General features: G+C 42.8%; 1 protein-coding gene across 2 annotated transcripts; it reads right to left on the bottom strand.

Annotated features, from left to right (window-relative positions):
- Positions 1–12,594: 12,594 nt before the first annotated feature.
- On the bottom strand, positions 12,595–36,471 carry P2RY6 (pyrimidinergic receptor P2Y6). 2 transcript variants are annotated; one of them, XM_089513039.1, is made up of 2 exons: positions 36,314–36,471; positions 12,595–17,907 (listed from the first exon to the last, which is right to left on the bottom strand). In XM_089513039.1, the coding sequence occupies exon 2, from the start codon at positions 17,839–17,841 to the stop codon at positions 16,870–16,872; it is 972 nt and encodes a 323-aa protein (XP_089369165.1). In that variant the 5' UTR covers positions 17,842–17,907; positions 36,314–36,471; the 3' UTR covers positions 12,595–16,869. The 2 variants fall into 2 exon arrangements, with proteins under 2 accessions (XP_089369165.1, XP_089369164.1); XM_089513038.1 differs by lacking the exon at positions 36,314–36,471 and adding an exon at positions 26,632–26,861.
- Positions 36,472–64,585: the final 28,114 nt, after the last annotated feature.

Below are 64,585 nucleotides of genomic sequence, written 5' to 3'. Positions count from 1 at the left end.
TAAATGGTGATTAACCCCATGAAAGTTGTGCAATTGACATTAAAACACAATTAAAATGAGATTAACACAAGAGCCATTATCCCGTGAATAACCAGGGAATAACCAGGCAATAAACAGCAACATTAACAATCCAAGATATACAAACGACACCATGATATTAAAGCAGAAGGTGTTCAGGAATTGGAAGTATTTATAAGGAAAGTCAAAGTTGAAAGTGCAAAGGCAGCTCTGAGGCCGAACATTAAAACATAATGATCACAGATAGGGTTGCCATACCTCCAGACCTCGAAACCAGGAAAAATGTAGGACAAAATTTTCAAATGTAGGACACACAAAAATGTGTCCTACATTTGAAAATTTTGTCTTACATTTTCCCTCACCGCTTGGTATCTGCCCCCGCCGCGATCGCACCGAGGCCCGGGGCCCAGGTGGGGAGGGAAAGCCTCCCTGAGTGAAGGATTCCCTCCCCCCCGGGCCCCCGGGCTCGCCGCAATCGCGGTGGGGAGCGGAGGCCAAGCGGCGAGGGAAAGCCTCCCTCAGCTTGCCACATCCTGCCCGGGGGTGGGGGCAATCCCGGGGCGGGGGCAAACCGGGGCGGGACCCACCCCAAATCGGGAAAGTCCCGCCCCCAGGCGGGATATGGCAAGCCTAATCACAGAAGAAATACACAAATTCCATCTCAACAATGAGGAAAGTGAAATAGTTAATTCCCATATCTAGGATCAAACATTGACCAGGATGGAGACTGCAGTCAGGAAATATGAAGATGACTATGAATGGGAAGGGCAGCCATGAACTGGAAAAGCTACTGAAGAGCAAAGACATAGAACTGAGCACCAAAATCAGAATTGTCCAGGCCATTGTATTCCCATCATCCCCAGGTACAGATGCTAGAGCTGGATAGAGACGGAAGCAGACAGAAGGAAAATCAATTCATTTGAAATGTGGAGAAGAGTCCTTAGGATACCATGGATAGCCAAGAAGACAAACAAATGGGTTCTTGAACAGGTCAGACCAGAGCTCTCCTTGGAAGCAATGATGATCAAGTTGAGACTATCGTACTTTGGCCACATCATGAGAAGGCATGGATCACAAGGAAAAACAATAATGAAGATGCCAGCCACAGATGCTGGCGAAACGTCAGGAAGAAACTTTTCTGGAACATGGCCACATAGCCCGAAAAAACCACAAAAAACAATGCTAGGACAAGTAGAGGGTAGAAGAAAGAGAGGAAGACCACATATCCAGATGGAGAGACTCAATCAGGGGGGTTATGGGCAAGGGCTTGCAGGATCTGGGCAAAGCAATGGAAGATAGGGATTCGTGAAGATGTCTCATCCATGGGGTTGCCATGAGTCGAAACCGACTAGAGGGCAGCTAACAACCGCAAACAGCAAAGTCATTCATGGGAAAATCCCAGAAATTATTTGCTGCTGTTTCTTTCCTGGTTATTCACAGGATAATGGCACTTTAGTCATATTTCATCTCAATGTCGTGTGAAAACCATTAGCGCAATTGCGAGATTATCACGCGTTAATCACCATTTATACTTCCAATTGTTCCCTGTGTGGTAAAACGCCTAAGATTTGTTACACATGCTGTGATGCTGTGCATCTAGATGCGCCTTCAGTTGTGCATCTGATTTTTTTTTTTTTTTTTTTTTTTGCACATTTGTTTGCTGTGCCCCATTGCCATTCCACATGAGAGTTGTGCTGCACACTGACCACATATATCCGCACCTGGAGATTTACACCCTGCAACTCCAACATAGGATCTTGCCCCTAGGATTCTCCCAGCAGTGGCCAAGCTGGGTGCAGGACATCCAGAAGTTGTCGTCCATCAAATAACTCTTCCAATATGTGAGTTAGCCTGCTGCCATCTGCAGCAGCGGATGATGAATTTTGCAGTCCTTGGATGCATCTACACTATAGAAAGAATACACTTTGACATCACTTTAGCTGACATCCAAGGACTACTATAGTATCGATGCCCCCTAAATGTTTCTTAAAGTGGCCTTAATAAAATTATGAACACTGTCCCAAGCAATTAAAGGAAGGAAGGAAGGAAATTTTATGCCAAAGTGGCCCATATTCTATATTGAGAAAAGCTGATTTCTGTGGTCCTTGGATGCATCTACACTGTAGAAATAATACAGTTTGACACCACTTTAACTCCCATGTCACCATCCTACAAAATCCTGGGATTCATTCCATACAGGAACTCACAATCAAAGCATCCCCGAGAGATGGCCATCCATTTTCATGAGGCAGTGACACCCTGAGAGAGAAGGCTAAAGACCTTGCAAAACTATAAATCCCAAGATCCCAGAAGATGGAGCTGCCACACTTAAAGTGGTGTGAAACTGCATTATTTCTACAGTGTAGATGCACCCCTTGGTCCTTCCTGCTTTATACCAGGGACATAGTTCAGTGGGAGGTTCTCTTGCATGGAGAAACAGCTGCGTCTCAAGAGTGCATGTGCAGGAGAACTTCCTGCTAAACTGTGGACTGCATCTGCCAATTCTCATTCCTCCTTTTCTTTCTCTCTCTCTCTCTTGCTGTTTATATTATGTCTCTTTTTGGCTGCTGCCCAGATCAGTGTTCTTTCTCTCCTCGCTTTCCCTCCCAAGCTCACATTCTCACAGATCCTTTGGAGGAAGCGATGGAGGATGTGTTCAAAGGGGCTATGATCTTTGCTCTTGCTGAGGTCAGAGAACCAAAACGCCAAGAGAGATCTTCCTGGAAAAAGATGGCAGGCAAACATCTTCACACTTCGCTTGTTGGTTTTTCTTTTTTAACTCGAGGGGGAAAAAATAGTCTGGTTTGTCCAGAAGGGATTTGGGCACCATCTACCGATAAAGTCTTTTAAAGGAGAAACTAGAGAACTGTCATCACTTAACATCCCCAGTTTGGGAAGTTTGTTTAAAAAAAGAAAGAAATATTTTAACAAATTGGTTCACAGTTCTTCTGTTCACAGAGCAGCGCGGTACAGTGCTATGAGTGTTGGGAGATTTTCACACAGGACAAAAAAACCCAACCAGAAGTAAAAGGCATAATCCTGGCATAATCGCACAATTGGGCTGAAGATTTTCATACAACGTTACGCTCATTCTGTACTTCTCCCATGAAGAACTCAGAATGCTCCTGCAACAAACCATTAACGGGGAAGTCCCATGAATGGCTTCTCAATAGCACGAATTAAACACAATTGCAAAGGTGTGAAAGTTAATCGTGGTTAGGTTTTTTGTGGGGGTTTTTTTTGGGGCTATGTGACCATGTTCCAGAAGAGTTTCTTCCTGACATTTCACCTGCATCTGTGGCTGGCATCTTCATTTCTCTGAAGACGCCAGCCACAGATGCAGGCGAAACGTCAGGAAGAAACTCTTCTGGAACATGGCCACATTAGCCCAAAAAACCCACAAAAAACTATGGATGCTGGCCATGAAAGCCTTCGACTTCACAATCATGCTTCATTTGCACTATTGGGGAAGCAACCCGGGACATTTACCCAGGCTGCATTTCGGTGGAAGCAATCCGTTCTCATCGCCAGGATTGGTTTTGCAGTGAATTTCAGTCTACTTTTGAGATATGAGCACGATTTTGATTACACTATAGTAAAATAATTGTATTTTATTCTGTGAGGGATGGAAACATGATTTGCAGAAATGTGCTGTACTGCCCAAATGGTGCATGCACAATACAATCAATTCCAGTGTACTCATTCACGGATGTGTGTTGAATGTGATCGCGATATTACAGTCGGCCCTTCTTATACAGGGATTTTTTATACATGGATTCAAGCATCCACGGTTTGAAAATGTTCAAAAAAAGTATACATTTCAAATATCAAACCTTGATTTTCCATTTTTTTATAAGGGACACCGTTTTGCTATGTCATTATATTTAATGGGAATTGAGCATCCACGGACTTTGTTATCCATGGGGGATTTTGGAACCAAACCCCAGCATATAACAAGGGTCCACTGTATTTATGTTGCAATTATCGTACAATTGTGTGTCTGCACAAAAATAATGAGCACTATAGTGCTACTGTTGTATCAGCTTTCACTACTATGATTATTGCTGAATTGGTCCTGGTGTGACATTCTCCTTGAACTAAAAGTCTGGGAGACTCGTGTTCGAATCCCTCCTCAGTGATAGAACTCCACCGGGTGGCCTTGGGCAAGTCTCACTCTCTCAGCCTCAAATGCGAGCAATGGCAACATTCCTCCGAATAAGGCTGCATCTACACCAGTGTTTCCCTACCTTTAGGCTTCTAGATGTTTTGGACTTAGCTCCCAGAATTCCTGATTGCTGGCCAACCTGGCCGGGGATTCTGGGAACTGAAGTCCAAAACACCTGGAAACCTAAAGACTGGGAATCACTGATCTATGTTAATAATGCACCTGCATCTCCACTGTAGAAATAATGCAGTTTGACATGACTTTTACTGCCATAGATGAATGCCATGGAAGCCTGGGATTTGTCATTTTGTGAGCTATTTAGCTGCCTCCGTCAGAAAGCTCTGGTGCCACAACAAACTACAAATCCCAGGATTCCATAGGATGCAGCGATGATAGTTAAAGCAGTTTCAAACTGCATTAATTCAGCAGTATGGAAGAAGCCACTGTTTTGCAAAGGTTTGTAAAGCAACAAGGTGTAGTGCAGGGGTAGGCAACCTGCGGCCCGCGGGCCGGATGCTGCCCGGCGAGGCCTTGGGACCGGCCCCAGCCCGGTCCTGCCGCCGATTGCCGCCGGGGTCTTTGGGGGGCAATTGTCTATAGAAGCCTCAGAAACATGCATTTATATTAACATTTTTTAAAAAAATCAGCAATTTTTTTTGCATGTCCTCCATTTTTTTAAAAAAGTGTCTTCCATTTGAAAATTTTGTCCTACATTTGTCCTGGTTTATTTATAAATTTAATTTTTAAAAAATTATTTAATTATTTATTTTTTGGCTTCGGCCCCCCAGTTGTCTGAGGGACAGCAACCCGGCCCCCGGCTCAAAAAGGTTGCCTACCCCTGGTGTAGTGGTTTGAATGTTGGACTAGGATTCCAGAAGAGCAGGTCACCTGTGCTCCAGTTTGGTCCCCATCACTGGGAAGCTCAGGGTGCATTTATAGAAGATGTGATGTGGTTAAAATGTAACCAGTAAATGCCCCCAGGAAAGAGGCTTCATTAAAGCCTTTCCATTAAATGCAGAGAGGGGCCAGTGGCGGAGGAACAGAGTCTTGATCTTCCTTTAATCAGTAACTTATGTGAGTAACTTGCAGTGTTTACGGAACACTTTGCTAGCTCTTTCCAGCCAATGCTTTGTGGGGGATCAATCTCAAGGAGATATATATATATATATATATATATATATATCTTCATTTTTTGCCAAGCCAACAGAGACTCAGCATGCTGGAAAGACAGCAGCAGGGCTGACTTTGCATCAGGAGATATTTTGGTGGATGTTTTTTGGGCTATGTGGCCATGTTCTAGAATAGTTTATTCCTGACATTTCACAAGCAAAATGTCAGGAATAAACTCTTGTAGAACATGGCTACATAGCCCGAAAAACCCACAAATAACTATGAAAGATGGCTATGAAAGCCTTCAACTTCACATAGGAGATATTTTGTTTAATAACAAATTCAGAAACTGAAAAAGTCATGTATGTGCAGAAATAATGCTGTGAGGCTGTGCCCACACTACAGAAATGCAGCGGTCCCTCGGCATTCGCTGGGCTTAGCGGTGAAGGAACCCCCCATGAATTTTGAAAAACTGCAAATGAAAAAAACACTCTTCTTTTTACCTATGAGAACCCCTCTCTAGGAATCTCCAGGTCTTCCAATGCAACTCTGTGGTCAACATCTGTCAGACATTGATAATTGAATCTCTCTAAGAACTTCTAGGGTTCTCCTGCACGATTTTATGGTCAACGTCTGACAGAGTTGTGATGGAGGACCTAAAGATTCCCAGAAACGACATATTAATCAAAACCACAAATAGACAAAGCAGCAAATGTGGCAGGCTAACTGTAATGCAGTTTGATAGTGCTTTAACTACTATGGCTTAGTGCTATGGAATTTTGGGAATTGTAGTTTGGTGGAGCACCAGAGCTCTCTGACAGAGAAGGCTAAACTGCAGTTCTTGGAATTATTTAGCACTGAGCCTTGGCAGTTAATCTGGATTATTTCTGTAGTGCGGACGTAGCCTGACTTCACTTTAAATGTTGCTCTTCAGCTCCAAGTGGCCTTGGATGAAGTTGATTTTCTTGATCCATTTCAAACGGGCTTCAGGACCGGGTATGGGGTGGAGACTGCCATGGTCGCTCTAACTGATGACCTTTGTCTAGGCATTGACAGAGGTAGTGTGACCCTGTTGATGTTGTTGGACCTCTCAGCGGCATTCGATACAATAGATCATAACATCCTCCTGGAACGCCTGAGAGAGTTAGGAATTGGAGGCACTGCTTTGCAGTGGTTCAGCTCCTTCCTCTCGGGCAGGTTCCAGAGGGTGATGCTCGGGGACAGTCGCTCTTCAAAAACAGAGCTTAATTTTGGTGTCCCTCAAGGCGCCATCCTTTCCCCAATGCTATTTAACATCTATATGAAGCTGCTGGGAGAAATCATCCGTGGATATGGGGCTGGGTGTTACCAGTATGCTGATGACACCCAAATATATTTCTCCATGTCCCGGTCAGAAGCGACAATGACAGATGGCATCTCTCCCCTCAGCCAGTGTCTTCAGACAGTAATGGATTGGATGAGGGAAAATAAGCTCAAGCTGAATCCAGACAAAATGGAGGTACTTACGGTAGGGCCCCCCAAACCAGGGATTGGGCTGCAACCTCCAGTCCTAGAGGGTCTCACGCTCTCCTTGAAGGACTGTGTTCGCAGTCTGGGGGTGCTTCTTGACCCGTTGCTTCAGATGAGGAATCAGGTGAATGTGACATCAAGAGCGCCTGTTATCAGCTTCGACTGATACACCAGCTGCACCCTCTCCTGGAACAGGGAGACCTCGAAACCGTAATACACACGCTGGTAACCTCAAGACTTGATTTTTGCAATGCGCTCTACATGGGGCTACCCTTGTGCCTAGTCTGGAAACTCCAGTTGGTACAGAATATGGCAGCCAGGTTGGTCACAGGAACAGCAAGGAGTGACCATATAACACCATATAACTGCCTATACGTTTCCGGTCCCAATACAAAGTGTTGGTTATTACCTTTAAAGCCCTAAATGGCTTGGGCCCGGGTTACTTGAGGGAACGCCTCTCCCTACATAATCCTCCCCGCACGCTCAGAACTACAGGAAAATGTTTACTCGACCACCCTAAGGTGAGATTGGTAACAATACAGCAACGGGCATTTTCAGCTGTAGCGCCCTCTTTATGGAATGCCCTCCCTGAAGATATCCGCCACAGTGGAACGGTGGAAGCCTTCAAGAAGGCTTTAAAGACTTATCTCTTTCAACAAGCCTACCCTCCCAATTCCATCTAAGATTCTACCTCCTCTATTGTTTTTGCAGTTTGGTTTTAATAGATTGCTATGTTTTTAACAGTTTTTTATCTGATGTTTTTACTGTCGTTTGAATTTAATTCTATTTTAATATGTATTTTATGATGTAGACTCTTTTTACTGTTTTTACTGTTTGATTAATGACATGTACACCGCTCTGATCATTGGAAAAGCGGTTTATAAATAAACATTTATTATTATTATTATTATTAACACCAATACTGAAGTCACTCCACTGGCTGCCTATCAGTTTCCGGGCACAGTACAAGGTATTGGTTATCACCCTTAAAGCCCTACATGGCTTGGGCCCAACCTATCTAAGGGATCGCCTCCTTCCATATAATCCGCCCCGTACTCTCAGGTCCTCTGGGAGGAATTTACTATAGCCCTTAAAGATCAGATTGATGGCGACCACCCAGAGAACATTTTCTGAAGCCGCTCCCAATTTATGGAATGGCCTGCCAGATGAGATCTGTCAAATTACCAATCTAGAGAGCTTTAAAAAAGCCATTAGGATGGATCTCTTCCAGCAGGCCTTCCCAGAATAAAATACTCAGCCATGAATAAGCCTCCCATCTATCGGACTCTGTCCATGATGATGACTATTTGGATTATTCAGATTTTAGTATGTAGTTTTTAATCTTATACTGTTTAATCTTGTTTTAAGGGGGACACTATGTATATATGGATGTATTTTAACTTGTTGTACGCCGCTTTGATGGCCTGGCAAAAAGCAGGATAGAAATAAAAATTTTATTTTTATTATTTATGATTTAAATGTCGTTGCTCCATTAGCAGTTTTAGATATTGTATTTTAGATATTGTTTCAATGTATTCTTGTTGTAATCCCACTTTGATCCATTGGGAGAGGTGGAAAATATTATTATTATTATTATTATTATTATTATTATTATTATTATTATTATTTCTTTGCCAAGGAGTGCTGGTGCCTTGCAAAAAAAGAGACCCCAGGATTCTGTAGGTTGGAGCCATGGCAGTTAAATTGGAGTCAAACTAGCAATATTTCTACAGTGTAGATATCTCATAGAGTCTTTCAAAAGTCCCTCCTAAAATCAGTGTGTGTGTGTGTGTGTGTGTGTGTGTGTGTGTGACTCCCAGAATCCCCCAAGCAATTCCTAATTCCTATGAGCAGGAATTCCAATGCCTTAATTCCAGTTCCTGGGATGGGGAAATTCTAGGACTGGTGTGGTCTTTTTAACGGCACTCTGTTATGCCATGCCATTTGATGCCCCATAACTCTGGTTCTGCGTATCCTGGGGAAGGATCACAGCTCAGCGGTAGAAATTGGTGGTGGGCAACTGTGGGAGAACAGAGAGATGCATCAGCCTTCCGGGGGATGTGGGGATGTATATCATCTCATGAAAAAATAAAACAAAAATGTTGTTGCTCTTAAGGGCTATGGTGATATTCTCACCATGTTTTGGACACTTCTTGGGTCATTCCTAGGAAAGCCATGCACACCTTTTTTTTAAAGAACTGGAATTGAGCAGAAATTTCATTTTGGTCTGCATGGGGACTAGATTGTCCCAGCAGACACAAAACATGGTTGAAATGCACCCAAAATGACATTTGGAAGCATTTCGGGCAAAGAAAAAGTTTGAAAAATCTTGCAAAAATTGTTTCTCATTCCTGGGATTAGGGGAGAGGGGCAAATTTGGTGGAAATGTCCTCCGCACTCCTTAGATTTTTTAAATCAATTTTTAAAAATAATTTTTTCGTATCCCTGGGGAGGAAAAAAATGGCCTTGGTTACAGTATGTGCGGTCCATGGGTGCGCTTTGTCTCCCCCTAGTGGTAAAACACCTGCTCTGCGCACACAAAAGTCCCAGATTTAATTCCCATCCTCTCTAGACAGTGCTGGGAAAGGCCCCACTATCTGAAACCCTGGCCTGGAGAGACAGGCTGCCAATCCATGCAGACAACACTGAGCTTCATGGAAAGACTCCTTTTGCTTGGCATCTTGTTTCAGTGCACGCATGCATAAGTTAATCTTACTCCTTTGTGTCTCTATTTCTGGTTACTGCAGAGGCTGGGTTTTAGTGCCTCCTTCTCTCTGTAGCAACCAAAGCCTTCCCTTCCTGGATCTGCTGCAGAGGCATTGGACTGGAAAGAATTAGGAGAGGTTCCAGTTCCCATATATATGTGTGTGTGTGTGTGTGTGTGTGTGTGTGTGTGTATGTGTGTAGACTAGAGAGATCTTTTAGCACCTTTGAGACTAACCAAAATAAAGAAGTTGACAGCATGAGCTTTTGTAGACTTCAGTCTATTTCCTCAGATGCATATATGGACTATATGCATCTAAGGAAGTACATTGAGGTCTAGGAAAGCTCATGCTGTCAACTTCTTTATTTCAGTTAGTCTCAAAGGTGCTAAAAGATCTCTCTACATTCTACAGACTAACATGGCTATATCTTTGAATTCTACCACAAAAAAAGATGCAACTTGATGATGTTTTAGCATCTTTTTTATTCAGGAGCCAGCATTGTGAAGTGGTTTGAGTGTTGGATTTTGACTCTGAAGACAAGGGTTCGATTCCCTGCTCAGCTATGAAACCCACTGGGTGCCCTTGAGCAAATCACACTCTCTCAGACTTAACCGAAGTCAATGGCAAACCTCCTCTGAACAAATCTTGCCAAGAAAACCCCATGATCGGTCCACCTTAGATCTTTCTACATATATACTCAGCATTGCATCCATTCCTTCCAAAGTTGCTCAAATGAGTACCCAGCTTGTTGGGGACAATTGGATTGTAAACTGCTTAGAGAGTGCTTAAGTACACTGAAATGTACTTGCTATTGCTGTTGCTATTTATATATTTTAAAAATATTTTCAATCTGTGGATGCTTGAATCCATGGATACAAAATCTGTGGATAGGGAAGGCCGATTGTACCACCCAACACCAAAATTTTTCTTGAGCCTGCTTTCACCATCCTCCCATTGCTGATGCTGCTTAAAAATTCAAAGCTAGGACAAGGATGAAAGGTGGGCTGAGCAGCCATAAAAATACTGTAAAAAAAAAAAAGCAGCAAGCTTGTTTTTCAGAGGTAGTGTTAACTAAAGTATGCCTGTGCTTTAACAGCAAATAAAAAATAGCATGCAAATTGTACTAAATCAAGAGCTGAAACTTGGGAGCTGAAATCAATTAAACTTTGCAAATTGCATCAAGCTGCAATGCCTGCTAGAGAAATACAAACTGAGGCCCCATCTTCAAAGGTACAGGTCGACCCCTGTATCCACAGGGGTTTGGTTCCTAGACATACCACAGATACTAGATACTGTGGATAATAGTGAACCATATTAAAATTAGGGACTTCTGATACATGCATGCCATAGAATTGCATTGGATGACTTAGAGAGGACACTTCCAAGTACAACTCTATGATATGTGTCCATATTTTTTTTCAGCCAAGGATAACTGAAACCACATATACTGGTTCCACAGATACTCTAGGTTATGCATTTGTAAATACCATCATGAATTCCAGCCCATATTATTAAAAAAGATGAGACCAATGAGGCAAAGGAAATAAATGTAAATGATTAAAGCAATAAATCAAATATGAGCAAAGATGGGATGTGTAAAGTGGCTTCTTGTTCCACCAAATAGATAAGAAAGCGCAAACTATTGATAGTAAAATGAATTAAGCATCCCCTGATACCAGATGGCTTAGATTTTGGATGTGAGTTTTTGCATGATCAGTATATTCCACGCATAACACCCATCAGAGGAGATGAAACCATCTCCATTTGCTGACTAGAATAATGTTAGTAGCTAAAACCAAAATGAAGATATACTTCCTGAGCAATGACAAAGGAAACAGAGATTTGGGACAACTGAAGCTTAGAAACATTAGTGTTGAGCTAATGAACTCACGTTAATAATTTTGGTAAGATTTATTTTGCATGGAAATTAATTCACTACATCAGTAATGTATGCAATGTATGAGTAACAGCTAGCATCTTGTATCAGCTACTCAGGTAAGTATATTTAACTAAGGGTGCATTTACACTGTAGAAATAATGCAGTTTGATACCACTTTAACTGCCATGGCTCCATCCTACAGAATCCTGGGATGTGTAGTTTTATGAGGCACTGGCACACTTTGGCAGAGAAGGCTGAAGACCTTGTGAAACTACAGGTCCCAGGTTTCCCGAGGCTGGAGCTGCGGCACTTAAAGTGGTGTCAAACTGCATTATTTTAATCGTGTAGATGCACCCTAAGTAACCTCTCCTTGCTCGACCCACCCATACCTGGCTCTAATCATAGTGTGGCAAAATGGATCTCCTTCTTCCCAAGCAGCTGGGAGTTATGATCATGGCAATACTGTCACAACCATGACTAACTAGCAATTGTGAAACAGCTGTCTGTGCGTATGTGCCTTTAAGTAGCCTGTTGATTTATGACCCATTAATTTCCTAGGCTTTTCTTAAGCAAGGAATACATAGAGGTGGCTTTGTTTGTTCCTTCCTCCAAAATATATCCTGCAGCTACATATCTGAAATATAGCCTACAGGTATTCGTTGGCGGTCTCCGATCCAGGGACAAACCGGGGCCGACCCTGCCTTCAGAATTTGCTGAGTCTTGATTTTGCTGTTTTTCAGGACCGGTAGCCAAGCATTCTTCACTTTCAGGGTTTCTGCTTCCCTGTTGAAATTCTCCAGATGTTTATGGATTTCAATGGCTTCCCTGTGCATTCTGACCTGATAGTTGTTGGTATGGTCCAGAATTTCAGTGTTTTATGCCCAGGATGGTTTATAACATGCTTCTAGAATATGGCCTCATAGTCCGAAAAACCCACCAAAAAGGGGGGTATAATTATTTCTTCCCAGTGGTCAAAAAAGAAGAAAAACAGATTTCTACACTTTCCTCTCTGGTCAACTGGAGCAATTGCCAGCTCCAGTAATAGCAGCCTTACTCTCCTATTTACACATATTTTATAGACTGCTGAGCCGTAGGCATAAGATTTCAATCGGTCTCTTTACTGTTGGTACAGCAATCTCTTTTTTTCCTGGGTTGAATGCACATGGTATTTTATTTACCTTACAGAAGCACAAAATGGATGTTCGCTTGGCATGTAACTTTTATTATTATTTTGTTAAAAGGACTCAATAAATTAAACACATTGAAATACATTAGACACAAGACAGCTTTAAAATGATTTCAGACCCAGAACCCACTTTTGGCTCATACTTGCATTTAGGGACCCACTCTTTAACTAATTTCCCATACATTTATACAGTGGAAAGCATTGCTGTATTCTGCAACCTTACCGTGGGTCCTGACCTACTGACTAGAAATCAGTATTTTAGACAATGTATTTGACCACATGCATTTATGTTGTCGTGTTTTTTTCTAGTTTGATTTGCAATGTCCATTCCTCTGCTGCATATCTGTAGTCATGCCTACCATCACATTGTAAAAAAATAAAATAAAATCCATGGGACATTGACAGAAACGGAGCAGACCACGATGCCTAAGAAGTCTATGCATGCTTCCAAGCAACCAGGGAGATCTAGCTTGGAGCAGCAAAGTACAGTTTGCCGCTGTGTTTTTCTCTGGAACCTTGAGAACTAGGAACTTGCTTTCTTATTACAGTAAACAAGCTGACTCTCTTGAAAAGCCCATTGCCACAGTCCAGGTTTCAGACTATGGTACATCTGAAGATGACTCTTTAAACATTTCCACAAGATTCAAGAAGTCTCCCATTTATTGCTAAATGCATTTCTTAGATTTCTACTAGACTAGGTTTCTACTAGTTTGCAGACTAGTGTCTGTCCATGACCTATCGGCTACTGATCTGTGATGAGTTTACAGGAAAGAATGAAATCATTGTAACATATTGTACTTTCCAAACTGTCCAGTTTAAGCAGGGATAGTCCAAATTAATCTTCTGTGTTTCACTTTTTCAGTTGCTTTTAAAATGTCCAATTTCTCTTTCTTTCTACCCCTTTGTCCTCAGGCTATTTCTGTTGCTGCAAACTGAGTACAAAGTGCCAAAGCAATGTGCACTCATTTAACTCAGCATGGAGAGAAGAGAGGGATCTTGCCCTTCCCAGTCGGCTCAGGCAAAAGCAAACCACTGCAGCCTCTCCTAGCTTGTGGATTCTTCTTCATTAATGTCTTTTTGCCATTTTGACCACACTCTGATGTTGTTTGGCCACATGTACCCCAGTTTTAATGTTGGAGGATGTATTGTAGTCAAGGTGATCAGATGTCATAAGTGCTAAGGACGAGGCACCATAAAACGTACAACATTCAAGACAAATGTCGGACAACAGGAAATAAAAGCTAAAAACACTAATAGAAATGGAAAATCGTGCTTCTTAGGTTCAAAAAGGAATACATTTTGAATTCCTCCTGGACAAGAGGTTGAAATGTAGGACATGCCCTGGAAAAGGAAGACATTTAGTTACCCTGGTTGTACTGAATGGGCACATATATAGTGCTGTCCCCGCGTGTCTGGCACATCAGATATTTTAAGGAACACTGGCCTTGCCAGTATAAACTAAGCTGTAGTGGTTTGATGTCCAGATTTTGTTGCATTGCATACCATGAAAAGAAAATGAAAGGATTTTGGAGAAGAACATGAAGAAATGGCATTATTAAGCCAAGAAATACTAGTCGCATCTAACAGGGTCTCTTCTGAGACACAGTAGAAATAATGCAATTTGATACCACTTTAAGTGCTGTAGCTCCATCCTATGGTTTTGTAGTTTTACTAGGACTCTGCTAAAGAGCACTGGTGCCTTGCAAAATGCTAAATCCCAGGATTCTGTAGGATGGCAACATGGCAATTAAAGTGGTGTCAAACTGCATTATTTCTACAGTGTAGTTGCACCCCTTGGTGTGTGTGTGTGTGTGTGCACTGTACAAGATCCCATTTCCTAAATTCAGTGTCAATTCATGAAACAGAAGTTCTATATCATCTTCAGGGTTTGATCAACTGATTCACTGCCCCTGACTCTCCATTTATACTGCATGCCTGTATGTATGCTGAAGATCTTCAGTCTGTTATATGGACTGGCACCTGTTATATGGACTGGCACCCATTTTATGGCATATGCCGGCATATGTCTTTTCTTGCTTATGGCCCAGTGAGGAGTTTACCAGCTCCCTTGTGGGCAGACTGATTCCCAGCTCCCTTGAAATACACTTGAAATCTTAGAGGGGTCCAAGTCTGACCATCTAGTGGCCAGGAGAGAGCAAGAGCAACCAAGAAGTGTCCAAAATATGTCCCTATAGTCCAGAGATGGGAAACTGTAGGATGTAAGTGGGATGCATTAACCCCCCAGGAGATCTTAGAGGGCCACACTCCTATAACCACACGAGTGTTACCATGTTTTGGGTCCCTCTGGACCATTTGAGGCTCAAGGGAGTCCTTTTATTTAAATATGTGGAAGTGACCAAAAGGTCAAGCCCAGGTTTTAAAAGGGGCTTCTCCTTGGTCTAAAATGGTTCGGGAGATTCAAACATGGGGAAAATGTCCCCCTAACACCCTAGAAGGTATTTAGAGGCATTTAAAATAGCTTCGCCTTTGCGTCAATATAAATTGGAAATGACTTCAAGGAAATGACAAGAACAACAGGTGTTTAACAAAAATTGGGGGAGATTTTTTAACAATGACCCCTGGAGGCCACAAAAGCATCCCTGGGGGCTGCAAGTGTCCCAGAGGTTGCTGCTCTTTACCCACCCTCACTATAGATCAGTGATTCCCAAAGTTTGATCTTCCAGACGTTTTTAACTTCATCTCCCAGAATTCCTGACTGTTGGCAAAGCTGACTGTGGCTTCTGGGAGTTGAAGTCCAAGACAGCTGGAGGTTTGGAAACCACAGTATAGCTGGATGCACAACGATAATCTGAACAAGGCCCCAGGAGGTCCTGGAGAATGGCTTTGTTGTTGTGTGTCTGGCTATAATAATAATAAACTTTATTCCTTACCCGCCTCTCTCCAAAGCTCAAGGCCAGTTACAACAGAGATTAAAGCACATAAAGCCTTTTAAAAACATAAATTAAAACACAAAAAACATAGGACACATTAAAATCATCCAAACATAAAATTAAAAATATACCAATCTAAAATTCATAGTTTAAAACTGACTGGGTAGGCCTGCCGAAAAAGATAGGTCTTTAATGCTGTTTTAAATTCAGACAGCATGCTTAGCTGTTGAACCTGGCAGGTCATTCCTCAATCTAGGGGCGGAAACAAAAAGGTCCTCTGGGTGACAGTTGCCAGTCTAATCCTGGCCAGTTGAAGTAAATGTCCCCCAAAGGACCTGAGAGTATGAGGTGGATCCAATGGGAGGAGGCAATCCCATAGGTAACCTGGACCCTAACTATGTAGGGCTTTAAAAGTAATAGCCAACACTATAAGGCCAGAGCTGGATGCTTCTCAACTGCCCACCTGGCAATTAAATGGCCATGTTGACTGCATTCCCTCTATCCAACAACAAAGTGAGTCTTGCAGGAGAGAAGTGGGGAGACAGAATGGAGATCTACCTGGGTGAAACTTTACCGTCTATCTCCCCATATTGTACCTAAGACATTGTGTTTAGAACCCATTAATATTTTTTTCAAGAGGTATGAATGATTGGAGCCACTCAGTGGGACAGTAATAATACTGTGCTTGAACAAGCACTAGCTTAATCCTCGGTGGGTTGCTTAAGGGAAATCTCTTCCCTTAGTCATCAAAGACACCTGGATGAAGACCTGAAATTAATAGTCATCTTGGGAGCTTCCCTCCATTGACGTAACTGTCAGGAAAAGAGATTCCACCTCAACATTAGGAAGAATGTCCTGACGATAAGAGCTGTTTGACAGTGGAAAATTCTGCCTTGGAGGCTGGTGGAGTCTCCTCCTTTGGAGGTTTTTAAACAGAGGCTGGTTGGTCATCTGAGACAGGAAGTGCTTTGAATGTGTATTCCTGCATGGCAGGGGGTTGGACTGGATTGCCCTTGGGGTCTTTTCCAACTCTAGGAGTCTGTGATTCTATAAGTAGCATTCCTGCTCTTCATCTGCTCTTTGCTTTCTGTTCACTCCCTGCTGAAACATGACATACTGAGACATGTTGGAAAAAACATTTCCAAGCCCAGTGTGAAGTGTATTCTCAAGCTACAGTGCAACAGGAGAGAAGAACATACCAGTGGTCCACTATTTACATGGTAACCTTCTCCATGAACAACCAGGCCTTGGAGCTCCTAGTCAGGTTAAGCCAGTCTCTGCCGCTGAGTGGGCAATGAGTGGCCAGCAATAGGAGGCTGCCTTGTATGTGCCAGGAAGCTGTACATCGCCCAACCCTCCTTGGCACCAGGGCACCTTTGATTGTTCACTTTGCTGGTGATGGTCCTTCAACAATCATGCTTCCATTTGGAGCTGACCTTGTCCAAAAGGTGCCTGGTGCTTTCCCGAAACTTGCGTTGGGTGAAGTAGAAGAGGATGGGATCCAGAACGCTGTTCATGCTTGCGAAAGGCCTGGTGCACTTGTAGGCGATGGCGAAGGCTTGCCTGGTGAGGCAAGGCACTCCGGGTATGGAGCGGATGATCAGGTACAAAGTCTTGGTCAGGTGGAAGGGAAAGAAGCTGATAGCGAAGACCAGCACCACGATGATGATCATCCGGACGGCCTTGTCTTTCTTCTTGCGGACGGCCAACCCAATCATCTCATCCTTCTGGCAGAGGATCTTCGCCATGCGGCAGTAGCACCCCAAGACTGAGACAAAGGGAATCAGGAAGCCTGTGACAGTCAAGGTGATGCCATAGGGGAAGTAGTCAGCAGAGCGTTCTGGCGTGCTCAGATCGTAGCAGACGGTCCGGTTCCTCTGGATGCCGGTGGAGGCAAAGATGAAGGTGGGCAGGCATTGGGCCACCACGACAAACCACACCACCCCGCACACAATCCAAGTAAAGCCCTTGCCCCTCTTTTTATGCCAAGTGGAGAGTGGGTGGCAAATCCCCAGGTAGCGCTGGATGCTGATGCAGGTGAGGAAGAGGATGCTGCCATGCAAATTGGTGTAGAACTGGAAGCGCACAAAGCGGCAAGTGAAATCGCCAAAGGGCCAGTAGTCTTTCTGGGAATAGTTGTAGATAAGGAGAGGCAGGGAGCAGACGTAGAGTAAGTCGGCCACCGCCAGGTTCAGCATGTAGATTGTGGTGCGGGTCAGTGCCTTCCGGGACAGCCAGATCTGGATAATGACCACTGCGTTCAAGGGCAGCCCCACCACCAAGACCACGGAGTACACCACGGGCAGCAGGATCTGCTTAAACTCTTCGTGATAAGTGCATGAGTCCTTCTTCTCAGTGGACAAGGTCAAGTTATCCATATCCAAACTCCTAGGCTTTTGTTATCCTTGCTTTGAACCCAGGATTATCCTTCAGGCAACCAGGATCTGTGGATAAGACAACCAGCAATTAGTTTATTTTCTTTTGCTTTGTACAGGTTGAGTCTCCCTTATCCAAAATGCTTCGGATTAGAAATGTTTGGGATTTTGGATTTTTCCAGATTTTGGAATATTTGCATATACGTAATGAGATATCCTGAAGATGGGATCCAAGTCTAAACATGAAATTCACTTATGTTTTGTATACCCCTTATCCACACAGTTTGAAAGTCATTTTATACACAATATTTTAATAACTTTGTGCATTAAACAAAGCCTGTGTACACTGAACCATCCAGAAAGCAAAGGCCTCACTTTCTCAGCCACTCATGTGTATGGTTTTGGATTTTGGAGTGTTTTGCGTTTTGGAAATCCAGAAGAAGAATACTCAGCCTATATTTCATACCTGATCTTTGGGGCTTGGGAGGTGGGTTGTTTTTGTTGCAGAAACTGCATCTGAAATCAAAGTGGCCACTTCCCAGACAGTTCAGGAGGCATCAAATATTTCTCCCCAAAAATACCTTGCATTGGCTTGGTTTGGATTAGGAGCTCTGCTTTTGCACAGAAAGGAAGAGATGCTGCGGAATATAGAAAGGGCATTCTTGGTTATAGCCCCACTGGACCAGGATTTATTGACTCAAGATCCATGGAGTATGTTTTGATTCTTGATTTACTTCTACACTGCAGAAATAATGTTTGTCACCGCTTTAACTGCCATGGTTCAGTGCTGTAGAATCCTGGGATTTATAGCTTTGTGAAGGAGCCCTGGTGGCACAGTAGTTAAATGCTGCAGCCCATGGTTGTGAGTTCGATCCCAGGGCTCCAGGGTTGACTCAGCCTTCCATCCTTTTGTAGGTTGGTAAACTGCTTAGAGGGTGCTGAGTTCACTGTTAAATGGTACAGAAATGTAAATGCTATTGCAATTGCTATTTAGCCTTCTCTGTCAGAGAGCTTTGGTGTCATGACGAACTACAAATCCCAGGGTTCCATAGCGTGGGGTCATGGCAGTTAAAGTGGTGTCAAACTGCATTATTTCTGCTGTGCAATTAGACCCAAAATATCTGGAAAAGAAAAGACTGAGAAGTGCTCTAATATAGGATGCAGATATAACAGCCTAAGAAAAGAGAAAAGAAATACTGAAACGTTTCATACAGCAGCAGTGTCCCTGTTTTATATTGATCTGATGGAGCTTGACCTGCATAATAAGCAATCAGCATAATCTTGAGAGGCACACCAACTAAACCAGATCATCCCTGCCTTTGCCTGTGCTGCCTTAATTTGATGGCGGATGCAGTCTCAAAGGTTATTAAATCTAACAGCAATCGCATGGAATTTGATCATCCTTTCTAATGGATGGATATAGTGCATGGCTCATGCTGCAATAACAGGACGCAAAAGAAAGGCTGGTTATTCTTCTAATCTGATGGAAATATGATTACTAGCTTGTAAGCACAAGCACCTTTGGCACAGTTTTTGCCGTTTCTGTGCACCATGCTCAGAAAACATTGGCCAAGTCCTTACAGTAATGGAAATCTACATCTTCATAGTTATATGGCGGTTGCTCTGCACCATCCTTCTGGCAAATCCTGACATTGTGCAACCATTTGTGTATCTGCCCATAGTCCTGCTTCTTCTTTCCTTGTCCAGTGTGAGACACTGAAGGTACTGAAAAATAGTTATGGGTCACCCAAGGGTGTGATGTGTGGCTGGACTCCTGTGAGTTAGTCCCAGGTAAAATAGACCCATTCAACCAATTGCTGAAATGGTGAGTGAATACATAAGTAATTCTAGTTGACTGAATGGTTCTGATCTTACTGTTATTCACAATGGCCTGTTACAGACAGCCAAAATAAAGCTGCTTCGAGTCACAGTAGAGATATGGTGTTTTAATGATGCATGCGTCCTAAGAGTTCAGAAGTTGCACCAAAGCCACACTCCAGCCCTAAGGACTGAAGCGTGGCTTTGGTGTGGCTTCTGGACTCTTAGGACACATGCATCATTAAAACACCATACCTCCACTGTGACTCGAAGCAGCTTTATTTTGGCTGTCTGTAACAGGCCAATAATAGGTTTTAAATCCTGCTGTAGTGGGACAGGGTAGGCAAGGGTCCCTGTACCAAGAGGAAGGCAAGAGATAGATAGATAGATAGATAGATAGATAGATAGATAGATAGATAGACAGACAGACACACAGATTACAACAACAACTGCAGAAGGCTCGGAGGACCACATTAATCCCCCTCCAACCACCCCCAACAAAAAACACAAATCCTCTTCAAATGCACTCTAGGAAGCATGGGTGGCATTTTCATGGGCCTTCCCAGACCACTGAAGTGAGCCAGTATGGTATAGAGCAGGGGTAGGCAACCTGCAGCCCGCGGGCCGGATGCGGCCCGGCAAGGCCTTGGGACCGGCCCCAGCCCGGTCCTGCCGCCGATTGCCGCCGGGGCCTTTGACGTCTCGCGCAAGGGGCATGGTGGGGCAATTGTCTATAGAAGCCTCAGAAACATGCATTTATCTTAACATTTTTTAAAAAATCAGCAAATTTTTTCACGTGTCCTCCATTTTTTATTTAAAAAGTGCCCTCCATTTGAAAATTTTGTCCTACATTTGTCCCGGTTTATTTATTTATTTAATTTTAAAAATTTATTTAATTATTTATTTTTTGGCTTCGGCCCCCCAGTTGTCTGAGGGACAGCAACCCGGCCCCCGGCTCAAAAGGTTTGCCTACCCCTGGTATAGAGGTTTAAGCACTGGACTGTAACTCTGAAGACTCAGGGAGCTACATCTCTGTTAATGCACCTCCAAAGCCACCTTGTAAGGCATGCAGCTCTCTGAACATAGCTGTTTTCAACTTGTCAGAGATGGGTGGGTGGGAATTCAGGCCTCACCTGGAATAATACTGTGCCTGGGCACCACAATTCAAAAAGGATGTTGACAAGCTGGAGCATGTCTAGAGGAGGGCAACTAAAATGGTGAGGAGTCTAGAAACCATGGCCTGTGAGGAGAGACTTAGGGAGCTAGGTATGTTTAGCCTGGAGAAGAGACGGTTAAGAGGTGATATGATAGCCCTGCTTAAATATTTGAAGGGGTGTAAGACTGAGGATGAAGCAAACTTGTTTTCTGCTGCTCTAGAGAATAGGACACAGAACAATGGATGCAAGCTACAGGAAAAGAGATTGCACCTCAACATTAGGAGGAACTTCCTGACAGTAAGGGCTGTTCGACAGTGGCATGCACTCCCTCGGAGTGTAGCGGAGTCTCCTTCCTTGGAGGTCTTTAAACAGAGGCTGGATGGCTGTCTGGCAGGGATGTTTTGATTGAGAGTTCCTCCATGGCAGAAGGGGGTTGGACTGGATGGTCCTTGGGGTCTTTTCCAACTCTATGATTCTATGATCCGTGGCAATGAGTTCAGCTATCTTCCTTCAGCTTCACATGCTGCAATAAGCACCAGCAGGGATCTTATGAGATCCTGGGGGCCTTTGCAATGTGTCCAGCTATTGAAAAATAGCGGGACATGTCACAGCTGATGCCCTCATTTTCCAATAACTAAGAAATAGCTGTGGGTTTTTTTTTTTTTGGGGGGGGGGGGCTGAACAATTTACCAGGTGGCTTTGGAGGGGGGCTTTTGGTCATAGTGTTGGAAGAGAACCTATGCAATGACCCAAAAATGAATTGAGAAATGGTAAAGTAGACATCCAGCATCAAAACCTACTAACGGGATGCCAGCCTGAATGTTTTCTGTGCCAAAATATTGGGGTTTGGCACAAAAATGGATTTGTAGCAAAAATGAACTGTTTGCAAAAGGTCACATAGTGTGGGAAATAATGGAAAATGCACACGAAAATGCTCAAAATCTCCCCCAGCAGAGAGAAAACTATTCAGATTCTTCATTCTTCTATGCAAGACTTAAAGAACAAAGGTGTACATTCTTGTTCAGGAGTCTGGTCAAAGAATTGAAGGGGGGGAAACACCCTAAATATCCCAAAGGCACCAGATCTTTATCTGACCTTGGAAGCTAAGCAGAGTCAGCCCTGGTTTGTACTTGTATGGGGGACCACCAACCAATACGAGGCGCTGAAAGTTATATTCCAGAGGAAGGAACTGGCAAAACCACCACCAAGGATTCCTTGCTTAAGAAAGCCCTATGAAATGGGGTCACCATAAATTGACAAATTAGTATCGGCACATAAGTGTCCTGTTATAATTTTTCCTTGTCACAAGATGGCAGCCTTGCAACACAAAGAGCTAACAACTAAAGCTGCAGATGTTAGACAGCATTGTCTCAGGACTCAAAAAGTATTTGTAATATTAAAATACACACAACCCCTACACTTGCCATCTTGCTGCAACCCAGCCTCGTTGTTGTGTGCCTTCAAGACATTTCCGACTTATGGTGATCCTAAGAAGAAACCTATCATCTGGTTTTCTTGGCAGCTTTCTTGAGAGGGGGTTTGAAATTGCCATCCTCTGACACTGAGGGGTTTATCACATGAAGGAGATCGGGAGTTTATCCTGTGAATATCCCAGAAAAAAACCATGTAATTATACGAAATGATTTCACACGACATTGCACAAAACCCGCCATTAAAGTGGTCACAAAGAAGCATCAATGCATGTCTTATTACTTTTGGGATTTCAGCGACAATGCATTTCCGCTATCACTTTATTTGCTCAACTGTGTGTGATAATCATTTGTGCAATAACCACCATTTTCACTTTATTTGCAGGATGCTTTAAATGCGCTTTAATCTCTCTTTAATGCCGAAATTAGACCCAGTGTGACAAACTCCAGAGAATGTGACTTTACGTGGCTGAGCCAGGATTCGAACCCTGGGTCCAAAACACACTGCAGAAATAATCCAGTTTGAGACCGCTTTAACAGCCCTGGCTCAGGGCAAAGGGAACCTGGGAATTGTAGTTTATTGTGGCACCAGAGCTTTAGTGGCACACACACACCAAAATCTTTCACCTTTGTACCATTTCTCCTTTGCACCCAGTTTTAAGATTTCAAGCTCAAATAGGAAGGATTGTGACTCTGGGTGCTTTGGCAATGAATGGATATAGAATAGAATAGAATGGAATAGAATAGAATCCTAGAATTGGAAGAGACACTTTTGGCCATGCAGGAATACACAATCAAAGCACTCCCAACAGACAGCCATCTTCCTGAATAAAGCTGTTTAAAAACCTCCCAAGAGGCAGTGTATTCCACTATGAAACCGCTGTTACCACCAGGAAATTCTTCCTAATGTTTAAGGCGAATCTCTTTTACTGTAGTTTGCATCCATTGCTCCATGTTCTCATCTCTGGAGCAGCAGAAAACAAGTTTGATTCACCCTCAATATGACATCCCTTCCACTAGTTACTTTTCTCCAAGATGAAGAAGAGCCATTGGTGAGCATCCTTTGGGTTCAGCCAGTCAACCGATTACAAATCCAACAGTTGCACTGAGTAGCCCACATTTTGGTAGCTTGTTTGCAAGAATATCATGGGGTCAGTGATTGAGAAAGCTACTTTTTGGACTACAATTCCCAGAGGTCTCCAGTTGCCAATGTAACTCAGAATTTCTGAATGTCATAGTCATAAAAAGTAGATTTTCCAAGCTCTTCCAATGGTACAAATAGGAAAAAAGCAGTAGTTGTTGATGTTTTTCCTATGTCAACCATGGCTAAAGAATAACGTCATCCCCGTTTGGTCATCCATCCCTAGCACTTTTTATCCAACGTCACATTCATGATCATGGGATCTTTCTGTGCACTTTGGGTGCGGAGGCAACATTCTGGGATCACATGGATCATTGCATCCTAGTAACCTTTATCGTTCTGCAAAAACCCCAAGAATGCAGTGGTCAGGTTGTGCAATGTGGTGGAAGCAAAATAGGCTTGACCTGTCTTTGAGGGATCACTTTTCTGAGGAGGAAGTGCTTCCTTCATAGGGTTTTTTTAAAAAAAAATCTTTTAAAGGAAAGACTTCACAATGCAGCATGTAAAAAAGAAGTCTAGCATTTAAGACGAAATATACTGGGTCCTTGGTGTCTGCTGGGGTTTGATTCCAGGACCTCCTGTGGATACCCAAATCCATGGATGCTCAAGTACCATTACATACAATGAAGTAGTAAATGGCATCCCTTATTTGGCAAAATCGAGGTTTGCTTTTTGGAATATATATTTTACACGGATCCCCCACGTAAAAAAAGGGCGCACTGTATCTCACAAAGTTCCATAGTATGGAGCCATAGCAGTTAAAGTGGTGTCAAGCTGCACTATTTCTGCAGTGCAGATGACCCTTGCTCTTATGCAGAAGAGACGATTGAGAGTTTATTTTTGATGTTGTTGTTATAGTTACTTGTATCCCATTTCCCCTCCAAAGTTGTGACACAAAGCAGCTTACAAATCAAAAGAACTATACAGTATTGTGAATACGAAAGACATCTTCAAAGATCTGAAGAGCCGTCAAGTAAAAAATGGAGCAAGCTTGTTTTTTGCTACTCCATGGAACAGGGTTAAAAACATTGGACTCCAATGGCAAGATTGGTGATTCCCAGAAGGAAGGACCTCTCAGTAGTAAGAGCTGTTCCACAATGGAATGGCCTCTCTGTTTGGAAGGTGGTGGATTCACCCTCTTTTAGATGTTTTAAAATGGTTTTCAGATAGCAAGATCTCAGGAATACTTTACCAGGGGGTTGGGCTGTATGGGCCTCCAGGTGCCTTTCAACTCTATGGGCTCATTCCCACTTACATTGAAACCAGTATGCGATTCGCCTTCGCTTCATGTCAGGGAATTGATTCCAAAAGGTCCGTCGTTCCCACTATGAAAGTGGATCTTTTCTTTATCCCCTTGTAATCGCTTCTTTTTTGGCATGACTGTCATCCCCACTAAAATTGATAGAAGATTCGATTCATTGGTTTTGCAATGACTTGCCTCACTGATTGCAAGTAGTTGCAAAATCAATGAGTCGAATCTTCTATCAATTTTATTTGCTGGCGGGTGGTGGTGGTGGTGGTGGATCTACCAAAAACTGAGGAGGGATGGTAAACATCCCTCTGCCATTAGTCCCTCCCCTCCAGAATGATGCGATTCAGATCCATCGTTCCTACTTGTTGAACACGAGTTGGAATCAATTCTTTTCAAAAGAACTTCCAAAGAACCAGTGTCAGGAAAGAGTGGTTTTTTGGGGTTTTTTTGCATTTGTCTCACTTTGTTGCAATTGAAACCGATCACAGTAGGATCCGAACCAGTTTCAAATGGGAACAACGATCATATAACCCAATCAGTAATTCGCTTTAAAGCACAGTGGGAATGGGGCCTTTGATTCTACTGGAGATGAACAGTAAGCATAGGTAGCAAGTGCAGAGGCAATCCGCACCTCAAAGCGCAGCCAGCAGGGGACACCAAAAGCCAAAACAACGCAAAGCACATGTTTGGAAGCGCATGGCATCCCTGGCTAAACCAGTTGTGACACCAGAGCTCTATCAGATAAGGCTAACAAAAGTACAAATCTCAGAATTCCATTGCTTGGAGCCATAGCAATTAAAGGAGTGTCAAACTGCTTTATTTCTGCAATGTGGATGCTACAAAATTGTCTAGTGTGAGAGAGACCTGACATAATCTCATAATCTCTCATTCCAGTATTTCCTACATTTCCTTAAAATATTTGTTTGAACATATTCATGAGTTCTCCCCCCCCCCATGATATTCCTTACATAAGATACTATCTTCTCAATAAAAGGATGAGGGATTTATTCCTTTTCTCTATCACTCCATATTCTGTTTGCTTCTTGTTATTAATATTTTATCTAAACACTAATTCTTTATTAAATATCTCTGATTCTATCAATTCTAACCTTGACGAGTGGTGGACTCTCCTTTCTTTGGAGGTCTTTGAACAGAGGTTGGGTGGGCAACTTACAGGGTACTTTAGGTGGGCATTCCTGCATGGCAAGGGTTGGAAGATTCTATGGAGTTTATCACATGAAGGAGATGCAAAACAATTTTGCACAAAACCCACCATTAAAGTGGTCACAAAGAAGCATTCACACACATCTTTTTACTTTCAGGTTTTCAGCAACATTGCATTTTCAATATCACTTTATTTGGGCAACTGCATGTGATAATCATTTGCACAATTACTTGCCATTTTTGCTTTATATGCGGGATGCCTTAAATGCACTTTAATCTCCCTTTAATGCTGAAAGTAGCCCCAGTGTGATAAACTGGAGATCAGGGTTCAGTTCCTTGCTCAACCATGGAAACCCACTGGGTGACCTTGGGTGAGTCACACACTCTCAGCTCCAGAAAACCCCATGATATGTTTACCTTAGGATCTCCATAGGTCAGAAACAAACTGAAGGCACACAATGCTGAAATTAGCTCCAGCGTGATAAACCTCTACGATTCTAAAGTCTAGTGGTTCCCAACCTTTGATCCTTCTTTCGTTTGGGGTGTCAACCCCCAGAAACTCTGGCCAACTTGGCCAACAGTCAGGAATTATGTGAGCTGATGTCCAAATCATCTGGAGGACCAAAAAATGTCAGGAACCACTCCAATAGACCAAGACATCTTGAAGGAGGACCAGCTAGGAGAGGCTGGACCAGTCACTGACCATGCCAAGTGTCCCAGTAGATTCAAGAAACTGTCTTTTCAATTTTGCCTAGGGATTGAACCTAGCAACCTCCACATCCCAAAAGCACAAAGTCCCCCTCCCTTGTCCCCCAGAATATGCACACTCACCTATAATTTAATGGGATAACTTGCCTTCCCCTGGGGAACTTGCAGTTTCTCGGTAAAAAGCACCGCTCTCGCTTCCAGGAGGCCAGTCTGATCGCTTCTGCTCTTGGCTTTTCCACTTAAAAGTGTGTGGGTGGCTGTTTTTAGCACAAAGTGGGACGGCTGCCCTCCCCCATTGCTCTGCCAACAACCACACCACACTTTTATCCGAAATTGACACATCCATTGCTTCCTTCTCCTTTGTCAGTTGCACTATGAAGTGTCCCGGAGGGGAAAAGGAGGGGGGGTCAGGGAGGAAATTGCCAGTTTATTCAGTCTCTGCCACTCCCTCTGGTTACGGCTGCAAGAATTACACAACCTTTCGGCGGCAATTAATCCCCTGAAGCCCCACTTCATTGGCACATTTGGAAATATGGTGCATGGGTGATGCAGGCACCGCTAAACGTCGACTCAGCTAGCTGACATCTTAGGAGGAATTCATTTAATGCTACACTGTGATTTATGGAGAGAGCTCTTGTAGCACCTTTGAGACTAATTGAAACAAAGAAGTTGGCAGCATGAGCTTTCATACACTTTGGTCTACTTCCTCAGATGCATTTAGAGGAAGTAGACTGAAGTCTATGAAAGCTCATGCTGCCAACTTCTTTCTTTCAGTTAGTCTCAAAGGTGCTATAAGATCTCTCTACATACTGATCCTAAGGCTAAGGAGTTTATCACATGGGATGGATCCCGTGAAGAAACTTGATTTAAAGTGGGGGGAAACCCCCCACAAAAGCGGGTTGTTTTTTACACAACATCCGGGGTTAACCTGAACAGAAATTAGAAATAACTTACAAAATTGAGTAGTTTTTCAGATGATGTTTGCATCAATGAGAAATAATGCGATATTAATCCGAACGCAAAGTCATCAAAACCCCTTTCTTTTTGACTTTCAAGAACTTCCCGAAAGTAAAAAGGAGTGCGTTTTGTCAACTTTGTGTTTGGATTAATGTCACATTATTTCTCAGTGACGCAAACACGTCTGAAAAACAACCCACAAAAGGAGATTTTAAAATCCCGTTTCTGCATGGGATTTAACCAATTTGTCTCCAATTTGCCTCCGTGTTATAAAGTCCTACACGGCTATATCTTTGAATTCTACCACTATGATTTACGTGTTGCTTTGTTTTTTTAAAACAGTGATTTAGGTCTGATCTGCCCTGCGGAAATGAAGCAGTTTCACACTGCTTTAACGGCTGCAACTCTGTGCTATGGAATCCTGGGATTTGCAGTTTTGTGAGCTATTTTTCCTTCTCTGTGAGATCGCTAAATGCCTTGCAGAACTACAGTTCCCAGAATTCCCTGGTGTTGGGCCATGGCAGTTAAAATGGTGTCTAACTGGATTATTTCTGCAGTGTATTTTGGACCCATGTCTCCTTCCTTGGAAGTTTTTAAACAGTTGCTGGGTGGCCATCTACCGGGAGGGCTTTCACTGTGTCTTCCAGCATGGCAGAATGGAGTTGGACTGGATGGCCGTTGGGTCTCTTCCAGCTCTATTAAATTCTTTTCGATGTTTAACTTGTAGAAGAGGAGAGGTGGCATGATAGCCATCTTTAAATATCTGAAGGGGTGTTCTGGAGAAGAAGGGACAAGCTTGTTTGCTGCTGCTTCAGAGCCTAGAACATGAACCAATGGATTGAAATTACAAGAGAAGAGATTCCACCTAAACATTAGGAAAAACGTCTTGGCTGTAAGAGCTGTTGGACAGTGGAATGGAGTGACTCAGAAAGTAGTGGACTCTCCATCATTGGAAGTCTTTAGACAGAAGAATGAAGATCTTTCAGGATCGCTTTGGTTGCATATTCCTGCATGGCAGATGGCAGATGGCCCTTGTGATACTTCGGCTCATTAGAAGACCAAATTGGCCGACTTTATGTAGTGAAACCTTGAAAAGACCAAAATTAACTTCCCCTTCCTTCTCAAACCAATTTTAAATGGCAGACCCCCTGGGGTTTTCTTGGCAAATTTCTTCACTTTGGGGTTTGCCATTGCCATCATCTGAGGCTGGGAGAGTGGGACTTGCCCAGTTTTTCATGGCTGAGTGGGAAATCGAATCTGAACCTGGTCTCCACAGTCGTATTCCAATGCGCAAGCCGTTATGCTCACACTGGCTCTCAAATCATCGTAATTATTAGGAAAAGTTAAGTGAGGTTGTAATCAACGAGGATGTTTAGCCAAAGAGGTCCCACCTGCCCCCCTGAAATCCCAGGACCAATCCTGTCTTTTGCAGTCAGCAAGATGCTATCAGGCAGAGATGATCCAAGACCAGTCTTCTTCATGCTATCTGAGGATGTTGGGGGTTGTAGTTGAACATATCCAAAGACTGCAAATCAAAGAAGTCTAATAAAGAAAATAATACGTCTTTGCCTTGAGCTGTCAGGGAGATTCTTAGAAGTGAAGTTAGAACTACAAATGGATGTAAGCTTCATTCACCTCTTTGAAAGTCTTATTCAATTTTTATGCATTTCCACTGCATCCGATGGGCTTTGGTCTCTCCCAGTTTTAGGGTTGGACTACAACTCTGGAGATCAGGGTTCAGTTCCTAGCTCCAGCATGAAATCCATTCGTGCCCTTGGGCAAGTCACACTCTCTCAGCCTCAGTGGGAGGTAATGGCAACCTCCTCTGAACAAATCTTGCCAAGAAAACCCCCTGATAGGTTCCACTTTAGAATCGTCATAAGTCAGAAACAAGTTGAAGGCACACAACAATAACAACAAAGGGAGTGTGTTTAAGGTCTGAACCTTCACTGATGGAATGGTTGAGTGGCTAATTCTCATCCTTCAGGCGGTGTGCATTTGTCAGTTTCTTCAGATTATTTTGCATCTGGTGCATTACTAGGGGGGAAAAGTCAGCCTTTCTCAAGCCACAAGCACCAACTTTTGTGTCTTCAGTCATTCACTTCCTTTTATGTGTCAAAAAAGGCCTCCCTAGCAGGGGGAAACTGGCATGGCTTTCCTCTCTGGTGCTTTTTCTTCATCCAGGTCTGCAAAGGAAGGAGACAAAGCTGGGAAAATTTGCTTTGTTTGGACTACAGCTGTCAGGGAGATTCTTGGAAGTGCAATCCAAACAAGTTAAATTTCCCATCTTTGTGATGATTTGCTCCAAGATGAAGGAGCTGCATCTGTGCTCTTTGCTTTTGCCCTCTGCTGTGGTACAACTCTGGGACTGGCTACTCCTGCTTTGTGTTGAGGAGTGTAGCTACAATAGGATGGGATGGGGATGTGGGCATTGCCCCCTTACTTAAAAATTTTGCTCCCCAAAGACATTTCCCTGTAACCCCCAAATTTTTAGCATTGCAAAGACACTGAAAACTATTCATGCCTAGAATTGGACCAAAACTAACAAAATGAATTTCAACAGGGAGAAATGGAAAGAATAAGGTACAAATTTAGGGTGAAAAATTGAAATGCAAAGATATAGGATGGGGGAAACCAGGCTTGACAACAGTACATGTGAAAGGGATCTAGGAGTCCTAGTAGACCATAAGTTGAACATGAGTCAACAGTGCGATGCGGAAGCTAAAAAAGCTAGGCTGCATTGATAGAATGGCCCCGAGTTACTTGAGGGAATGCCTTTCCCCACATAATCTGCCCCGCACTCTCAGAATATCTGGGAAGAATCTTTTGGATTATCCAAATACCAGATTATTGTCAACTTGCCACCAAGCATTTTCTGTCATGGCCCCTAAACTGTGAAACGCTTTACCAGTAGAGATCCGACAGATTACTACTCTAGAAGCTTTTAAGAAAGTGATTAAAACGGATCTTTTCCGGTGGGCTTATCCCCCTGATCTTTTATAAAACTGAAGGGACATCCCACTCTGAGTAAGTGAATGATATATTGATATATGGATTTTAATGTGCTGTCTTGATTTTAAGATGTATTTTATATATGGAAATTGGTGTTCCATTTTTATTGTTGTAAACCCACCTTGATCCGTAGGGAGAGATGGGAAATATAAATAAACTTTTATTATTATTATTATTATTATTATTATTATTATTTATAGTGTCTAGATCAAGGGAAGTAATAGTGTCACTCTATTGTGCTTTGGTCAGATCTCACCTGGAATATTGTGTCCAGTTCTGGGCACCACAATTAAAAAAGGACATTGAGAATCTGGAGCGTGTCCAAAGGAAGGCGACTAAAATGGTGGAAGATCTGGAAACCATAAAACTCTATGAGAAACAATTTAGGGAGCTGGGGATGTTTAGCCTGGAGAAGAGAAGGTTAAGAGGTGATATGATAGCCCTGTTTAGGTATTTGAAGGATTGTCATATGGAGGATGGAGCAAGCTTGTTTTCTGCTGTTTTCTGGACCTGGAGCAATGGATTCAAAGTAGAGGAAAAGAGATTCCACCTCAATGTTAGAAGACCTTTCTGACAGTAAGAGCTGTTCGACAGTGGAACACACTCCTTCCTTGGAGAGTGGCAGAGTCTCCTTCTTTGGAAGTCTTTAAACAGAGGCTGGATGGCCATCTGTTGGGAATGCTTTGATTGTGAGTTCCTGCATGGCTGGGGTTGGACTGGATAGGCCTTGGGATCTTTTCCAAATCTATGATTCTATTATTCTAAGTACAGCTGATCAAACACTCTATTTTGGATGTCAGGGCTTTTAAAAACATACATTTATTTTTTAAAAAACCCCAGAATATAATTAATATCATAAACGGTCATGCATTATCAAGTCAAATGGCTTACAAATGTTATATTATTTGTAGTGTGCCTCAACTTGTGATAGGTGAGTTCTGTGGAACAATGGGTTGCTCCTTGAACCATTAACCGAGAAGAGGAATGTAAATACTTCTTTGACGGGAAAAGAGATCACGCCTAAACATTAGGAAGAACTTTCTGACTGTTAAAAGCTGTTTGACAGTGGAATAGATTCCCATGCAGGGGAGCCAACTACCTCTTTAAACAGAGGTTGGATGGGCAGCTTTCAGAAGTGCTGTAGTTGTGTACAGTGCTTTGTTGCTGTTAGCTGCTGTCGGGTTGTCAGCGATCCCGTAGATGAGACCTCTCCAAAATCTTCTGTCGACTGCTCTGCTCAGGTCCTGCAAAATCATGTCCGCGATCTCTCTGAATTGAGTCTATCCATCTGGCCTTGATCCTAGGCTGCATCAATGGTGAAAGGTCTGGAAATCACCAAGCCCTATGAGGAGCAGCTTAGGAAGCTAGGTATGTTAAGTCTGGGGAAGAGAAAGTTATGGGGTGATATGACAGCTCTGCTTAAATATTTGAAAGGATGTCATATCGAGGAGGGAGCAAGCTTGTTTTCTGCTGCTCTAGAGACTAGAATGCGGAACAATGGATGAAAGCTACAGGAAAAGAGATTTCACATAAACATTAGGAAGAACGTCTTTATGGTAGGAACTGTTAGTGTAATAGGTTGCTGCCTTGGAGTGTGGTGGAGTCTCCTTCTTTGGAGGTTTTTAAACAGAGGTTGGATGGCCATCTTCATAGGGATTGCTTGGATAGTGGGGGTTGGATTGGATGGCCCTTGAGATCCCCTCCAAGTCTAGAATTCTATGAATCTATGAATCCAGGGCATATCACCATTACCATTACCATGCCTCAGAAGAAAGAAAAAAGGTTCTGCAAAAAAAGAAGAGCAAAAATGGCTGGTGATTCCCACATCAGTTGAGCAGTGAATCCATTCCAGGATCTGAATGGCCTCAAAGGAGTTCTCCAAGGTGCTGATCCTGTTTCGGAATATATTACAGCACTTTGGAAAGTTCCTTTAAAACCTGGAGCGGATTCACCAACCCTCTGACATGGGAATTGCTAGCGCTGCTATGGGCGGGTGGAGCTGTCTTTAGCTGTATACACACTGCAGAAATAATCCAGCTTGACACCACTTTCACTGTCACAGCTCAATGTTATGGAATTCTGGGATCTGTGGTGTTGTGAGATGTTTAGACTTCTTTGTCAGAGAGCTCTGGTGCCACAATAAACGAAAACTCCCAAAATTGCATACCACTGAGGCATAGCAATTAAAGTAGTGTCAAACTGGATTATTTCTGCAGTGCAGACGCAGCCATTGTTTCCATCTCAACTAAGGAAAAAGTAGTTGGGGCCTGTGAGCTTAGGAGAGTTGTGTTTTTTGGGACTGGAATCAGACTTATCTTGTCTTAACTCAATACATGGGGCTCAGGCACAGTTCTTAACAACTAGCCAAACCCAGAGGTATCTTAGGGTTGAGGAAGAACTGCATTCAATCCAACAGTTTCACCAAAGGTAGCCATGCTGTACCTTTGTTGCAGGGCAAAAACAGAAAACCAAGTTGCCTCAAATTGTTTACCCGTTTCCAGTGCTTGCAGGGCATTTCAGAGGTGATGCAGAAACCATGCTTACATTTGAAAATGCGAATGGCTAAAAAAAAAAGCATACAGTTGAAGCTAAAATATATGAATGAACACACTTTAGTCAATTGGGAAACAGCTGCACATTTGGCGAAATGGGTAAATCAATGTACAGATTAGGAGAAACTGAGTTTTCGAAATGCAGAGGAAAGTTTTTGTGCTGAGAGGGAAATCCCCCAGGTTTTGCAATGCAGCTGAAAACATGAACAGAAAGAAAATGCAGGTGGGGGATTTGGAGAGATACTGAGAAACTCAGAATGAGACAGGTTTGGGGGGGGCATTATTTTTACTTAAACCCTCCTCCCCAATAACCCAGACTGCTTTTTTTTAATTGAAACTGGTGGTGGTGGTGCTTTAAACCAAGTCTTCTCTTTCTTTCTTTTTGCATTAATGTTTTAATGAAAATCCTGCTTATTATATGAATAATATGAAACATCATTTTATTTATTAGAAAGCCTAAGTAACCATATTTTAATTCTTTATAACATTAACAATCCAAAGTTATAAGGCTTTGATACGATTTGCATCTTTCACTATGATAGGGTTTTCTTGGCAAGATTTGTTCAGAGGAGGTTTGCCATTGCCTTCCTCTGAGCCTGAGAGAGTGTGACTTCTTGCCCAAGATCACCAAGTGGGCTTCATGGTTGAGCGGGAAATTGAACCCTGGTCTTCAGAGTCATAGTCCAACAGTGCCATGCTGGCAATCCCCCAGGACTCCATAAACTGTGGATTTTTGCATAGTGGGAGTTGAACTAGATCAGTGGCTCCCAAACTTTGGTCTTCTGGATGTTTTGGACTACAGCTCCCAGAAGCCCCTGCCAGGTAGGTCATAATTAGGGATTCTGATCCTCCAAAACATCTGGAGGATCTACTAGATGGTCCTTGGGGTCCTTTATGAGTCTGTCAGTCTTACCTCTCCCACAAAAGCCAAGTAGAGTTGTAACATGGCATCTCTTATATAAAATGGAATTATCAAGGTTCGTTTTTTGGGATTTATATATTTTAAAAAACATTTTTAAGCCATAGATGGCTGGATCTGTGGATAAGGAATCCGTGGAAACAGAGGGTCAACTGCACTTTCGCTCTCACCAGCTCTCAGTTTAGTGTTCAATTAACTCTTTTAAAGTCTGGACTACAACCCACAGTGGGTTCCTCACTTCACTGACATGGGATATCAGTTTCCTTGCTGCCACCTGAGAAAGCTGTACATGCTTGAGGAATGCATAACATAGGCTGCATCCACACTGCAGAGATAAAGCAGTTTGACACTGCTTTAACTGTCCTGAATCAATGCTACGGATTTCTGGGATTTATAGTTTGGTTGGGCACCCATGCTCTCTGACAGGAAAGGCTAAGTCACAAAATTACGAATCGAAGAATTCCATAGCACCGAGACACGGTAGTTAAATCAGTGTCAAACTGCTTTGTTTTTGCAGTGTGGCAACAGTCCTAGTAACTGGGCATTTGCTAGTTAATCAAGGAGATCTCTTGCAAATAACAATAACAATAACAATAATAATAATAATAATACAGGTTGAGTATCCCTAATCCAGAATTCTGAAATCCCAAATACTCCAAAATCCAAAATTGTCCACATGGGTTGCTGAGATAGTGACATCTTTGCTAGTATTTCAGTGTACACAAACTTGTTTCATGCAAAAATAATAATAATATTTAAAATGTTGTGCCTAAAATGATCTCCAGGCTATGTGTATAAGGTGTACAGTTGCCCCTCTGTATTCACAGACTTGAGATCTATTTTGATCATTTGTGGAGGGACGACCTCCATTAAAGTTAATGGCACCCATGCCCATGGCACACATGCTTGGCCGCACGCAAGAGCATGCAGCCATTTAAGCTTATGGAGTTTGAATATTTGTGGATTTCCAAATTTGCGGAGGGTGGTGGTGGTCCGGAAGAGATGCCCTGTGAATTCAGAGGGAGGACTGTATATTAAAAATAAATAAATGTCATGTTCAGAGCTCCAAGATATCTCATCATGCCTACACAAATATTCCAAAATCTGACAAAATCTGAAATCCAAAACACTCCTGGTCCCAAGCATTTTGGATATGAGGGACTCAGTCTGTAATGATAATGATGATGCACCTTTCTGTAGTTGCATTTTGTGTAACAGGCTGAGCAAAGTCAAATCATGCTGTAGAGACAAATATGAATGTTTCCATGCTAATGATGAGCGGATTCCCTCTCCTATGCAGGAAAATTGTCAGCACATTCTTGAACGAGAGAGAAAAGATACATAAAGATGAAGCAACCTTGTTTTCACCTTTTCAAGAGATGAGAATATGAACAAATGGACTCAAATTACAAGAAAAGAGCTTTTTTTCTAATGTAAGCAACGTTTGACTTTAAAGAGAGCTTGAATGGGCATTTTCAGGACTCCTTTGGTTGTAAATTCCTGAATGGCAGGGAATTCCAATTTGAAGTATGGTATGACCCCATATCCACAGGACAGTATCCACCATTTCATTTACACACATCCAAAAATATGTTCTGTCTAGGCATTTTCTAGGTCCTTCAGTGCAATTCTGTGGCATACTTCTGGTGGACACTGACCATAGAGTTATGCTGGAGACCTAGAAATGCCCAGTGGTGTTTTCTTTCTAGAGATCTCTAGGTCCTCCAGCACAACTCTATTAGGGTTCACTATTATCCAGTTTCAGGTTTCCATGGTAAGCTTGGTAACGTATTCCTCATGGATGCAGGAAATCCAGCTCACCCTTGTGAGTTCAGTTTTCCTAATACTGTGCATGCTACAGTATTTTGAATGAATCCCATGCAAAGCAAAACAGACAGACAGATTGCAAAGATTACTTATATATTACAAAGGTTGGAAATGCAACTCTACTCTTAAATGTACTTTTTAAAATAAGCATGATATAATGTGAATGCTCTTCTCCACTATTTAACTCAACATTTCCCAAGTCTATTTCAATGGTCCTTCCACACTCACTGGAGTGTAGGAACACTGTGAATGTCAAAAAACTGCAAATAAGAAAACACTATTCTTTTTACTTCAGAGAACACCTCTTTAGAAATCTTCAGGTCTTCCAATACTACTCTATGGTCATAGAATCATGCTGGAAGACCTACAAATGCTAGAGAAGTGTTTTCTCTAGGAACTTCTAGGTTCTCCAGCACAACTCTATCAGAGTTGCGCTGGAGGACCTGGAGATTCCTAGAGAGAACACATTAATTAAAACTGCAAATAATCAAATCCGCAAAAGTCAATGCCGCAAATGTGGAAGGCCAAATGTACTCACCACTGTTCTACTTCAGGAGGTTTAGCCACTTGCTGAGAGCAAGATGGGCATCAAAGAGATGGAGCTGCAAACTACACATGCTTGTCCAGAAGATCTCCCAAATCTGCAGAACAACCCTGCTTCTCCTATTGAGGGAGATGGTGTTGGTCTACTTGTCAGGTGTGATGGTCAAAGCATAGTCTCCGGCAGAGACGCAGGCTATATAGGCGACAAAAGGAAACCAAAGGAAGCAAAACAAGGATGTCAGCCAGTTCAGTGCCAAGGCATGAAACTCAATGCACAGATGATAGGATCAGTAAATCTGACCTGTCCAGTAACCACATCCTGGTGCCAGGCAAGGGTTGGCACAAAAACATCAGGCAGCCAGCAGAACCAAGAGCGGAGAGCAAGAGGAACCTCTGGCTGGGACCAACAGGAGGAAGTGGGACCAAGTTCTGCTTTTAGATGACAGACATAGCAACAAAGGATGGCTGATGCAAGCCAAAGGGGTATGGTAGGGTTTCTATTTAATGGTACTGAACCAGGGAGATAAAACTATTTATGTGCCTTCAAGTCAACCAAGACATGTGGCAATCGGTTTTCTTGGCAAGATTTCTTGAGAGGAGGTTTGCATTGTCTTTCTCTGAGACCGAAAAGGTGTGCCTGGTCAAGGTCTCCCAGTGGGCTTCCATGGCTGATTGAGGATTTGAACCCTGATCCTTTCGAGTCCTAGTGCAACACTTGAACCATGACCCCACAACAGCTATTAAACTTCAAGTTAACTCTGGCTTATGGTGAACCCTCTCCTATAATTTTCTTGGCACAATTTGTTCAGAGAGGGTCTGCCATTGCCTTTGTCTGAGGCTGAGAGAGTGTGCTCAAGGCCACCCAGCGGGCTTCTAAGACAGAATGGGGATTAGATCACTGGGCTTCTAGAGTCCTAGTCCAACTTTCAAACTGCTACAACATGCTAGCTCTCATGGACAACATTCCTGCATAAAAAGTTTGCAAATTGCCTTCTTTTGAGGTTGAGAGAGTGTGACCTGCTCAAGGTCACCCAGAGGATTTCTAACTGAGTAGGGATTCAAACTCTAGTTTCTAGTCCAACACACAAACTGCTACACTATAGTGGCTCCTATGTTCAAATAGGTGGTTTTAAAAAAATCTGTTTTTGATGTAGAAAGCAGATTTTCTGTGCCAAAAAGCACCTGCTTTTATTTTATTTATTTCAAGGATTTATACCCTGCTTTTCTTTCACAATGGGATTCAAGGGGGTTACAATAATGTAAGAAGACAGAAAACATTGATTACAAAAGTTAAAAAACAATTCAACATTATTAATATTAAAACATAAGTTAAAAACACATAGTTAAAACCAGTAAAAACCATAAAAAGCATTTACAGCACAAAACAAAAAACAGTTTATACACAGAAAACATTTTTTCATGCACAGGAAACTTTTTTCTATGCAGAATCCAAGATTTTGTTGTTGTTGTTTTAAAAAAATCCCTCCTACGTTTTTCATTGCACAATAATCCCTTTGCAACTCTTTGGGGCATTTGAATATGTGGAAAGAATACTTGCAGAGGCCTGTTCAGTTTGTCCCACCGCATGGAGAAAACTACCATCATTATTTGTTTCCATTGCTTTGGATGAAAATAGTCAAGAACGTGCATCCCTACTTTGCTTTTTTCATTTCTGCAATAAAATGTGATTCTAGAGAACCCAAACATCCCATTGTTGTTTAAGCAGAAATGTGAGAAGCACCAAAATTCAGCTCTTTCTTTCTATGCTCCAGAATGTACCTGGAGTCCAGGAAGAGGAGCCAACTTCAATTGCAGATGTTTGGATGTTTTTATAGTTTTGGGAGGAGGGTTTACCCTTTTGCCTCCCAGTTTCCTGTAAAGATTTGTCAGTAGGGAGATAAAGGAGGCATGATTTTTAAAAATCGTAATATCCAAGGTGACGGCCAGGTCAGGCTGATCCAGAACAATGTGCAGCTTTAATATTAACCCACGAAGAAACTTTTCCTTCTTGCAACGATCTCCCAAATGTTTCAAGAGCGGCTCCACAAACTACATGCCCCCCTGTGGGCTGTTCCCACTGACTTGCATCAAAATTAAGGGGTTTAGATTGCAAATCCCAGAATCCCTCAGCCAGCTGACTGGCCACTTCTGGGTGTTATAGTATAAAAAGACTAATGCTACCAAGCTTTGCATTTCAAACACTGACAAGCTACTCTTTCACAGAAATTCCATTAAAGGTATGGTGGTAGGGAAATTCTGTGGTTACCCTTGAGATTAAGGTTGCTGTCATGTTGCAATTTGACAAATCCCAGAGTGCTGGGATTTGTAGTTTGGTGAGACACTATCCCTCTTTGGCAGTGAAGGCTAAAGAGCATGTAAAATTACGAATCCCAGGGTTCCCTAGAGTGGAGCTACAGCAATTAAAGTGGCGTCAAACTGCATTATTTCTACAGTGTAGATACACCCACAGTTAGCCAGTAGTTGCACTTCCCTGTCCTACACAGACATTGTGGCACCTAATATATATCTGCCAATGTGTCTGCTTCTTACATTGCTGAGGGGGATATTGCACAGGGACTGCAACATTGATGGCACTGATGAATTTGTATGCACTGGGCAAGTCACATACATTCAGCCACAGGGGTAGGGATGGAAAACCTCCTCTGAACAAATCTCGCCAAGAAAACCCCAGGATAGGTTTGCCTCAGGGACTCCATAAGTCAGAAATTACTTTAAGTCACACAAGAACAACAACAACAGCAGCAAAGTTTAAGAATGCATAACGGCATGGCTGGAAACCCATGGATTACGTCCAACTAGAAGACTTCCACTGAACCAACTACTGAATAGTGAGTCAACATGTAGGTAAATCCAATTGATCTAATTTGCTCTACTCTAGTTAAGATTAACCACAAGTCTGTGGTCCATGGGAAAAGGGTTACGCTTATGGAATATAACCAAACATACAACCGTACACTAAAAAGAAGTTACATGAATGGATGACACCAACAGCATTCCAGCTACTGTCAGTTTAGTACAGGAGAAAGGAATTGCTAACTCTCGGGATGCTTCTGGCTTCAGGTCTCCCAGTCTTTTACCATTAGCAATGCTCACAAGGCTGAGGAGAGGTGTTGTCACAAACATCTGAAGGGCCAAAGTTCACCCAACCCTGGTTAAGATATTTGCCAATATTCGATATTAGCTACTTAGTTACGTATGTGAAATTAAGGAACATCTCCTGTCTGATGCACCCAAGACCACCTGAACAGCCAGCAGTTGCATCAGGCAAATCAGGTCCGTTCAGTAGCCGCTGATTTGGGTGCAAGAAGAATGATGTTATACTGAGGAGGGAACAGCTCGTTTTCTGCTGCTCCAGAGAACAGGACCTGGAGCAATGGATGCAAATTGCAGGAAAAGATATTCCACTCAACATCAGGAGGAGCTTCCTGACAGTAAGGGCTGTTCGACAGTGGGACACACTCCTTCCTTGGTGTGTAGTGGAGTCTCCTTCCTTGGAGGTCTTTAAGCAGAGGCTGGATGGCCATCTGTCGGGGATGCTTTGATGGAGAGTTCCTGCATGGAAGGGGGTTGGACTGGATGGCTCTTGTGATCTCTTCCAACTCTATGATTCTATGATTCTGTTGTTTCAAACCTTCTTCTGCTAGCAGGTGAGACTAGGAGTGTATCCCACTGTAGAAATAATGCAGAAATAATGCAGTCTGACATCACTTTAAATGCATGCTATGCAATCCTGGGATTTGTAGTTTGTTGTGGCACCAGCACTCTCTGAGAGAGAAGGGTAAACACCTCAACAAAACTTCAAATCCCAGAATTACATTGCATTGAGCCATGGCAGTTAAAGGAATGCCAAACTGCAATTTCTCTGCAGGGCAGATGCAGTCTTAGGTATATGATACAGGAATGTCAGCCACACAGGTACTTCTTGTTTGTATAAGAGAGTCATCTGCTGGACAATGCTCACATACTCTCCAACATTTCACAGATGAAAACCCAGTCACGTGTGGCCAAGGAACATGGGAGTGTGGTCAGGATGGCAAAAGTTATTATTGAGGAAGAACAGTCAAGCCAGGAGAGGTTCAAGCCTCTAGACTCGTGGGAAAAGCAAGATTCCTTCCTTTCCTCTCTTTTCCCCGAGTTAATTCACTTTAACACAGTTTGAAGCTAGTGAGGTTTGCTGAGGACAAACAGGAAAAGTGGGAGGAAGAGAGAGAAAGTGGGAAATTTCAAAAGCAGCTGGAAAAGTGGGATGGCAGAGGACTGCAGTGGTCTCTCCACATTTGCTGCAATTAGGGGCACAGGACCCCTGTGAATGTGAAAGTGGAAAGCCACAAATAAAAAACCAATTCTTTTTTTAAAGTGAGAGAACAAATCTCTAGGAATCTCTAGGTCTTCCAGCACAACTCTGTGGTTGACATCTGTTGACCGTAGAATTACCCTGGAGGACCTACAAATTCCCAGAGAAGCATTTATGCTCTACATAATGTATTAACTATTTTATTCTGTATGTAGCACCTTTGAGACTAACTGAAAGAAAGAAGTTGGCAGCATGAGCTTTTGTAGACTTCAGTCTACTTCCTCAGATAATTTTGTTGGAGTGGAAGCGAGGGACAGGCATATATATGCCAATGGTATGTGAGAATGTCAATTCAAATTCAAAATCCTTTGGCTATGGAAATTGTCTTTGTATGTGTAGACTTTTTTTTTTTACACTGTAGTTTACGACGGTATTTTACTATCGTATTTTTAGTATTGTATTCTAGTATTGTATTTTAGTATTTTATACTGAAGTAGTTATAAATGTTATATTCTGTTGTAAAGCACCGTGTACATCGATAGCGCTATATAAATAAACAACAACAATAATGATAATAATGATGATTCCTCTAGGGATCTCTAGATCCTCCATCACAACTCTATGGTTAACTTCCAGAAGAGTTGCGCTGGAGGACCTAGAGATTCTTATAGAGAGGACATTTTAATCAAATCCATGAATAATCAAATCCACAAAAGTCAAAGCCACAAATGTGAAGGATCAACTGTAACTGGGACTGTCCTTGCCAAATTGTGACAGTTCGAGAGTCGATCCTCATGAGTCACAGAAGTCTACCTTCTCTGTCACCCTGAGTGTCACCACACATCCACTGAATAAAAGGGTCTCCCTTCATCCTCAGACCTAATACATTTTACATTTCTACATTTATTCCCATTGACAATAACAGCATCTTGCATAAGGACTACACAAATTACTGGAAAGTCTCTTTTTGACTGAACAGATCGGTTTGGGCCTTTCAGTATTTGACGTAAAACTGCGTAAATAGACAGAGGCAAATATTTGCTTTTGCACTCAACCTTCTCCAAGAACCAAATACCTTGACTTCCTTTTAGGACAGGTGATACAACTCGGGAGGGACACCTCACGAAACAGAACAAGGAATATCCTGCCTCGGTGTCAGGAAGAGCTGGAGCAATGAAGGACTCGACAGATAATATGATATGCGTAAGGCCAAACAAGAAGTGACCCTCGAGTAATATGCAATGATATACCAGCATCATTTCTTCATCAAAAGCAGCCAAGAGATAGGAAAACCTGTTGTGATTTCCTATCAGGACAAGATTCAACTTATGGTGCCATCCTGAACAAGAAACCTCTAAGAGTCCCAATCATCAACAGCCTTGCTCAGGTCTTGCAAAGTCAGGACAACCATGGCTTCCTTGATGGAGGGTGCACCTGCCCTTTAAAAATAAGGCAGTTTGACACCACTTTAAGTGCTGTTGTTTCTATGGAATCCTAGGATTCATTGTTTTTACAAGGGAGGACTCTTGGCCTTCTTTAGCCTCCTCTGCCAAAGAGTGCTGGTGCCTCACAAAACAACAAATCCCAGGATTCTGTATGATGGAACCATGCCAGTTAAAGTGACAGCAAACTGCATTATTTCTCCAGTGTTGATGCACCCCTAGTCTAGCACTCAACCACTACTACACACTGGGCCTCCACCAGTTTATCCACCTGTTTTGCTCTTTCCTAGTGCCCATAGCATTGCAGAATTGGAAGGTACCCCAGGGCCCATCTGGTAGTCAAACCTCATGCCAGTAGAGGAATGCACAGCTAAGACACTCTGAGAGGTGGCCATCCAACTTTTATATCAAGACCTTGAAAGATGCAGCACCCATCTCTCTCCATTCCACCGTTAAAGATCTCCACCACCAGGAGGTTCTTGGTATCTACTTGGACTTGCCCTTCCTGCAGTTTCAACCCATTGTTTTGGGTCCTTTCCTCTGTAGCAGCAGAAGACAAGCAAGCTCCATCATCAAGGTGACCGCCCTGCTATCTGGAGATGTCTAACATGTCTTCTCCATGCTAAATATATACCTAGCACCCATAATTTTTTGTGGATTTTTCAGGCCATGTGGCCACATTCTGGAAGAGTTTATTCCTGACATTTCACCAGGAATCTAAACTCTTTCAACTTTAAACTCTTCCAGAACACAGCGACAAAGCCTGAAAAACCCACAAAAAACTACCATATGGATGCCAGCCATGAAAGCCTTTGACTTCCCATAGTTAGCACTCTCATCCATTCATCACATGGCTGTGTAACACTGAAGAATGAACGCAGTTTGACATTGCTTTAATTGTCACAGCACAGTCCTGTGGAATCCTGGGATTTGTAGTTTGTTGTGGCATCAGAGCTCTCTGACAGAGAAGGTTAAATATCTCACAAAACTACCAATTCCATTATTCTACAGCATGGAGCCATGGCATTTAAAGCAGTGTCAAACTGTATTAATTCTGCAGTGCAGATGCAACCTAAGGGCATTAAAATGTATCGTCTGAATTCAAGACCTTATACAGTGGCACTAGCAGCACAAGTACCCCAATGCTGCATCTGCAGTGCAGAAATAATGCACTTTGATACTACATTAACCATGGAGCCAGAGCAGTTAAAGCTGTGTCAAACTATAGTATATTAATCCTGCAGTGTCGATGTCCACCATGTCCTAGGTTTCAAAAATATAGCCATGTTAGTCTGTAGAATCAATATGTAGAGAGATCTTGTAGCACCTTTGAGACTAACAGAAAGAAAGAAATTGGTAGCATGATGCCAATGCTCCCAGGTTTGTTTATTCCACTGTTGAATGGCATATCTTCCAAAGTGATGACCTGTTGTGCACTAGACTAGCGGCTGGATTTTTTTCAGCTTCAGACAGACAAAATTAGGATGCTTTGAGTAACTTCCTTCTCCAGGACCTTTCTTCATGGCTTGCTACTACTGCCTGCACTAGTGAAATTACACCAGTATAGTGCACCAGTAAGACACCAGGTGAGATATGCCAGTAATGACCGACAAGTGCATGCAAGGATGGACACCTGAGCCCTATCTACAAAAGGGTCCAGACACAAATCATAGAGTTGGAAGAGACCACAAGGGCCATCCAGTCCAACCCCCTGCCATGCAGGAAATTTCAATCAAAGCATACTTGACAGATGGCATTCCAGCCTCTCTTTGAAGACCTCCAAAGGAAGAGACTCTGCCACTCTCCAAGGGAGTGTGTTCCACTGTCGAACAGCCCTTACTGTCAGGATGTTCCTCCTAATGTTGAGGTGGAACCTCTTTTCCTGTAGCTTGCATCCATTGTCCCAGGGGCTGTTCTCTGGAGCAGCAGAAAACAAGCTTGCTCCCTCCTCAATGTGACATACCTTCAAATATTTAAACAGGGCTATCCTATCACCTCTTAATCTTCTATTCTCCAGGTGAAACATCCCCAGCTCTCTAAGGCGTTCCTCATAGGGCTTCATGGTTTCAAAACCCTTCACCATTTTAGTCGCCCTCCTTCTGATACCAGAAAATTCATATTCAAAAACAAGCTGAATATGGACAACCTAGGACGCTCTGTGGATGACCTCAATGTGACTGTTGTTGAAGGAAGGAACATCAGCCTTTAATGATAGCAACACAAAGCTAGTGAGCTCCAGTTCATAAAGAGATTCAACATCTTCCATGGCTCAAACAGCCACAAAGGCATTTTATCACTTGATGAGGTTTGATCAGCTGAGCAACCTACGGAAGTCTGTGTTATCACCCAGCAACAGTTTTGTGAATGGCCATTGTTTAGATCATGTTCACTGTTTCTCCTTTTAACAGTTCAACTGAACATTGATTCTGTTTGCAATGCACTTCTGAAGAAGCATGTGAAAGGCAGGAATCATAATCACGGCCTTTATACTGGAATCTTTGATGTTATATTTGCACAACAACTTTGAAGGTATAAGACTCAATTATGGGGCCATATAAGCAGATTGGACAAACTCTTCTTGGCTTTAGGCTAGTCATAACTTTTTCTGGTGTTTCATAAGGAGGTACCCAGCTATCCAGTCAAGGCAAAAACACAAAGACAGGTTTACGGCTGAACATCAAGAAAACAAAAATTATGACCACAGATCATTTACATAAGTTTAAAATAGATGATGAAGAGTTCAAAATAATTCAGGATTTTCCATACTTGGGTTCAATAATCAATCAGAGTGGAGGCTGCATTCAAGAAAGCGGAAGAAACTTTGGGCCTGGAAGGACAGCTATGAAGGAACTAGATCCTGAAGTGTAAAGTATATATCATTAAATACTAAAGTTAGGATCGTGCATACCATAGTGACATTTCCCATTTCTAGGTATGAGTGTAAAAGCTAGATGGTGAAGAAAATGGCTAGGAAGAAAATAAACTCATTTGAAATGTGGTGCTGCAGAAAAGTTCTGAGACTACCATGGACAATTCAAAAAGGATGTTGACAAATTGGAGTGTGTCCAGAGGAAGGCACCAAAACGGCGAAGGGTCTGAAAACCATGCCCTGTAAGGAAAGACTTAGGGAGCTGGGGATGTTTAGCCTGCAGAAGAGAAGGTTAAGAGGTGATATGATAGCCCTGTTTAAATATTTGAAGGGATGTCTTATTGAGGAGGGAGCAAGCTTACTTTCTGCTGCTCCAGAGAACAGGACCTGGAACAATGGATGCAAGCTCCAGGAAAAGAGATTCCACCTCAACATTAGGAAGAACTTCCTGACAGTAAGGGCTGTTCGACAGTGGAACAAACTCCCTCGGAGGGTGATAGAGTCTCTTCCTTTGGAAGTCTTGAAACAGAGGCTGGATGGCCATCTGTCAGGAATGCTTTGATTGTGATTTCCTGCATGGCAGAATGTGGTTGGACTGGATGGCCCTTGGGGTCTCTTCCAACTCTACGATTCTATGATCCTATGATTCTATGACTGCTAAAAAGACCAATAAATGGACCCTAGAGCAAATCAGGTACAAACTCTCCCTAGAAGGAAAGATGACAAAACTGAGGTTGTGTTTTGGCCATATCATGAGAAGTCATGACTCACTAGAAAAGGCTATGATGCTTCGCAAAGTTGAGGGCAATAGGAAAAGAGGAAGAACACATTCTAGATGGACATATTCAGACAGCCAAGGCCATGAATCTGCAACATCTGAGCAGGTCAGTTGAGGATGTGGGGACTTGGGGGTCTCTAATTCATAGTCACCATAAGTTATAACGGACTTGAAGGCAGTTAACAACAACAATTTGACACCTCTTCAAATACTTCAGAAGGAACGACCTCTGAGGTCCCTGGTCAACTGCTCTCCTGAGACCTTGCAGACTTAGCACAGCCTTGGCTTCCTTCAGTGAACCAATGCACCTGTAATACAGTCTTCTTCTTTTCCTACTGCCATCTACCTTCCCAATTTGACTTGAAGGCAGTTAACACAGCTTTATATACCACCTTCCAGAGCCTTCCAGAACAGTCCGGCCAGAGAGAGGAGAAGGAGAGGAGCTGCTTGGCAGCCATTTTGAGACCGTGTGCTTGAGACCGTGTGCTCGTTGCTGAAGGGGCGGAGCTTCTGTGAGTCACATCTGTGAGTCACAAGGGGGCGGAGCTAGCAGACTAGCTTTATATACCACCTTCCAGAGCCTTCCAGAACAGTCCGGCCAGAGAGAGGAGAAGGAGAGGAGCGCGAATTTTCGTTTTCTTTAACTCTACAACTCTGCTCAAGGGCATCAGGTTAGAATCAGATATTGAAACAGAACGTTCCCTTTAAGTGTAAGATAGGAGCCACTACTTACCTTTAAAGAAGTATTCCCAGTAGATTGACTGTTATATTTATTACTAAAGACTTTGCAGTATGGACAACGAGGGATCTGCCACAGTCACCTGCAACTCTTGTGGGATGTTTCTCTTCTTGCCTACAGAAGTGGAGAACTTCACATGCACCAAGTGCAAGTTGGTAGCACTCTTGGAGGAGAAAGTGCAGCAGCTGGAGTCCAGAGTAGCTACACTTCAGCATATTAGGGAACAAGAGGATTTCCTGGACACAATAGAACTAACCATCTTGGATGAGTACCACGCAGAGGAAGATGCTAGGGTGGAAGAGGTCACTTGCCAAACAGAGGAGGCAGACAGCTGGAGGAATGTCACAAAGAGAAGTAAGCCAAGAAGGAATTGTTCGGGGAGCTTGCAGCTAGAGAATCAATTCGAAGCTCTTTCCCTTATCAAGGAGGATGAAGAAGAGCAGCATGGACAGACTTCAGGGACGGAGCAGGGGAGCCTGAGAGTCCCACCCGAGGGAACAGTCGCTGCTAAGCCTCGGAGGAGGTGTGTGGTCGTAGTGGGGGACTCCTTGCTGAGGGGTACAGAAGCAGTGATTTGTAGGCCTGACAAGATGTCTCGAGAGGTGTGTTGTCTTCCAGGTGCAAAGATCCGTGATGTGACAGAGAGGCTGACTAGACTGGTCAAGCCTACTGACTAATACCCCTTCCTTTTGGTCCACGTGGGAACTAATGATACTGCAAGACACAACCTGCAGAACATCAAAAGGGATTATGAGGTGCTTGGTAGGAAGCTGAAAGGAATGGATGTACAGGTTGTCATCTCGTCTCTTCTGCCAGTTGAAGGGCATGGTCCAGGAAGGGAGAGGAAAATAGCAGATGTGAACAACTGGCTTCGCAGATGGTGCCGCCGAGAAGGATTTGGATTCTTCGATCATGGGCTGCAGTTCCATGAGGAGGGACTTCTTGCAACAGACGGGTTGCATCTCACGCCAGTTGGAAGAAATGTTTTTGCCAACAGTCTCAAGAACTTGATCAGGAGAGCTTTAAACTGAGTTCCGAGGGGAAGGGAGACAATATTAAGGAAGGCGAAAGGGATGGCGAAAATAGTCAAACTGACATAGAGGAAACAAGGCAAACAGTGCAAGGACCCAACAGTGGGAGGCAAAAAAACTTGCACAGGCAGCAAGTAAAAGGGAACCATGGTCTGCGATGTCTCTACACTAATGCACAGAGCATGGGAAATAAGCAAGATGAACTCGAACTCCTAGTACAACAAAGCAAATATGATATAATAGGCATCACTGAAACCTGGTGGGATGAGTCTCATGATTGGAATGTGGAAATAGAGGGGTATAACCTTATTAAGAGAAATAGGCCAAACAGGAAAGGAGGAGGAATAGCACTATATGTCAGAGATATTTACACCAGTGAAGAGATCCAGGACATCAATCCTGGAAGCCAGGTGGAGAGCATCTGGATAAGAATCAAAGGGGAGGGAAACAACAAGGGTGTTACGGTGGGAGTCTACTACAGACCCCCAAGTCAGACTGAGGAATTGGATGATATCTTTCTAGAACAGATGACCACACAGTCAGAAAGGAGAGATGTAGTAGTGATGGGCGACTTCAACTATCCTGATATTTGCTGGAAGTCAAACTCAGCAAAATCCTCAAGGCCTAGCAAATTCCTCACTTGCCTGGAAGACAATTTCATGGTCCAAAAGGTGGAAGAGGCAACAAGGGGGTCAGCTATTTTAGATCTGATCCTAACCAACAAGGATGACTTGGTTAATGGGGTGCAAGTGGTGGGATCATTAGGTGGAAGTGACCATGTTCTCCTGGAGTTTGTAATACAGTGGAAAGGAGAAGCCAGGCAGAGTCAGACACGCATCCTAGACTTTAGGAGAGCGGATTTCAGTAAACTTAGAGAAGTATTGAGGGCGATTCCATGGTCAGAAATACTAAAATATAAAGGAGTTCAGGACGGATGGGACTTTCTCAAAAGGGAGATACTGAAGGCACAATTTCAAACAGTTCCAGTGAGAAAGAAAAACGGGAGGTGTCTCAAGAAACCAGGATGGATGACTAAGGAACTTTCAACTGAGCTAAGTTTGAAACGGAACATGTATAAGAAATGGAAAAAGGGGGAAATCACGAAAAAGGAATTCAAAGAAATAGCAGGCATGTGTAGGGGTAAAGTCAGAAAAGCTAAAGCGCAGAATGAACTCAGGCTTGCTAGAGAGGTTAAGAACAATAAAAAGGGCTTTTTTGGATATGTCCGCAGCAAGAGGAAGAAGAAGGAAACGGTAGGGCCACTGCGTGGAGAAGATGGCAAAATGCTAACAGAAGACAGAGAAAAGGCAGAATTACTCAACACCTTCTTTGCCTCAGTCTTCTCAGAAAAGGAAAAGGGTGCTCAACCTGAGGATAATGGAGCAGAGGACAGAATAGGGGGATTTCAGCACAGAATAAGTAAAGAGATAGTAGAGGAACACCTTGTTAATCTAAATGAATTTAAGTCTCCGGGACCAGATGAACTCCATCCAAGGGTATTAAAGGAACTGGCAAAAGTAATATCGGAGCCATTGGCAATAATCTTTGAAAACTCCTGGAGAACAGGAGAGATCCCAGCCGACTGGTGAAGGGCAAACGTTGTCCCCATCTTCAAAAAGGGGAAAAAAGAGGATCCCAACAATTATCGTCCAATTAGTCTGACATCAGTACTAGGAAAGATTCTGGAGCAGATCATTAAACAGAGAGTCTGTGAACATCTAGAAGGCAATGCCATAATCACAAAAAGTCAACATGGGTTTCAGAGAAACAAGTCATGCCAGACAAATCTAATCTCTTTCGTTGATAAAATTACCAGCTTGGTAGATGAAGGGAATGCTGTGGATATAGTATATCTTGATTTCAGTAAGGCCTTTGACAAGGTTTCCCATGACATTCTTGCAAACAAGCTTGTAAAATGTGGGCTAGACAAAGGAACTGTTACATGGATCTGTAACTGGTTGACCGGCCGAACCCAAAGGGTGCTCAACAATGGCTCTTTTTCAGCCTGGAGAGAAGTGACCAGTGGGGTGTTCAGTGAGGCTCTGTCCTGGGCCCAGTGCTATTCAACATCTTTATCAATGACCTGGATGACAGAGTTGGGAGCATACTTATCAAATTTGCAGATGACGCCAAATTAGGGGGAATAGCTAATACCCCAGAGGACAGGATCAAGATTCAAAATGACCTGAATAGACTAGAAAGCTGGGCCAAAGCTAACAAAATGAAATTCAACACAGAAAAATGTAAGGTATTGCACTTAGGGCGGAAAAATAAAATGCACAGATATAGGATGGGTGACACCTGGCTGAATGAAACTACGTGTGAAAGGGATCTAGGAGTCCAAGTAGACCACAAGTTGAACATGAGTAAACAGTGTGATGCGGCAGCTAAAAAGGCCAATGCTATTTTAGGCTGCATCAATAGAAGTATAGTGTCTAGATCAAGAGAAGTAATAGTGCCACTGTATTCTGCTTTGGTCAGGCCCCACCTAGAATATTGTGTCCAGTTCTGGGCACCACAATTCAGAAAGGACATTGAGAAACTGGAGCGTGTCCAAAGGAGGGCGACAAAAATGGTGAAGGGTCTGGAAACCATGCCCTATGAGGAACGACTTAGGGAGCTGGGGATGTTTAGCCTGGAGAAAAGAAGGTTAAGAGGTGATATGATAGCCCTGTTTAAATATTTGAAAGGATGTCATATTGAGGAGGGAGCAAGCTTGTTTTCTGCTGCTCCAGAGAACAGGACCCGGAACAATGGATGCAAGCTACAGGAAAAGAGATTCCACCTGAACATTAGGAGGAACTTCCTGACAGTAAGGGCTGTTCGACAGTGGAATGCACTTCCTCGGAAGGTGATAGAGTCTCCTTCCTTGGAGGTCTTTAAACAGAGGCTGGATGGCCATCTGTCAGGGATGCTTTGATTTGGATTTCCTGCATGGCAGGGGGTTGGACTGGATGGCCCTAGTGGTCTCTTCCAACTCTACGATTCTATGATTCTATGATTCTATGATTCTTTCCCATCTCTGAGTAGTGGCAAAAAGTAAGAGCTTAGTCCATTCTGGGAGCAACCAAAATAAGCACCAATCCCAACTACTCTTTCTACAATGATGTATTTCTGGCCTTTTTTTATGTTTGGATGGGGAAATGGCAATGGTGGAACCTCTTTGGTGCTTCCCCTCAAAGGAGTGCTGGGAGGAATCAGGATAAGTGGGAACATAAGACATTTATGTATGAAGATAGTAAACTTCATCCATCCTTTGCTATATGCCCCTAAATTTTATCCTCAACTTATCCATGAGACATATCAAAATCCATAATTTTGGTTCCAAACCTTGCCCTCGACTTATACATGAGGCTGACTTATAGTTGGGTATATATGGTATGTATATGTGTGAGTGTGTGTGTATATGTGTGTGTATATACATATATCTATACATTGCAATGCTTTCAGTTTTCTACAGTTGCAACCTTCTTACATATACAAAAGAAAGAGAGTAATGTACACAAACACAGACACAAGCACACAACACATCCAAAGTTCCATTTCTAGACCCAGAAGGGGATCTGACCTGTTTCATTCTTGCTGTACAGACTGGACTTCCTCATTTTGTCATAAAAATGTTCCTTTCTAAGGGAGTCCAATGCCCTTTTCTTTTCAACACTGAAAGAGAAAACCAACGTCTTGTGGTCTGCAAGAGGTCCTACCAGATCCCCCAAATACTCTGGTAGTCCAAGGTGTTTGAAGAACAGGTGAGAGCCCAACGCTTGTACGCCAGAAAGATTTTAGCAGATGCTGCCCTAACCGTGCCCACTTTCATTCTGTCTTCAGTGCTCAGATCTCCATTGGAGCACCCTTTCACCCTATCTGCCTGTCAATCAGGGTGACCAAATGTCATAACCACAAAGGAGGACAAGGCACCACAAAATCTAGGATGTTCAAGGAAAATGGAGGATATAACAAAAAGAAAGCTAAAAAACCTAATACAAATATGCCGCGTACATTTGACTATAAGTCGACCTCATATATAAGTTGAGGGCAGGTTTTGGGGCCAAAATTATAAATTTTGATATAACCCAGGATAAGTCAAAGGTAAATGATTCCCAATTGGCAAAGGGGTCTGGTTGCAACCTTTCACCCTATTTGTTCAACTTGTATGCAGAAAATATCATTTAAAAAGCAGGCTTGGACACAGAAGAAAGTACGGGAACACTTTTACTATTTCGGTTTCCTCATTGCCTCTAGGTTGTAATTGTGTGGATCTTCCATGGTCGTTGTTATTGTTTTCTTTATGTTGAGCAATAAGCCTGCCTTTGCACTTTCTTCTTTGAGCGTTCTTAGTAGTTGTTCCAGGTCTGCGATATTTTCTATTAGGACTCATCTCATTCCTTCATCCTCTCTTCACTCCTCTGAGCAAGACAAAGGCTTAGCATTGTACTTTATGAACAACAAACCCTTAACTGAATCTACATTCAAATTATTCCTTTCATTTGTCCATTGTGTTTAAATTAAGGGAAAACCCCCTTTCAACATTTGCATGGTGTCCTCAAGCAGCCCATTGCCCAATACATTTGTTGTCTTTTTCCCCTCCGAGAAAGGAACGCTCCCTGAGCTCTGGGTGCGAGTCTTGTCTGCTGCTGCTCATAGGAATAAAGAACTGTAAAAGGATCCATCCTCGACCCTCTATTTGCAGCAAGGACAGATTGCCAAGCAGACACATTTCTCAAAGGGAATGAGCAAATGTGGAGTTAGGCAACAGGCTTCTTTTTTGTTGTTAACTGCCTTCATGTGAATCTCGACCCACAGTGACTCTGCGGATGAGACATCTCTAAGACCCCTACTGCTCTACTGCTCTGCCCAACTCCTGAAAACTCATACTCATGATCTCTTTAATATTATTACTGTTGTTGTTAGTAGTAACATTTATTTATAGAGTGCTGTAAAGTTTGCACAGTGGTTTACGTAGTAAGGGTTAAAAAAAGAAAGAATAAAAACCTGCCAAGTGGCATACAATCTAAAATAACAACATTACATGATTAAAATATCTCCAAAACAATACTAATTAGAATACAATAAAAACAAATACATTCATCTTGCATGTGGCCTTCCTCTCTTTCTACTTCCCTCCACCTTTCCTAGCATTATTGTTTTTCCCAGTAATTCATGTCTTCTCATAATGTGTCCAAAGTATGCCAGCCTAAGTTTTGTCATCTTCGCTTCCAGGGAGATTTCAGGTTTGATCAGTTCAAGGACTCATTTGTTGTCATACGGTGAACTCACCACGGATCAAGAGCGCAAGAGGGGCGCTCCAAAGAAGAGATACAAGGGCTCCCTGAAACAACATCTCAGGCTTGGCCAAATTGATCACCAACAATGGTCTGCCCTGGCCTCGCATTGGGAGGCATGGAAACGCACTATCCACGATGCTGCAGCCTTTTTCGAAAGCTCACAGCGAACGAGTCTCAAAGAGAAATGACAACGCAGAAAGAACCACAACCCGGAAACATCATCCAAGGAGACTTTCCTCTGTGCTTTCTGCAACCGGACTTGTTTATCTCGGATTGGCCTTTTTAGTCATCAGCGCACTTGTAGAAAGCACAGGATGAGTCCTTCCTGAATCTTCGTTCGCAAAGTAAAGCCAGAGAGAGAGAGTATCCTCATCACTCTTTTCCAGCACATCTCAAATGAAGGCATTTTCTTCTTATCTTTTTTGTTTAACTGTCCAGCTCTCGCATCCATACCTGGTAATAGGAAATACAATGGCTTGTACGATTCTAACTTTTTTGCTGAGCTTCTTCGCCATGCTCAAAAATGTAGGACATTTTGGCATTCCTCCTGGACAGAAGGTTGAAATGTAGGACATATTCTGGAAAAGGAGGATATCTGATCACCTTACCATCAATGAAAATATGCGCTACAGTTTTATATATTTAATCTTTTATGTGTTTTCAACTGCACTGTTCTTTTCACATTGAGAGCTACTCTGGGACTCATTTTTTGGGAAAGAGTGGGATACAAATAAATATCATCATCATCATCATCATCATCATCATCATCATCATCATCCAGGGATGAATGGAATGCAAGGCAGCAGCAGGATAAATATGACGCCGTGTGATACAGCCTGGTCAAAAACACTTTTGTTAAAATCCCACTTTTTAGCTTCGTCTGATAAAGTCCTAACTCTGGCTGGCCAGTTGTGTGCCAACTCAATTATGCCAGCATCAAATCTGGCTGCATCCTATCATCCCCAGAGATCAGCATGCAAGCAATTGCTGTGTCAAGTTACAACTTCCTACTCATCTCTTAACAAATTTCCCTCTCACCTTTGATTTCCTTGTTGTTTGTCTTCTTCATTGGATCACTTGAAAAGCCTTCTTGTCTGTCCGATTTGCTAGTCAGGAAGATAAAGATCTGGGACTTTCCCAGACTTAAGCCTGTTTGCAAAAGAACGTTGGGACAGTCTTGGTGAAAAAGATTAAATATGTGATATTTTGTTTATGGACTTGTCGCTTCAGATCTGAATCAGTGGCGTTTTGTGTAAATAGAGATAGTAAATACCTCTTGCAGCTCCCTGGAAGCAAAAAGAGGGAAAGTTTCCCAGTTTCGGACTACAAAGCACAGCTGGCTGGTGAAGTTTTGAGAATTGTAGTGCAAAACTGGGAAACTTTTCTGAGTTAGTCTTGGATCAAAGCAAGAAGGCCCACAAATAGCGATTGCTCAATACTGGGTGAGATGTAAATAGTTCATGTTTTCTGGCAGTTCTAATGTGGTATCACAAAGTTTGTCCCAAAGTTCAACTCCTGGAGAAATTCAGAAATGCAAACTGACAATGCAATTCTCTGCTCCCAATCCTCAAAATAAATACAACAATTATCGTCTAGCTCACCACCAAATAAGGGAAATGATAGATTGAAGTAAATTCTTTATTCCCTCCACTCCGCCTTGTAAACACTGAAGGCGGTTTTGGCCCACCAAAGCATACACCACATGCCAAACGTGTTTGCTTTTCATGGGGCAAAGGACTCAGGCTGGTTTCTGCTGGTAAACTTGCTGTTTGTCCTTGTCTTTTAACTACAGCTTGGGAAAGCCATATTCGAAGTAATTAGTTACACAAAGGCTGCAAATACACTGCAGAAATAATGCAGTTTGAAACCGCTTTAACTGCCAGGGCTCCATGCCGTGGAACTCTTGGATTTGTAGTTTTGAGAGATATTTACCTTTCTCTGCCAGCCAGCTCTGGTGCCACAACAAACTACAAATCCCAGGATTCCATAGCATGGAGACATGGCAGTTAAAGTGTTGTCAAACAGCATTATTTCCGCAGTGCAGATTATCCAAACTGCAGACATAAAGCAGTTTAGCGCTACTTTAGTTGCCATGACTCTATCCTACTGAATCCTGGGATTTGCTAGTTTGGTATGGTACCAAAGCCCTCTGACAGACCAGGCTGAATACCTGACCAAACTACAAATCCCAGGATTCCATAGCATGGAGACATGGCAGTTAAAGTGTTGTCAAACTGCTTTATGTATGTATGTGGATACATCCTTAGACTTCCAAGGTAAAAAATTATTATTCCCCAGCTCATTGTTATGGAATTCTAGGATTTGCAGTTTTGTGGGCTATTTAGCCTTCTCTGTCTGAGAGCTATGGTGCCACAACAAACTACAAATCCCAGGATTTCATAGGATGGTGCCATGATGGAGCAGTGTCAAATGGGTTTGGAGAGCAAGGTTCAATTCCCCGCTCACCAAGAAACCTGTTCAGAGGGGGTTTGCCATTGCCTTCCCCTGGGGCTGAGAGCATGTGATTTGCCCATGGTCACCCAGTGGGTTTCATGGCTGAGTGGGAGATTGAACACTGGTCTCCAGAGCCATAGATATAAAATACTGTATTCCTACAGTTTATCCCTCAGTCTCCCGATCAATCTCATTCAATATTGTCTATTCCCAATTAGAATCATAGAATCCTACAGTTGGAAGCGACTCTAAGGGCCATCCAGCCCAACCCCCTTCTGCCATGCAGGGACTCTCCATCAAAGCATCCTCAATAGATGGCCATCCAGCCTCTGTTTAAAGACCTCCAAAGAAAGAGACTCCACTACACTCCAAGGAAGAGTGTTCCACTGTCAAACAGCTCTAACTGTCAGAAAGTTTATCTTAATGTTGAGCTGGAATCTCTTGTCCTGTAGCTTGCATCCATTGATCAGTGTTCTAGTCTCTGGAGCAGCAGAAAACAAGCTTGCTGCATCCTCAATGTCATACTCCTTCAAATACTTAAATAGGGCAATCATATCATCTCTTAATTGTCTCTTTTCCAGGCTAAACATACCCAGCTCCCTAAGTCTCTCCTCATGAGGTATGGTTTCCAGGCCTTTCACCAATTTGGTGGCCCTCCTTTGGACACGTTCCAGCTTGTCAACATCCTTTTTAAATTGTGGTGCCCAGAACTGGACACAATATTCCAGGTGGGGTCTGGCCAAAGCAGAATAGAGTGGCACTGTTCCTTCCCTTGATCTAGATACTATACTTTTATTGATGCAGCCTAAAACCTCATTGTCCTTTTTAGCTGCCGCATCACACTGTTGACTCATGTTCAATTTGTGGTCTACAAGGACTCCTAGATCTCTTTCACATGTACTCTCCTCAAGCCAGGTGTCCCACCTATATCTATGCATGCATATATACATATACATATACATATACATATACATATACATATACATATACATACATACATACATATATGCAATTGACAGTTGATCTCCAGAGGTTCAATGCTAGGGTTTTTTTTTTTATCACCTCTCATCCTTTTGACTCAAAATGCAAAAACTGAACCCAAGACGGTTCTCTGTTTGTGGGCTACATGCAGCCACCAAACACCACTTTTCAGTCTCCCTGCTTTGCCTCTCATCCCAAGCCATCAAACCACCACCCCCTCCATGAATGTAGGCCGTGGGAAGATGTGGGAACAGGGCCTTTGCTGTTGCGGAGCCCCATTTTCAGAGTACCCCCCCTTGAAGTACAGCCAGCAACTACAATGATGTCCTTCTCGTGCTAAGGGTGCAGCTACACTATAGAAATAATGCAGTTTGACAGCTTTGTCAGATTGGATTTCTGATCTTTGATGCAACAAAAGACTGCAGCCAAGCCTTTCTAATGGCTCTCTTGCTATTATAAAGCTGCCCGATCCCTAGGGAAGGTGCAGGGGTAGAGGGGGGAGATGAATCTTCAAGGCACTTTGCAAACATTAGCTGATTAATCAATCTGCAAAACAGCCCCCAGCACTTTTTTTATGGCCCTTTGGCAAATTGTGCAAGGCAGGCAAGAGATTGATGGATCCTGCAAACATGTGAGACGTCCATTACAGGCCGCCGTGGCTGGCAGCACTCAGCCATCCGACAGGCTGGGAAGGGAAAGGAAACCACAATTGACCTGCTCTAAGGTATACGTTGACCAAGCAGCGGTTTCAATTCCAGAAGTTCCTGGATTTCCACAGCAGAAATCAGACCACAACTCTCCCTTGAAGGATGCATTAGCTATTGATTTCTTTTGTTGTTGTTGTTGTTTGGGTGAGGTTACGATGAGATTTCGGTAAAGAAGAAGGTAAACCGGTTATTCTTTGGATTCCAGGGATGGTTTTAAAAGATAGAAAAGAATCCTGTAAATGCTCTACACCTGAGTAAGTTCCCTTCTACAAAGCGGTTGTACTTTGGGGGCTGTTGTGCAAGGGACAGATTCAATTCGTGGTGTCATAAGCAAAAACCCACCAATGTAATCATATGATATCCTTAATCCCAACAAGAAGAGAGCCATTCAGGGCCAAAACACACTGCAGAAATAATCCAGTTTGAGACCACTTTAACTGCCCTGGCTCAGTGCTAGGGAATTATGGGAACTGTAGTTTGTTGTGGCACAAAAGCTCTCTGAGAAGGCTAAATATCTCACAAAACTACAGTTCCAAGAATTCCCTAGCATTGTGCCAGGGCAGTTAAAGTGGTCTCAAACTGGATTATTTCTGCAGTGTATTTTGGCCCTCAGTCAATGGGGATTATCTATGCATTGAGTCACCATTTGGCAATTTATTCAATGGGGAGATAACACCACAGATTGCACTTGGTCAATATTCAGCAGAAGGGTGGCATAACGCAGTGGTAGTCAAAGCCGTGGCCCATAGATTGTTGCTGGTCTCCAAGCCATTGGCAGCTGGTCTGCAGTAAGTTTCCAAGAAAGGAAAAATCTTCTGTAACCAATGGGCACAATTATGGTACTGCCAATCCCTAGATGACAAACAGAAAGGACTAGGAAAAACAAATACATAAGTAATACATAAGAAAGTTTTAATATCTAAAATATTCAAAAAAATGCACTTACAGTAATTTTCTGGCATCCAGGTAAACAATGTGTAGACAAAGCAATACACTGTGCCAGAAAGCAAAAACAACAGGGAGTTTATACACTTCCCAAATACATACAAAGTTAAAAGTATACACACATCCAAGATGCATGGAAGATAAGAAGTATATGATTTTCCAAATAACATGCAAAATATAAAGTATAAAAATATCCAACATACAAAGCGCATGGAGAGAAGTATGTGCACTTCCAGAGGACATATAAAATGAAAAGTATAAAAGTATCCAAATGCGTTTCGACTGAAGGCCTTCTTCAGTGGAAAATAAAGTTGTAGTAACAGCAAAATAATTATCCTATTTCTAGGGAGTCATCCAGTATATGTGAGTGGAGTTAATCAGGCATAAAATTCTGGATCCTGGATGCTCAGTAATATAGTAATATCAGCTAATGTACACAAAACATGTGTTGGTGGGTATAGATAGTCCTTTCTCTTATCAAGTGTAGACTCTATAACTTCCATTGCCTTATCATGGACTATATTAGTATAAAGAGATGCCACTGTTGGTCCCCTACAACAGATATCCGAAGAAGCACTAGTGCAGCCTAACCATCCCATTAACTAAGTCATAGCATCACAGAATCGTAGAGACGGAAGGGACCACAAGGGCCACCTAATCCAACCCCCTTCAGCCATGCAGGAAGATACAACAACAGCACTCCTGAAAGATGTCCATCTGACCTCTGTTTGAAGAACGCCAAAGGAGGGAAGTCCATCACTTTCCAAGAAATTTGTCAGATAGCAAATAGGTAAATTATTGAATTTGCTTCCAGATTACTTCTAGATTGGTGGAAAGAAGTGTGAGTTCTTATGACATAGCCCATCAGGGTTTGGTGCTTGTTGTTGCAGCCACAATGTTGTACATTTTATCCAAGGTTGACTCAGCCTTCCATCCTTCCATAGGTCAATAAAATGAGTACCCAGCTTGTTGGGGGCAATTGGCTTACAGATTGTAAAATGCATAGAGAGTACTAGTTCACTGATAAACATTATAGAAGCATACTTGCTATTGCTATATTGCCTCTGTGCCCTCTTACATCATTCTTTTTGGGGACTGTTTCTAGCAATTTATTGGCTCTTTCCAAATCGTTCCAAGATTTTTAAAAACTCAGGTACAGTCCACTGAGGCAGTCCTGTGGCTCACTGATCCGCTGATATGCTATTACTCTATATTAAAAAAGAGAAACGATTGAAGGATACCCTTAAATTAAATTAAAATTAATTAAATCAAAATTTAAAAAGAAACCCAATTGAAGGTGGAGATAAAATGTTGCAGCTGGGGTGTGGAATCACCAGAAAATAGTCCAGGACAACAAAAGCATCGTTTGGCTATTATCTTTAATAGTGAGAAGGGGAGAACTGCGACAGCAAGCAACATAACCTCTTGACATATTTGCCTATATGAAATAGTTTAAGGGCAGCGCTGAAAGGGTTTTAGATAAATTTGCCAAGTATAACGCTATCAATGGCTACACCAGTCATACATAACAGAGGCAGTAGGCTTCTTATTACCAGTTCTTGGGGAACATGGGTAGGAGGGTACTATCACACCCAACTTCTGCTTGTGAGTTTCCCATATTGGAAGAGACAAATCTGCCAGTTTCTCTCTCTCCCCCACACTTGACTTTTGCAACTTTTGGTACATTCTGATCAAAAAAGGAAATGAAACAAGATTCTTGCTCGTTCCTATTTCTGTAGACATCTAGGGCCCATTCACACGACACAATTTATATCACTGTCATTTGAAGTATGAGGTGCCACGGTTCTGTCCTGTGGAATCCTGTAGTTCAGCAAAAGTATAAAGAGCTTTCTGGCTGAAAATATTGGCACGTTGCAGAGCACCAAAAAGCAGTGCTCTGCCTGCGCCGTCATTAGCTGCGCCGAGAAGCCCCAGCGGCCAAACTACAAGGCTTCCCGGTGCAGCTAAAAAGAAGTGCCAAAATGGCGCTTCTCTATGCGTCGCGGCTATGCCACAAGGCACCAATGGCACACTCGTGGCGTCATATGAGCCATGCAACGTGCGGACGCAGTGCGTCCACTACATAAAGATGGCGGCCCCCATGTGGAATGGGCACCGCCATTTTCTATGGACTCAGTCCATACTAGGGTTAGGGGCGTCCGGAAGTGATGCCCCTTTCTAACTGAGTCCGTACTATTATGCCCTTCTGTAACGGGCCTCTGTTTTTTAATGTTGTAAGCCTTCCTGAGTCCCAGTCTTGGGAAAAGGGCAGGATATAAATAAACATCATCATCATCATCATCATCAAAATACTTCTCCCCAAATGGAAAATCTCAGGATCCCATTATAATATGGCGACATGGCAGTTAGTGGAATAATAGCACTATAATTCTGAAGTGTGAAAGGGCACCTAGTAAGCTACCGTGGGAATGAAATGTGGGACTGTATTGGCTTTTGGTCTGCTCTGGTTGGGAAGGGCTAGTGGGTCTCATGTCCCCAGGATTTAGCACCAAGGACAGCACTTTTAAACTATATTCTGGGCCTTGTCTGCATGAGCCAAAAAAACTTTCCCCATTCAGGTGTCCTCTTTGGATGATGCATAGTCCAAATTCCAGTTCAGGTGCAAAAACTCCAGACATCCTCCGCCACGTTCAGCACCAGAACTGGGAGTTGTTGTTGTTGTTGTTGTTGTTGTGTCCTTCAAGTCATTTCTGACTTATGGTGACCCTAAGACAAACCTACCATGAGGTTTTCCTACCAAGATTTATTCAGAAGGATTTTGCCCTTGCCTTCCTCTGAGGCTGAGCGCATGTAACTTGCTCAAGGTCACCCAGTTGGGGTTTCATGGCCAAGCCAGGATTTGAACCCTGGTTTCCAGAGTTATAGTCCAACACTCAAACTAGTACACCCATAATGCCCTTAAACCTCATTTTAAAAATGTACCTTTTACTCTGGATCTTCTGGGAACACCCAGAACCCTCCATTCCCACACTGGGGCAGCTGTCTGCACATAACTTTACTAAACTTTAAAGGAAGGGATCTCATATGGAGGAGGGAACAAGCTTGTTTTCTGCTGCTCCAGAGACTAGAACATAGAGCAATGGATGCAAACTGCAGGAAGAGATTCCACCTCAACATTAGGAGAACTTCTAAGGGCTGTTCAACAGTGGAACACACACCTTCAAAAAGTGGTGGAGTCTCCTTCTTTGAATGTCTTTAAACAGAGACTGGATGGCCATCTCTCAGGGATGCTTTGATGGAGAGGTCCTGCATGGCAGAAAGGGGTTGGACTGGATGGCCCTTGTGGTCTCTTCCAACTCTATGATTCTATGATTCTATGATTTTCCATACCTTGGTTCAGTCATTAATCTGAATGGAGACCGCAGTCAAGAAATCAGAAGAAGACTAGGACTTGGAAGGGCAGCCATGAAGAAACTAGACAAGATCCTGAAGTGTCAAGATATATCAATGAATACTAAAGTTAGTATTCTCTGTGCCATTGTATTTCTAATTTGTGAAAGCTGGATAGGTGTCTTGGAGATCGAAATCAACTTGACATCAGTTAATACGTACAAAAAGTTAGGACAATGGGGTTTCATGGTTCCTGCAAATTTCATGCATTTATGATAAAGCTTGGGAAAGTTACTTTTGTGAACCATAGTTTCCAGAACTGTCCAGCCAGTATTGCCAGTAGGAGATGTAGTCCACAGAGTAACTTTTTAGAGTGCTACTAAATAGCACAGTGGCTTCATTCACCTGCTAATGTCTGCCCCACTAATGAAAAAAGTTTAATGAAGCAAATCAAAGTCAGTTTTGGAGCCGCTGGCAAGAATCTGGCTGTATTTCCAGATGGGAGATTGCTTCCTGATGGCTGCTAGCCAGGTTTTCTTTATAATTAATGAAAACCTCCCCTCTCTATCTCTCTGTCACTGTGCCCCTCTTAAGAAGGGCTCGCATTGATTGGAATGGCTTGCATTGATCGGGAAAATCAGCAACTGTCTCCCTTTTACACAGCTGTGCCACTCTACTCAACTCTCTTGAGTAAAGCCTTTAATAGAGATAATCAAGAAACAGCAGGTCCTGTATTAGGTGACCACAAGTTCGATTGGTGCAACTATTTATTTCAGATTGTTCTTCTGCTTGGAAGTTCCTGGGAACCAATATGCTGCAATAAAATTATAGCCAAGCTCCTGCATCATCTTTGAATAGTGTAAATCTACAATCTCATAGTTACAATGGAGCGGGCGGCAGTGGAGGGAGTGAGGATCATCCCTCCCTCTAGCTCCCCCAGCAGACTGTTCTGTCACATTTTGGCATGGCAGAAGTGGGAGCTCTATTTTGGATATGGCTGATGGGAGTTGCAACAGAATGCATGCAGAGGATGGCACCAGATTGGGAAATGCTACGTATTTTTATCTGGAAAGCTGGTGAAAGAACAAGACAGGTGTTAGAGGAAGGGCTGATCATCCATGTCAATCCACTCCCACCAGGAGCTAGAGACACATTCAGAATGTTTTGCACTCACATCGTATGTTAGAATATAATAGATAATGATAGAACTTGGAAGACAATCTAGTCCAACCCCCTGACATGCAGGAATCTACAGCTAAAGGGTACTGTTATTATTGTCCTTGTGTGCCTTCCAAGTCATTTCTAACTCAGTCCTAAGGCTCATGGGGTTTTCTTGGCATGTTTCTTCAGAGTGGGTTTGCCATTGCCATCTCCTGAGGCTGAGAGTATATGACTTGCCCAAGATCACCCAGTGGGTTTACATGAATGAGCCAGGATTCGAACCCGGTCTTGTAGAGCTATCAAGTCACCGGCTTCTCAGTGGAGCATGATTCTGCAATTTAGTTCTAACAGCAACCTTCACTACACAAACCACTGTTTCTCTCTACAGAAACCACTATTTACTGCTACCCTCCTTTGCCCAGCAAGTCCCACACAGAAGGGTGTGGTAAAGTAAAAGGGGAACGCTTTAGGTTTCCTCAAAGCAATCCATCTCCTCGGGCTTTGCTTTGCTCCTCAGGCAACAAGAACCAGTCCGACTGGTTGATAGTCTGTCACAGGAGGCAGATTGATTGCAGCAGAGAAAATAAAAAGTGAACAAAGGGAGAAAAAGGAAGACGAGAAGAGAAAAGAAAGGGAGTGCTGGCATCCTGAGCTCATGCTATGTGTATAATTCTCTGCTTGCACATACATGGGCTGGAACACAAATGGGTCTCCTTGGATCCTGTGTTGACTCAGCCTTGCATCCTTCCAAGGTTGCTAAAACCAGTACCCAGCTTGTTGAACCCAACAGTTCATAAAACTGGGACAATTAGCTTACCTATTGTAAACTGCTTAGGGAGTGCTTAAGTGCGCTGATAAGTGGTACAGAAACATACTTGCTATTGCTATTGCTAAAAAGCCAGCTTCATGTACTGGTTTGAACATTAGACTACAACTCTAGAGATCAGGGTTTGATTCCCCAGGTGACCTTGGTATATACAGAGATCTTGTAGCACCTTTGAGACTAACTGAAAGAAAGAAGTTGGCAGCATGAGCTTTCACGGACTTCAGTCTATGTCCTCAGGTGCATTTGGTGGAGTGGAAATCCAAGGACCTTGGATGAGTCACACACTCTCAGCCTCAGGCAATGGCAAACCTCCTCTGAACAATTCTTGCCAAGTTGGAAGCAACCTGAAGGCACAGAACAACAACAACAAATTAAATTTTAAAAATTTAAAAATGAAAATACTAGACAGAGACTAGCTGCTGGGACACATAGTGTGAAAACGTTCCCATTTTGGAGGGTTGGGGATTGTGAAATTTTATGATTTATTATATTATGTATTTTTATCTTTTTATTGTAACCCACCTCGATCCATAGGCCCATCTGTGGATTGATTTTCTATATCCATGGCAGCCTACATTCAGACTTGATTTTCTGCTCTGGGTTTGGTGAGTGATTTCTGTAGCACCTTGTTCTGATTTTCTGGATCATGACCTGTTTGGAGTTGGGCAAGTGTTGTGGACCTAGGGCTCAGATTTCTGCTCTTTGGACCTACTGGAAGTCTCACACACTACTAATAATGGGGAAAAAATCAAAACAAAATCAGTACTGTATTTCTGATTTTGAAACACGAGTGAGCTCTCTTTCTTTCTTTCTTTCTTTCTTTCTTGGTCAAACAATACAGGAGCCTGCAAATTTATTGAAAAGATGAATTGCCTCTCCCTTTTTTCTGACTAAAGAGAGAGTTCCAAGGAAATCTTGGCTGCAGGTAGAGGAGGCCATAAAAACAGTCTTTGAAGGACTTTGCAAGGCCTCCAAGTTTGGACTTTACCCGCCTCTGATCTACAGTTATTATTGCGTGTTTATGTTCTATGTTTGTAAACATCTATTATGAATTCATTGCATATCATCCAACAGTTCATAAAACTGGGACACATATGGCCAAGCAACATCAGAGCGTGATCATAAAATGAAGAAGAACACACAAGCTAGGAGAGGCTGCAGCAGTTTGTTTTGGCCTGAGCCCTCTGGGAAGAGCAACAATCTGTCCCCTTCTTTTCCTTCTCTAGGATAAACATCCCTAGCTCCCTATGCCAAGTGCCCCCCATCCTATATCTATGCCTTTCATTTTTTTTTTCTGCCTAAGTACACAGTACCTTACATTCCTTTCTTTTGCAATCCATTTTGTTAGTTTTGGCTCAGCTTTCTAATCTATTAAGTTCATCT

The sequence above is a fragment of the Sceloporus occidentalis genome, unplaced genomic scaffold (assembly GCF_023333645.1).
Source record: "Sceloporus occidentalis isolate IW3139 unplaced genomic scaffold, rSceOcc1.0.p SCAF_2, whole genome shotgun sequence".
Taxonomy (NCBI): Eukaryota; Metazoa; Chordata; class Lepidosauria; order Squamata; family Phrynosomatidae; genus Sceloporus; species Sceloporus occidentalis.
The sequence above is the reverse complement of the archived record's forward strand: the minus strand, read 5'-3'. Positions and strand labels throughout refer to the sequence as shown.

Bases quoted from the DNA above. Each gene is read 5' to 3' on its own strand.
- P2RY6 (XM_089513039.1), bottom strand. From the start codon at position 17,841: ATGGATAACTTGACCTTGTCCACTGAGAAGAAGGACTCATGCACTTAT.